The 72,089-nt window shown below is 44.1% G+C and overlaps 1 long non-coding RNA gene across 2 annotated transcripts; it reads right to left on the bottom strand.

The window, feature by feature from the left end:
* Positions 1–30,448: 30,448 nt before the first annotated feature.
* On the bottom strand, positions 30,449–48,864 carry LOC116811726 (uncharacterized). 2 transcript variants are annotated; one of them, XR_004370515.2, is made up of 2 exons: positions 48,802–48,864; positions 30,449–30,700 (listed from the first exon to the last, which is right to left on the bottom strand). It is a non-coding gene; the product is annotated as an uncharacterized LOC116811726 (long non-coding RNA). The 2 variants fall into 2 exon arrangements; XR_009214360.1 differs by having other exon boundaries at positions 48,754–48,859.
* Positions 48,865–72,089: the final 23,225 nt, after the last annotated feature.

Genomic DNA, 72,089 nt, shown 5'->3' with positions numbered 1-72,089 from the left:
GATGTGTCTTAGTCAGGAGGCACAGGAGTCAGGGTCCCACTTAAGGAGATAGTCTGTCCCTTAGCAGATCTCAAGCTCTGTGTTTGGAGAATCCTCCTTGTTAGGATCTGCTGCTGTCTTCAGATCTGGCAGGCAGAAGAGTTTAAGGCTGCTGAAGCTGCACCTACAGCCACCCTTTCCTCCAGTTGCTCTGTCCTAGAGAGTTAGAAGTTTTATCTGTAAGCCCCTGACCGAGGCTGCTCTGTTTCTTTCAGAGATGCCCTGCCCAGTGAGGAAGAATCTAGAGAGGCAGTCTGGCCACAACGTCCTTGCTGTGCTATGGCGAGTCCCACCCAGTCCTAACTTCCCAACCTCCTTAGCACTGTCAGGGGAAAACCACCTACCCAAGCCTCAGTAATTGTGGACACTCCTCCCCCTACTAAGCTTGATCATCCCTGGTCGACTTCAGACTACTGTGCTTGCAGTGAGAATTTCAAACCAGTGGTTCTTAGCTTGCTGGGCTCTGTGAGAGTGGGACCTGCTGAGCAAGATCACTTGGCTCCCTAGTTTCAACCCTCCTTCCAGGGAAGTGAGCCATTCTGTCTCACTGGGATTCCAGGCACTGCTGGGGTATGAAAATAACAACAACAACAACAACAACAAACTCCTGCAGCTAGCTCAGTGTCTGCCCAAACAGCTGCCAAATTTTATGCTTGAAACCCAGGGTTCTGGTTGTGTAGGCACATTAGGGAATATCCTGGTCTGCATATTGCAAAAACAGTGGGAAAATTGTAGTATGTGGGCCAGATAGCACAGTTCCTTATGGCTTTCCTTGGCTGGGGGAGGGAGCACCCTGGCTTCTTGCACTTCTTTGGTGAGGCGATGCCCCACCCTGTTTCTTCTTGCCCTCCATGGGCTGCATCCACTGCCTAACCAGTACCACTGAGATGAACTGGGTACCTTAGTTGGAAATGCAGAAATCACCCACCTTCTTTGTTGGTCTTGTTAACAGCTGCAGACTGGAGCAGTTCCTATTCAGCCACCTTGCCAGATCGCCCACATTTTTTTTTTTTTTGTAAGGTGCTGTTAACTATATGGTTATTGGCTAGAAATCCTGAGTTATCAACTGTATATATCTATAGTTCGTAAAAAGAACAAAAGAACCAAGACAAACTCTTGATGCTCCTTGCTTGTTTGGCATTAAGGCTGTGGAGAAGATGCTTTTTGGAGGGGCTGTAGCTCAGGGTATCTACCAGGAGGCTGGACCTGTTGACTCTGCAATGGGCATCCATTTAGTCTCAGGTTGTCTTATTTCTGTATCTAGTGATATAGCATTTTGCTGCCATCTTAGCTGTGGACAGAGGGTGTCAGCTTGCATGAAAAGTTTTCTTTTGATTTATTTATTTAATTTTAATTAAGTCCAGTAGTTTTTAAACAAACTGTGGAACTCTTCATTGTTAGCAAAGTGAAGAGCCACATCATCAATGAAAGTTCAAAAACCTTCTGTACTTAAACATGATTTGCAACGTTCCATTTTTTGTATGTTTAGAATGCTGAAATGTTTTTCAAGTTAAATAAACAGTATTACATTAAAAAGTAAAGGAGAGAGGGATATAAAACTACATATTGAGTACAATGTACACTACTCGGGTGATAAGTGCACTAAAATCTCAGACTTCACCTCTATGTAATTCATCCATGTAATCCAAAATCACTTATAACTTTAAATGACCTTTGAGTTCATTGATTTTTTATTATGCACAATTGACTCTGCTTTGAATCTCTCTTATTGTATTTTTAGTTCTATTATTGTATTCTTCAGCTCCAGGATTTCTTCTTATGGTTTGTAAAATGGTATACATTCAGTAAACATTTTGTTCATGCATTGTTTTCTTGATTTTGTTTAGTTGCCTATCTGTGTCTTCTTGCATCTCAGTGAGCTTCTTTAAGATTATTGTTTTGAATTTTTGACAGGCAATTCTTAGATCTCAATTTTTGGGGACAATTACTGGAGGTTTATTGGTTTTATTGTTTTGTTTTGTTTCAGTGGTGTCATGTTTGTCCGATTCTTCTTTGTGTAGCCTTGCATTGGTGCCTGTTCATTTGAAGGAGAAAACTCCTATTCCAGTCATTACTGACTGATTTTACCAGGTGAAGAGCTTAGGTCCCTTTATGATGGATTTTCCTCTGAGATTGAAATTAAGTGGGGTTAGAGCTGTGTCATGCAGCTGCTGTTGGTTTCACAGTACGCCTGTTATCAGTTGTGTAGATAGATATGTCTCCCTCTGGGCCCCGAGGAGGCATATCTCCAGGACACTGGGTGGGTCACTGAATAGGCAGGACTGGTCCCAGACCATGGTTTAGCAGAGCTGAAGCCATGACACCAGCCTGTTTCATAATCTGTAGTTGGATTGAGGTCACTGGGTCTGTCTCCAAAAAAACTAAAAAGTACATCTCTGGTGGGTCTTTGAGTCAACAGGATTACTTTTTCTCTGTGGCTGGAGAGAATGGAGCTGGATTGCAGAACTGCTTTATACTGCACAAGGGCATTGAGCTCAGTGGGCCTGGCTTTGAGCAGTGGTGTCTTCTGGAAGCTCCCTGGTTGGGCAACACTGCTCTTAAACAGCAGAAGAAAGAATCTGAAGCCAAGTAACATATTCGTTTGGGGATCTGCTGTAGGACTGAAATCTACAAGACTGCTTCTGGGGACATGGACAGGCATGACACCCTGCACGTCCGTGAGCAAGAAAGACTACTTGTAGATGATGGCCGAGAGGAGATGGAACTGAGTTACAGAGTCATTTTAGACTTCACAGCTGGGACCAGTTTTGGCAGGCCTGTCATCCAAGGCATAGTGAGTGTGACTCTTCCCAGGTCTCTTAGCAGGTGGTTCTGGTGGCAGCAACAGACCCAAATCATGTTGTAACAAAGTCCACTTGAGGAAAATGTCATTTCTGGGTCTGTAGGTGGGACCATCGTTGGTGAGCCTACCACCTGGGTGCAAGCCTGTTCTCTCAAAAAAGCCCTCCTCAGTCTTGGGATCCACTGGGGTTTTGCAACATTCTAACTAGGACTCAAGGCTACGGAAAGGGCACTTCTCTTTGTGAATGGTTGCCAAATTCCTATTACTTTGGGGGGATGCTAGGGTTAAACATGCTACTGTGCTATCCTGCTAAAATTACTTCTCCATTTGTTACTTCTTAAGCTGCATTGTGTATATTCCTTTTAGAAATCATCCTTTACAGAGAATGATGGCTTCCAGTCCGGAGGTGGGGGCCAGGGGATAGAGAGCATTAGGACAAATACCTAATGCAAGTGGGGCTTAAAACCTAGATGATGGGTTGATAGGTGCAGCAAACCACCATGGCACATGTATACCTATGTAATAAACTTGCACGTTCTGCACATGTATTTCAGAACTTAAAGTAAAATTTTAAAAAAAGAAATTGTTCTTTACCCATTTACCAATGACTTAGTGAAGTCGTCAATCAAGATACTGAAACTGAACCCTTCTTTCCATAATGGTAATTTCATAGCCTTAGGCTGACCAATCAGAGCACCCACTCTGGTGGATTCATGAATTCATGAATGGTATGCAATCCAAGCAGGATCAACAACAGTATTATTTAAACAATTAATATGGAATGTTGGGAAAGAGATTGCTTCTTCCCCTTAGTGTGTGAGCTTAATGTGAAATAATCCTGAAGGTGCTGCAGGTGTCCTCTTTCTCACTACAAAGAGACAGCCTGGCAGAAAATGAACAGTGAAAAAGTGAACTAAAAGATGAGAGGTCTCTGAGTGTATAATTTTAGCACTTGAATTCAGCCATGCTTTATACCTTGTTTAATTATCTGCCCTCCATGTTATACTATAAGCTACATTGACTGTTATTTTACTCATCATTATATTCCCAGTACTTGATACAGCACTTGTGACATAGAAGGCTTTAAACTAATACATTTTGACAGAGTAAATTATTATTATTTCAGGGATTATACCTATCCTACAATAATATATGGACCAATATTATCTTTTTATATTTTTACAATTTGAGGCTGGGCATGGTGGCTCACACCTGTCATCCCAGCACTTTGGGAGGCTGAAGTGGGTGGATCACCTGAGGTCAGGATTTCAAGGCCAGCCTGGCTAACATGGTAAAACCACATCTCTACAGGTGGCTGGCACCTGTAGTCCAAGCTACTTGGGAGGCTGAGGCAGGAGAGTCGCTTGAACCTGGGAGCCAAGATCGCACCACTGCACTCCAGCCTGGGTGACAGAGTGAGACTCCATCTCAAAAAAAAAAAAAATACAATTTGATGTTTTGCATTTATGCTTATGGTATGAGAAAAAAAAAACTAATTTGCGTTTTTCCCCATATGATTAGCCAAATGTTCTTAACACAATTTAATGAATGAAACAGTCTTCTTAATGAATTTGAAATTTCACCTCCATATCCTTATATAAGCCTATGTCCATTTCTGGGTTTTAGATCCTGTTGAACTGACTCATGTACACATTTATATGTCATTAATCCATTGCTTAAATTATTGTGTCTTTCTTACATTTTAATGTATATAACGATTTTTCTAAAATTAATTTTTTTGACAAAGGGTCTTGCTCTATCACCCAAGCTGGAATGCAGTGGCACAATCTCGGCTCACTGCAACCTCCAGCTCCTGGGTTCAAATGATTTTTATGCTTCAACCTCCCAAGTAGCTGTGATTACAGGCATGCACCACCACACCAGGCTAATTTTTGTATTTTTAGTAGGGATAGGGCTTTGTCATATTGGCCAGACTGGTTTCAAACTTCTGGCTTCAAGTGATCTGCCTGCCTTAGCCTCCCAAAGTGCTGAGATTACAGGTGTGAGACATCATGCCCGGCCTCCTAAAATTAGTTATAATTGTTTTTCCTTGACTATTTTACCACACTAATATTTGTAGATAAAATTTATGGTCACATTGCTAAATTCCTAAACAAATCCTATAGGCGTGGTGATTAATATTTTAATTTGCATAATTTTGAGAGAATTAACATGTCTACAATATTATTTCTTTCATTCAGAAACTGAAAATCTCTTTATATAGCCTCATTTTATGTATATTCATAATTTTTAATATTTTTGTTCCATATTTCTATAGTCTTGCATTTTTTAAACTATATTCAATAGTCAGGGGTGGAGCCAAGATGGCCAGACAGGAAGAGCTCCGATCTACAGCTCCCAGCATGAGTGATGCAGAAGACTGGTGATTTCAGGATTTCCAACTGAGGTACCAGGTTCATCTCACTGGGGAGTGCCAGACAGTGGGTGCAGGACAGTAGGTGCAGTGCACTGTGCATGAGCCAAGCAGGGTGAAGCATCGCCTCACCCAAGAAGCACAAGGGGTCAGGGAATTCCCTTTCTTAGTCAAAGAAAAGGGTGACAGATGGCACCTGGAAAATTGGGTCACACCCACCCTAATACTGTGCTTTTCCAATGGGCTTAACAAACGGCACACCAGGAGATTATATTCTGCACCTGGCTCAGAGGGCCCTATGCCCACGGAGCCTTGCTCATTGCTGGCACAGCAGTCTGAGATCGAACTGCAAGATGGCAGCGAGGCTGGGGGAGGGGTGCCTGCAATTGCCAAGGCTTGAGTAGGTAAACAACATGGCCAGAAGCTCCAACTGGGTGGAGCCCACCACAGCTCAAGGAGGCCTGCCTGCCTCTGTAGGCTCCACCTCTAGGGGCAGGGCACAGACAAACAAAAGGCAGCAGTAACCTTTGCAGACTTAAATGTCCCTGTCTAACAGCTTTGAAGAGAGTAGTGGTTCTCCCAGCATGCAGCTGGACATCTTTGGACGGACAGCCTCCTCAAGTGGGTCCCTGACCCCTGAGTAGCCTAGCTGGGAGGCATCCCCCAGTAGGGGCGGACTGACACCTCACAAAGCCAGGTACTCCTCTGAGACAAAACTTCAAGATGAACGATCAGGCAGCAGCATTTGCGGCTCACCAATATCCACTGTTCTGCAGCCACCACTGCTGATACCCAGGAAAACAGGGTCTGGAGTGGACCTCCAGCAAAATTCAACAGACCTGCAGCTGAGGATCCTGACTATTAGAAGGAAAACTAACAAACAGAAAGGACATCCACACCAAAGACCCATCCTTACATCACCATCATCAAAGACCAAAGGTAGATAAAACCACAAAGATGGGGAAAATCAGAGCAGAAAAACTGGAAACTCTAAAAATCAGAGTGCCTCTGCTCCTCCAAGGGTACGCAGCTCCTCACCAGCAACAGAGCAAAGCTGGATGGAGAATGACTTTGACGAGTTGAGAGAAGAAGTCTTCAGAAAATCAAACTACTCTGAGCTAAAGGAAGAAGTTTGAACCAATGGCAAAAGAGATAAAAACCTTGAAAAAAAATTAGATGAATGGCTAACTAGAAAAACCAATGCACAGAAGTCCTTAAAGGACGTGATGGAGCTGAAAAACATGGCATGAGAGCTATGTGACAAATGTACAAGCCTCAGTAGCCGATGCGATCAACTGGAAGAAAGGGTATCAGCGATGGAAGATGAAATGAATGAAATGAAGTGAGAAGAGAAGTTTAGAGAAAACAGAATAAAAAGAAACAAACAAAGCCTCCAAGAAATGTGGGACTACGTGAAAAGACCAAATCTACGTCTGATTGGTGAACCTGAAAGTGACGGGGAGAATGGAACCAAGTTGGAAAACACTCTGCCGGTTATTATCCAGGAGAACTTCCCCAATCTAGCAAGGCAGGCCAACATTCAAATTCAGAAAATAAAGAGAGTGCCACAAAGATACCCCTCGAGAAGAGCAACTCCAAGACACATAATTGTCAGACTCACTAAAGCTGAAATGAAGGAAGAAGTGTTAAGGGCGACCAGAGAGACAGGTCGGGTTACCCACAAATGGAAGCCCATCAGACTAACAGCTTATCACTTGGCAGAAACTCTACAAGCCAGAAGACAGTGGGGATCAACATTGAACCTTCTTAAAGAAAATAATTTTCAACCCAGAATTTCATATCCAGTCAAACTAGCTTCACAAGTGAAGGAGAAATAAAATACTTTAGAGACAAGAAAATGCTGAGAGAATTTGTCACCACCAGGCCTGCCCTAAAAGAGCTCCTGAAGGAAGCACTAAACATGGAAAGGAAAAACTGGTACCAACCACTGCAAAAACATGCCAAAATGTTAAGACCATCAAGGCTAGGAAGAAACTGTATCAACTAATGAGCAAAATAACCAGCTAACATCATGATGACAGGATCAAATTCACACATAACAATATTAACCTTAAATGTAAATGGGTTAAATGCTCCAATTAAAAGACACAGACTGGAAAATTGGATAAAGAGTCAAGACCCATCAGTGTGCTATATTCAGGAAAACCATCTCACATGCACAGACAAACATAGGATCAAAATAAAGGGATGGAGGAAGATCTACCAAGCAAATGGAAATCTAAAAAAGGCAGGGGTTGCAATCCTAGTCTCTGATAAAACAGACTTTAAACCAACAAAGATCAAAAGAGACAAAGAAGGCCATTACATAACGGTAAAGGGATCAATTCAACAAGAAGAGCTAACTATCCTAAACATATATGCACCCAATACAGGAGCACCCAGATTCATAAAGCAAGTCCTTAGTGACCTACAAAGACACTTAGACTCCCACACAATAATAACGGGAGACTTTAACACCCCACTGTCAACATTAAACAGATCAACGAGACAGAAAGTTAACAAGAATATCCAGGAATTGATCTCAGCTCTGCACTAAGCAGAACTAATAGACATCTACAGAACACTCCACCCCAAATCAATAGAATATACATTCTTTTCAGCACCACATGACACCTATTCCAAAATTGACCACATAGTTCGAAGTAAAGCACTCCTTAGTAAATGTAAAACAACAGAAATTATAACAAACTGTCTCTCACACCACAGTGCAATCAAACTAGAACTCAAGATTAAGAAACTCACCCAAAACCACTCAACTACGTGGAAACTGAGCAACCTGCTCCTGAATGACTACTGGGTACATAAAAAAATGAAGGCAGAAAAAAAGATGTTCTTTGAAACCAACAAGAACAAAGACACAACATACCAGAATCTCTGGGACACATTCAAAGCAGTGTGTAGAGGGAAATTTATAGCACTAAATGCCCACAAGAGAAAGCAGGAAAGATCTAAAATTGACACCCTAACATCACAATTAAAAGAACTAGAGAAGCAAGAGCAAACACATTCAAAAGCTAGCAGAAGGCAAGAAATAACTAAAATCAGAGCAGAACTGAAGGAAATAAATAGAGACACAAAAAACACTTCAAAAAAATCAATGAATCCAGGAGCTGATTTTTTGAAAAGATCAACAAAATTGATAGACCACTAGCAAGACTAATAAAGAAGAAAAGAGAGAAGAATCAAATAGATGCAATAAAAAAAGACAAAGGGAATATCACCACGGATCCCTCAGAAAAAGAAACTTCCATCAGAGAATGTTATAAACACCTCTATTCAAATAAACTAGAAAATCTAGAAGAAATGGATAAATTCCTCGACACATACACCCTCCCAAGACTAAACCAGGAAGAAGTTGAATCTCTGAATAGACCAAAAACAGGCTCTGAAATTGAGGCAATAATTAATAGCTTACCAACCAGAAAAAGTCCAGGACCAGATGGATTCACAGCCGAATTCTACCAGAGGTACAAGGAGGAGCTGGTACCATTCTTTCTGAAACTATTCCAATCAGTAGAAAAAGAGGGAATCCTCCCTAACTCATTTTATGAGGCCAGCATCATCCTGATACCAAAGCCTAACAGAGACACAACCAAAAAAGAGAATTTTAGATCAATATCCTTGATGAACTTTGATGCAAAAATCCTCAATAAAATACTGGTAAACCGAATCCAGCAGCACATCAAAAAGCTTATCCAACATGATCATGTGGGCCTCATCCCTGGGATGCAAGGCTGGTTCAACATATGAAAATCAATAAACGTAATCCAGCATATAAATAGAACCAAAGACAAAAACCACATGATTATCTCAATACATGCAGAAAAGGGCTTTGACAAAATTCAACAATGCTTCATGCTAAAAACTCTCAATGAATTAGGTATTGATGGGACATATCTCAAAATAAGAGCTGTCTATGACAAACCCACAGCCAATATCATACTGAATGGAAAAAACCTGGGAGCATTTGGATTGAAAACTGGCAAAAGACAGGGATGCCCTCTCTCACCACTCCTATTCAACATAGTGTTGGAATTTCTGGCCAGGGCAATCAAGCAGGAGAAGGAAATAAAGGGCATTCATTTAGGAAAAGAGGAAGTCAAATTGTCCCTGTTTGCAGATGACATGATTCTATATCTAGAAAACCCCCATATCTCAGCCCAAAATCTCCTTAAGCTGATAAGCAACTTCAGCAAAGTCTCAGGATACAAAATCAATGGGCAAAAATCACAATCATTCTTATACACCAATAAGAGACAAACAGAGAGCCAAATCATGTGTGAGCTCCCATTCACAATTGCTTCAAAGAGAATAAAATACCTAGAAATCCCACTTACAAGGGATGTGAAGGACCTCTTCAAGGAGAACGACAAACCACTGCTCAATGAAATAAAAGAGGATACAAACAAATGGAAGAACATTCCATGCTCATGGGTTGGAAGAATCAATATCGTGAAAATGGCCATACTGCCCAAGGTAATTCATAAATTCAATGCCATCCCCATCAAGCTACCAATGACTTTCTTCACAGAATTGGAAAAAACTACTTTAAAGTTCTTATGGAACCAAAAAAGAGCCTGCATTGCCAAGTCAATCCTAAGCCAAAAGAACAAAGCTGGAGGCATCATGCTACCTGACTTCAAACTATACTACAAGGCTACAGTAACCAAAACAGCATGGTACTGGTATCAAAACAGAGATATAGACCAATGGAACAAAACAGAGCCCTCAGAAATAATGCCACATATCTACAACTCTCTGATCTTTGACAAACCTGACAAAAACAAGCAATGGGGAAAGGATTCCCTATTTAATAAATGGTGCTGGGAAAACTGGCTAGCCATATGTAGAAAGCTGAAACTGGATCCCTTCCTTACACCTTATACAAAAATTAATTCAAGATGGATTAAAGACTTACATGTTAGACTTAAAACCATAAAAATCCTAGAAGAAAACCTAGGCAATACCATTCAGGACATAGGCATGGGCAAGGACTTCATGTCTAAAACACCAAAAGCAATGGCAACAAAAGCCAAAATTGATAAATGGGGTCTAATTAAACTAAAGAGCTTCTGCACAGCAAAAGAAACTACCATCAGAGTGAGAAGGCAACCTACAGAATGGGAGAAAATTTTTGCAACCTAGTCATCTGACAAAGGGCTAATATCCAGAATCTACAATGAACTCAAACAAATTTACAAGAAAAAAACAAACAACCCCATCCAAATGAGGGCGAAGGATATGAACAGACACTTCTGAAAAGAAGACATTTATGCAGCCAAAAAAAAAACATGAAAAAATGCTCATCACCACTGGCCATCAGAGAAATGCAAATCAAAAGCACAATGAGATACCATCTCACACCAGTTAGAATGGTGATCATTAAAAAGTCAGGAAACAACAGGTGCTGGAGAGGATGTGGAGAAATAGGAACACTTTTACACTATTGGTGGGACTGTAAACTAGTTCAACCATTGTGGAAGTCAGTGTGGTGATTCCTCAGGGATCTAGCACTAGAAATACCATTTGACCCAGCCATCCCATTCATGCTGCTATAAAGACACATGCACACGTATGTTTATTATGGCACTATTCACAACAGCAAAGTCTTGGAACCAACCCAAATGTCCAACAACAATAGACTGTATTAAGAAAATGTAGCACATATACACCATGGAATACTATGCAGCCATAAAAAATGATGAGTTCGGGGGGGAGGGATAGCATTAGGAGATACACCTAATGCTAAATGACGAGTTAATGGGTGCAGGAAATCAACATGGCACATGGATACATATGTAACAAACCTGTACATTGTGCACATGTACCCTAAAACCCTAAAGTATAACAACAAAAAAAAAAATGATGAGTTCATGTCCTTTGTAGGGACATGGATGTAGTTGGAAACCATCATTTTCAGCAAACTATCACAAGGACAAAAATCCAAACACCACATGTTCTCACTCATAGGTGGGAATTGAACAATGAGAACACATGGACACAGGATGAGGAACATCACACACCAGGAACTGTTGTGGGATGGGAGGAGGGGGAAGGGATAGCATTAGGGGATATACCTAATGTTAAATGACGAGTTAATGGGTGCAGCACACCAACATGGCACATGTATACATACGTATCAAAACTGCATGTTGTGCACATGTACCCTAAAACTTAAAGTGTAATAATAATAAAATAAAAAAGCAAAAAATATATTCAATAATCTATATTGTTAGCATGTTTAATATTCATTCCATATCCACAAAGGATTACAAAATATTTCTGAGTTAATTTTTTTTTTTATTTAGAAAAATATTTTAAGGCCGGTTATGGTGGCTCACACCTGTAATCCCAACACTTTGGGAGGCTGAGGCAGACAGGTCACTTGAGCCCAGGAGTTCAAGACCCACTTGAGCAACAAGCAAAACCCCATCTTTACTAAAAACAAAAAAATTCACTGGGTGTGGTGTGTATGCCTGTAGTCCCAGCTTCTCAGGAAGCTGAGTTTGGAGGATCACCTGAGCCCAGGAAATGGAGGTTGCACTGAGCCAAGACTGTACCACTGGACTCCAGCCTGGGCCACAGAGCAAGATCCTGTCTAAAAAAAATCATATATATATATATGATAATTTAATTCTACAAGGACAAGTTTCCAAGCTCAGTCTTGAATGGGAAGATTGCAATAAAGAAGATAAACCATTCCACAAATTACTGGTTTGGTGCAAATGTAATTTGCAGTTATTGTCATCTAAAGTAGTGTCAAAATCGCAATTACTTTTGCACTGACCTAATAAATAGATTACTTCTCTGAGATGTAAATATTGCTGTCATATTTACTGATTTTTTTTTTTTACTTCTTTCTAGGTATCTTGTAGTGAGTAGGGGCTTGAACTCTAAAAAAGAAAATGAGCAAAGTTTATATGAAGAGAGTGGTTTCAGGCACATGGCAACTCACTGAGTGCTAAAGATAGTCATAGCCAGTGCTCAGAGGTGATCACTGTACTGGTTAGTTTTAAGCATCAACTTAACTAAGTTAAGAGATACCAACCTAGTGGGGAAAGCATTATTCCTGGGTATGTCTGTGAGTGTGTTTCCAGTAGAGATTGGAAGTTAAATCAATGGACTGAGTAAGAAAAATCTATCCTCACCACATGTGGGTGTGCATCATTTTATTGGTTGGCGGCCCAAATATAACAAAAAGGCAGATGAAAGGCAAACTTATCTCTCTTTTTTGAGCAGGAAAACCCAACTTCTTCTATGCTTGGAGGTCAGAACTTTACATTTTTCAGCCTTCAGACTGTGGTACTTGCAACTGTGTCCCCCCAGTGTCTCAGGCTTTCAGAATTGGACTGAGCTATAGCATAAACTTCCCTGGTTCTCCAACTTGCAAATGATATTTTGTGGGACTTCTCCATGTCCATAATCACATGATCAAATTCCCATAATAACTTCTTTCTTATATTTATCTACTTTTCATTCTGTTTCTCTGAAGAACCATGAATAATACAGATTTTGGTACTAGAAGTCGTTCTAGAGCAACAAAATTTTAAGGATAAGTTTCCTGAATTGGCTTTAGAGTTTCTGGAATTGGCTAATTTGATTAGGTTTTAAAGTGCTAAGGGTCCCCTATTCAAGATTGTATAGAGAGGAATAATAGTCCATGGTGTGATCTGTCAATAGACATATGCAAAATATTACTGTTGTATAGTTCTAATCAACCACATATAAGAGTCAAGGAACTTAGTGAGTCTGTATATAATACTTTTGAACATTTGTGGAAAACTAAGAAGTATAATGACATTGGTTGGTTTCTCCTAATGTCAATGGACAAAGTGATTAAAAAATTAAAGGATGAGCTCAGGGATTTGAATTCCTAGCTTAAGAACTGCCTAAATGACCTAAGAGCTTTAAGGTATGCCCTGAGAGAGAAGCTTATTTCCTGTAGCCACAGGACTGAACATAATGAAAATCAAACACATGTTCTTATCATGGAATTTCCTGAATTACAAAGAGAGTTTAAATGCCAGCCTCTCAGGGTATCTAATGTGAAAGTGAGCCACAGACTGGGAAAAAAATGGGATCATGTAAATTGAGATGGTGATGCATAGAAAAACTCAATGACGCAAGAGACATTGGGCTTTTAAATTCTAATGAGGTGTTTTGTTGTTGTTGTTTTGTTTTGTTTTTTGCCAGTGGAAATGGCCTTTCAATCTCCCAGTAGTAGCACTGTCCCCATTCACAGTGGTATTGGCCTTTCCACTTCTGTCTAATGGAATGATAATAGTCTCCATAGAGGCAGTTTCCAAGCATGACAATGCTGATTCTCCTTGGGACCAACCCTCACCACCCAACTTTGCTTCTAGATCCATAAATAGAATCAAGTTCCAGCAGATCCCTAAATGTATGGAATAAAGTGTGACCCATGAAGGAGTACTTTACACTTCAAAAATAAACCTGTTTTCTAACTGATACACGTAGATATTCATGGCACTTTCCTGGGAATGCATATTAAGGTATGAAATGGAGGTGGAAGAAATATAAAGTTGCATCAGGCTGAATTTGTTCATTGGTGACCACCAAGTAGAAATTCTGTATTGAATGTTGCAGCTTGGGGAGTTAGAAAGGGCTCTAACAGTTGGTGTAGTTTCCTGGCTGAAATGTATATCAAAAAGATGGACAATTGCTGGCTGGCAAGATGGCCAAATAGAAAAACCTCTGGTCTGCAGCTCCCAGTGAGATCAACACAGAAGGCAGGTGATTTCTGTATTTCTGACTGAAATACTTGATTCATTTCATTGGGACTGGTTAGACAGTGGGTGCAGCCCATGGAGGGTGAGCCAAAGTAGGGTGCGGCATCACCTCACCCGGGAAGTGCAAGGGGTTGGGGAACTCTCTCCTCTACCCAAGGGAAGCTGTGAAAGACTGTGCCTGAGGAATGGTGCACTCCAGCCCAGCCCAGATACTGGGCTCTTCCCACAGTCTTTGCAACCCACAAACCAGGAGATTCACTATAGTGCCCATGCCACCAGGGCCCTGGGTTTCAAGCACAAAACTGGGTGGCCATTTGGGCAGAGACTGAGCTAGCAGCAGGAGTTATTTATTTTTTTTCCATACCCCAGTGGTGCCTGGAATGCCAGTGAGACAGAACTATTCACTCCCCTGGAAAGGGGGCTGAAGCCAGGTAACCAAGGGGTCTGGCTTGGCAGGTCCCACCTGCCAAGCAGTAAATGCCCACAAGCAAAAGCAGGAAAGATCTAAAAGATCCCACCCCCATGGAGCCCAGCAAGATAAGATCAAATGGCTTGAAATTCTTGCTGCCAGCACAGCAGTCTAATGTCCACCTGGGACACTTGAGCTTGGTGGGGGGAGGGGCATCCCCCATGGCTGAGGCTTGAGTAGGCAGTTTTACCCTCACAGTGTAAACAAAGCTGCCAGGAAGTTTGAACAGGGCGGAGCCCACCGCAGCTCAGCAAGGCCACTGTGGCCAGACTGCCTCTCTAGATTCCTACTCTCTGGGCAGGACATCTCTGGAAAAAAAGGCAGCAGCCCTAGTCAGAGGCTTACAGATAACACCCCCATCTCCCTGGGACAGAGCACCAGAGGGAAGGGGTGGCTGTGAGTGCAGCTTCAGCAGACTAAAGCGTCCCTTCCTGACGGCTCTGAAGAGAGCAGCAGATCTCCCAGCACAGCATTTGAACTCTGATAAGGGTCAGACTGTCTCCCCAAGTGGGTCCCTGACCTCCGTGTATCCTGATTGAGAGACACCTCCCAGTAGGAACTGACAGACACTTCATACAGGAGAGCTCTGGCTGGCATCTGGCAGGTGCCCCTCTAGGACAAAGCTTCCAGAGGAAATAACAGGAAACAATCATTACTGTTCTGCAGCTTCCGCTGGTGACACCCAGACAAACAGAGTCTGGAGTGGACCTCCAGCAAACTCCAGCAGACCTGCAGCAGAGGGGCCTGACTGTTAGAAATACAACTAACCAACAGAAAGGAATAGCACATCCACACAGAGTCCCCATCTGAAGGTCACCAACATCAAAGACCAAAGGTAGATAAATACAAGAAGATGGTGAGAAACCAGTGCAAAAAGGCTGAAAATTTCAAAAACAAGAACACCTCTTCTCCTCCAAAGGATCACAACTTTTCACCAGTAAGAGAACAAAACTGGATGGAGAATGAATTTGACGAATTGACAGAAGTAGGCTCCAGAAGGTGGGTAATAACAAACTCCTCCAGGCTAAAGGAGCATGTTCTAACCCAATGCAAGGAAGCTAAGAAACTAGATAAAAGGTTACAGTTCCTACTAACTAGATTAAACTGTTTAGAGAAGAATATAAATGACCTGATGGAGCTGAAAAAACAGCACAGGAACTTTATGAAGCATATAAAAGTGCCAATAGCCAAACAGATAAAGCAGAAGAAAAGATATCAGAGATTGAAGATCAACTCAATGAAATAAAGCAAGAAGACAAGATCAGAGAATAAAGAGTAACAAGAAATGAACAAAGCCTCCAAGAAATATGAGGCTATGTGAAAAGACCAAATCTACATTGGATTGGTGTACCTGAAAGTGATGGGGAGAATGGAACCAAGTTTGAAGACACTCTTCGGGATATCATCCAAGAGAACTTCCTCAACCTAGCAAGGCGGGCCCACATTCATCCCTTTACCACAATGGTAAAGGGATCAATGCAACAAGAAGGGCTAACTATCCTAAACATATATGCAGAAATACAGAAGCACTCAGATTCATAAAGCAAGTTCTTACCGACTTACAAAGAGACTTAGACTCCCACAAAATAACAGTGGGAGACTTTTACAGCCCACTGTCAATATTAGACAGATAAATGAGACAGAAAATTAACAAGGATATTCAAAACTTGAACTCAGCTCTGGACCAAGTGGACCTAATAGACATCTACAGAACTCTCCACTCCACATCAACAGAATATACATTCTTCTAAGCACCATATCGCACTTATTCTAAAATTGACCACATAATTGGAAGTAAACCACTCCTCAGCAAATGCAAAAGAATGGAAATAGTAACAGTCTTTCAGACCACAGTGCAATCAAATTACAACTAATTACAACTCAAGATTAAGAAACTCACTCAAAACTGGACAACAACATGGAAACTGAAAAACCGGTTCCTGCATGACTACTGGGTAAATAACAAAATTAATGCAGAAATAAAAATATTCTTGAACCAGTGAGAGCAAAGAGACAAGGTACCAAAATCTCTGGGACATATTTAAAGGAGTGTAAAGAGGGGAATTGATAGCACTAAATGCCCACAAGCAAAAACAGGAAAAATCTAAAATCAACACCCTAACATCAAAATTAAAAGAACTACTGAAGCCAGAGTAAACAAATTCAAAAGCCAGCAGAAGACAAAAAAAACTAAGATCAGAGCAGAACTGAGGGAGATGGACACATGAGAAACCATTCAGTAAATCAATGAATGAAGGACCTGATTTTCTGAAAAGGTGAAAAACCATTCAATAAATCAATGAATCCAGGACCTGGCTTCTGAAAAGGTAGAGAAGAATCAAAAAGATGCAATAAAATTGATAGAAGGGATATCACCAGTGATCTCACAGAAATACAAACTACCGTCGGAGAATACTATAAACCCCCTACACAAATAAACTTGAAAATCTAGAAGAAATTGATAAATTCTCAGAAATACACACCCTCCCAAGTCTAAACCAGGAAGACATCAAATCACTGAATAGACCAATAAGAAGTTCTGAAACTGAGGAAGTAATTAATAGCCTACCAACCAAAAAAACTCCAAGAACAGACACATTCACAGCAGAATTCTAGATGAGGTACAAAGAGGAGCTGGAATCATTTCTTCTAAAACCATTCCAAACAATAGAAAAAGAAGGAATCCCCCCTAACTCATTTCATAAGGCCAGCAACATCCTGATATCAAAACCTGGAAGAGACACAATAAAAAAAGAAAATTTCAGGCTAATATCCCTGATGAACATCAATGTGAAAATCCGCAGTGAAATAGTGACAAACCAAATCCAGCAGCACATCAAAAATCTTATCCACCAGTATCAAGTTGGCTTCATCCCTGGGATGCAAAGCTGGTTCAACATATGCAAATCGATAAATGTAATCCATCACATAAACAGAACCAATGAAAAAAACCACTTGATTATCTTAATAGATGCAGAAAAGGCCTTCAACAAAATTCAACAGCCTTCATGCTAAAAATTCTCAATAAACTAGATATTGATGGAACGTATCTCAAAATAATAAGAGCTATTTATGACAAACCCACAGCCAATATCATACTGAATGGGAAAAAACTGGAAGCATTTCCTTTAAAAACTGGCACAAGACAAGGAGGCCCTGTCTCACTACTCCTATTCAACATAGTATTGGAAGTTCTGGCCAGGGCAATCAGGCAAGAGAAAGAAAGGGTTTTCAAATAGGAAGAGAGAAAGTCAAATTGTCTCTGTTGCAGATGACATGATTTTACATTTAGAAAACTGCATCATCATTTTTTATGGCTGCACAGTATTCCATGGTGTATATGTGCCACATTTTCTTAATCCAGTCTATCGTTGTTGGACATTTGCGTTGGTTCCAAGTCTTTGCTATGGTGCAGCACACCAACATGGCACATGTATACATATGTAACAAACCTGCACATTGTGCACATGTATCCTAAAACTTAAAGTATAATAATAATAAATAAATAAATAAATAAATAAATAAATAAATAAATAAATAAAAAGAAAACCCCGTCATCTCAGCCCAAAATCTCCTTAAGCTGATAAGCAACTTCAGCAAAGTCTCAGGATACAAAATCAATGTGCAAAAATCACAAGCATTCCTATACGCCAATAATAGATAAACAGAGAGCCAAACCATGAGTGAAATCTCATTCACAATTGCTACTAAGAGAATAAAATACCTAGAAATCCAACTTACAAGGGATGTGAAGGACCTCTTCAAGGAGAACTACAAACCACTGCTCAAGGAAATAAAAGGGGACACAACCAAATGAAAGAACATTCCATACTCATGGATAGAAAGAATCAATATAGTGAAAATGGCCTTACTGCCTAAAGTAATTTATAGATTCAATGCTATCCCCACTGAGCTACCATTGACTTTCTTCACAGATTTGGAAAAAATACATTAAACTTCATATGGAATGAAAAAACAGCTCCCATAGCCAAGACAATTCTAAGCAAAAAGAACAAAGCTGGAGGCATCACACTACCTGAATTCACACTGCACTACAAGGCTACAGTAACCAAAACAGCATGGAACCAAAACAGATATATAGACCAAGGGAACAGAATGGAGGCCTCAGAAATAACACCACACATCTACAACCATCTGATCTTTGACAAATCTGAGAAAAACTAGCAATGGGGAAAGGATTTTCTATTTAATAAACAGTGTTGGGAAAACTGGCTAGCCATATGCAGAAAACTGAAACTGGACCCTTTCCTTACAATTTATACAAAAATTAACTCAAGATGGATTAAAGACTTAAACATAAGATCTAAAACCATAAAAATCCTAGAAGAAAACCTAGGCAATACCATTCAGGACATAGGCATGGGCAAAGACTTACATCTAAAACACCAAAAGGTATGGCAACAAAAGCCAAAATTGACAAATGGGATCTAATTAAATGAAAAAGCTTCTACACAGCAAAAGAAACTATCATCAGAGTGAACAGGCAACCTATAGAATGGGAGAACGTTTTTGCAATCCATCCATCTGACAAAAGGGCTAATATCCAGAATATACAAAGATCTTAAACAAATTTACAAGAAAAATCAAACTATGCCATCAAATAGTGGGCAAAGGATATGAACAGACACTTCTCAAAAGAAGACATTTATGCAACAAACAAACATATGAAAAAAAGCTCATCATCACTGGTCATTAGAGAAATGCAAATGAAAACCACAATGAGATACCATCTTACACCAGTTGGAATGGTGATCATTAAAAAGTCAGAAAACAACAGATACTGGAGAAGATGTGGAGAAATAGGAATGCTTTTACACTGTTGGTGGGAGTGTCAATTAGTTCAGCCATTTTGGAAGACAGTGTGGCAATTCCTCAAGGATCTAGATCCAGAAATACATTTGACCCAGCAATCCAAATACTGGGTATATTCCCAAAGGATTATAAATCATTTTACTATAAAGACACATGCACACGTATGCTGATTGTGGCACTATTCACAATAGCAAAGACTTGGAACCAACCCAAATGCCCATCAATGATAGACTGGATAAAGAAAATGTGGCACACGTGTGCCATGGAATACTCTGCAGCCATAAAAAAGGATGAGTTCATGTCCTTTGCAGGGACATGGATGAAACTGGAAACCATAATTCTCAGCAAACTAAAACAAGAGCAGAAAACCAAACACCACATTTTCTCACTTATAAATGGGAGTTGAACAATGAAAACACATGGATACATGGAGGGGAACATCACACACTGGGGCCTGTCAGGGCGTGGGGGGCTAGGAAAGGGATAGAATTAGGAGAAATACCTAATGTAGGTGACGGGTTGATGGGTGCAGCAAACCACCATGGCATGTGTATACCTATGTAACAAAATTGCACATTCTGCACAGGTACCCCAGAACTTAAAGTATAATTTTAAAAAATAACTATTTAATAATTACTTAATTGATCACTTAATTTAATCCTTATTAACAGTCTGTTACCATTATTCTTTCATTTTACTGCATAATAACTTTATTGGTCACTTAATTTAATCCTAAGTCTATGACTACTATTGTCCCATTTTACTGCATAACAGTCTACTAAAAGTAGTATTTTTTAAAATTAATCATCAGATAATTATTTCATGATTGTATTGCATTATCTATATTAAAGTCTCTCTCTGGGAGTTTCCTCAAGTATGATCTTCATACCTTTGATACCTTTTCTCTTTTAATAACACCTCATCTAAATTTTAGACTCACATACCTAATAAAACAGCTTGTAGTTTTTCCTTCCCTACATTGCTCGCTCCTATTTCTTGAGCTGTCATTGCTCTTAAAGCCTATACCACACAGATACAGTCTCTGCTGTTTTTTAACTCTTTCATTTATGCAAGTTCTCGAATTATGGGCTGAATAAATTCATATTTAAAGTGAAAAAGACGGCCAATTATGAGTGACTTGGAAATACCCAAACACCCTTGGTTTAATGGAGAAGAAGAAATTGACAGGATTAGGGAGATTAAAATACTAGAGTAGATTTGTCTTTTAAGGCTTAGTCATCAACACTGGAAGAGTCTAGAAAGTGTAACTTTCACCAGTGCTTTGGGAAATAGATTTGTGAGGGGATCCCCAGCATCCTTGAAGAGCTCCATGATTGCTTTTCTCTGTAGGACAGATCTTATGGTGAAACCTGCAATCACTCAATTGGAAAACTTAAATGCAATAGGTATAATTGGATCTTGAGATAGCAAAGGTGCAGTTGTGGCACACAATCATTAAAAGAAAGGTGAGTATAATTACTGTAATGGACAGCAGTGTAAAAGCCCCAATCAGAATAATCTGACTCACACAGAACTATGGTGTTGGCTAGTTAATTGTTGTGTTTCCATAAGTGAAATAGATGAGAAAGCTACTAAATCTTTACTTGATCTGTATAAGCAGAAAATGTCCAGGTCAAATAAACAGAAGTCTAATTTGAATCATAAAAGCAAAAAAAAAAAAAAAACACAACACTCAATTAATTTTCAGGCTTCATCCACTTTACAAACCCAGAAACCCTTGAATGAAGGGGAGGCTCTCTAGTCAGGGTAAAGGCTATGGAGGTCAGGTGATCAATGAAGTCTTTGCTGAGGTCTATCTTGAGGTGAGTCCAGTAGGCCCCTGAACCCATTCTGTGGTTATTTCTCTAGTTGCAGAATGCATCATTAGAATAGAAATAATTAGCAGCTAGAAAAACCTCAACACTGGTTTTCTAACCAGAAGAGTGAAGGCTATTATAGTGAGAAAGGCCAAATAGAAGCAATTAGAGTTGTGTATACCAAGGAAAATAGTAAATCAAAAGCAATACTGCATCTCTGGAAGGATTGTAGACATTAATGCCACCATCAAAGACTTGAAAGATTCAAAGATGTTGATTCCTACCACATTCCCCATTCAACTCTTCTATTTTACCTGTGCAGAAGAGAGATGGGTCTTGGAAAATTACAGTGGAGTATCATAGAATTAAACAAGTGGTGATTCCAATGGAAGCTCCTCCACTACATGTGGATTCACTGCTTGAGCAAATGAACACATCTCCTAGTACCTGCTAGGCAGTTAATAATCTGGCAAACACCTTTTCTCCAAATTTGTCCGTAATGTCCACCAGAAGCAGTTTTCTGTCAGCTGCAAAGACCAGTAATAATATTTATTGTACTATTTCAAGAGTATCTTAACTCTCTAGCACTACATCATAATTTAGTTTAAAGTGATCTTGATTGCTTTTCTCTTCCACAAGATATTTCACAGACCAATTACATTGAAGACATTTACTGATTGGACTTAATGAGCAAAAAGTAACAAATACTTTACACTTATTGCTAAGACATCTGCATTTCAAAAGGTAGAAAATAAATCCAACTAAAATTCAGGAGACTTCAACTTCTTTAAAATTTCTAGGGGTTACAGTGAGATACCATCTCACACCAGTTAGAATGGCCATCATTAAAAAATCAGGAAACAACAGGTGCTGGAGAGGATATGGAGAAATAGGAACACTTTTACACTGTTGGTGGGACTGGAAACTAGTTCAACCATTGTGGAAGTCAGTGTGGTGATTCCTCAGGGATCTCGAACTAGAAATACCATTTGACCCAGCCATCCCATTACTGGGTATATACCCAAAGGACTATAAATCATGCTGCTATAAAGACACATGCACACGTATGTTTATTGCGGCACTATTCACAATAGCAAAGAGTTGGAACCAACCCAAATGTCCAACAACGATAGACTGGATTAAGAAAATGTGGCACATATACACCATGGAATACTATGCAGCCATAAAAAATGATGAGTTCGTGTCCTTTGTAGGGACATGGCTGAAACTGGAAAACATCATTCTCAGTAAACTATCGCAAGGACAAAAAACCAAACACCACATGTTCTCACTCATAGGTGGGAATCGAACAATGAGAACTCATGGACACAGGAAGGGGAACATCACACTCCGGGGACTGTTGTGGGGTGGGGGGAGGGTGGAGGGACAGCATTAGGAGATACACCTAATGCTAAATGACGAGTTAATGGGTGCAGGAAATCAACATGGCACGTGGATACATATGTAACAAACTTGCACATTGTGCACATGTACCCTAAAACCCTAAAGTATAATAATAAAAAAAAAAATTCTAGGGGTTATGTGGTGTGGGGCATGCCAAGATGTCCTTCCTAAGGCAAATAAGTTGTTGCATCTGATTCCTCTTGCAACCAAGAAAGTGGCAAATTGCCTGGTGGACCTATGTAATTGGTCCAAACTACCAAGGAGAAGGTGGACTACTGTACGCCAGTGGAGGTAAGAAAGAGTATTTATGGAATACAGAAGATCTTCTAGGGAGTCTGTTAATATTACCACACCCTATGATTAAGGGTCAATGGAAAACTACAATGACCCAGTCCAGGCAGAACAACAAATGGCCCAAACTCTTCAGGAATGAAGGTTTGGATCACAACAGCAGGTAAGGAACTACAATCGGCTGAGGTGCTTGCTGCAAGCAAAGAGAATAGAGAATGGGTTGTAGAAATAGGTTGTTCAAAATACCAGCTACGACCACATGACCAGTAAAGGAGAAAAAGACCATAATTTTCATGAGTATTTCTTTTCTATGTGTTAAAATTAAGATTATATATATGTGTATGCGTATTATGTATAATATACATATATTAAGCAAATATCTTTGTTTCATTTCCTTTCTTATTCCTTTATAATGTAACAAAAGACATATTGACTTTATATCAGTATGTAAGCTTTTTTAAATTATTATTCTACTTTAAGTTCTAGGGTACATGTGCACAATGTGCAGGTTTGTTACATATGTATACATGTGCCATGTTGGTTTGCTGCACCCATTAACTCATGATTTACATTAGATATTTCTCCTAATGCTATCCCTCCTCCATGCCCCCACCCCATGACAGGCCCTGGTGTGTGATGTTCCCCACCCTGTGTCCAAGTGTTCTCATTGTTCAATTCCCACCTATGAGGGAGAACATGCGGTTTTCTGGCCCTGTGATAGTTTGCTCAGAATGATGGTTTCCGGCTTCATCCATGTTGCTACAAAGGACATGAACTCATCCTTTTTTATGGCTGCATAGTATTCCATGGTGTATATGTGCCACATTTTCTTAAGCACTCATCTAATAATTTTGCATTCTCTTTAACCTGCTTAATAGGGAAAGTGGGGTGTTTTCTGCTCAACAAACATATCTGACCTGTATGATAATGGAATTTCTCATTGTAAGTCAATAAACTTTTGTTCTCTTTCTGTGTCTTTCAGTCTTATGATGTAATCAGCGTGATTTACATTATAGTATATAAGTTAGAGGATATCAGAAGAAAAGTAAACACTCAGCAGTGAGTTTATCTCTCTTTATGGGGAAGGGATTAATATGTTTATATTTTCATATGTTTTTGTGTTAATAATTGGCATATATTTCTTTCAGATTGAAGAACTCCCTTTAGCATTTCTTGTAAGATAGATCTGGTGGTAATGAACTCCTTAAGCTTTGTTAATCTGAGAATATCTTTATCTCTTCTTTATTTCCAAAGGACAGCTTTGCTGGTTAAAATATTCTTGGTTATGTTTTGTTTTTAGTACTTGGCATATATCTTCCCACTCTCTCCTGGCCTGTAAAGCCTCTGCTGAAAGATCCACTTCTAGCCTTATTGAAACTCCCTTCTATGTTATTCATTTCTTCCTCTTGCTCCTTCCAACATCCTGTCTTTGTCCATAATTTGTAACAGATTGAATATACTATGAATTAGTCTTCTTTAGATTGAATCTCATTGGAGACTTTTCACCTTCTTGTTCTTGGATATTTATTTCTTTTCACAGATTTGAAAAGCTTTCACTATTATTTATTTAAATAAAATTTCTACTCCTTTGTCCTTCTCTGCTCCTTTAAATCATATCACATGAAGACTTCTTCTTTTGATGGTGCCCTATAAAATCTGTAATCTTTCTTAATTTCTTTTTATTTTTTTCTGACTGTATATTTTCAAATAACCTCTCATCTAAATTCCTAGATTCTTTCTTCTGCTTCATAAATTCTGCTGTTCATGCTCTTTATTGCATTTTTCACTTAATTCATTGTATTTTTCAGCCACAGAATTTGTGGGCTTTTAAAAATAATTTCAATCTCTCTGTTAAATTTCTCATTCTGATCATTTATCTTCTGATTTTATTGAATTATTTATCTGTAGTTTTTTGAAATGTGCTGAGCTTCCTTAAAATTAATTATTTTGAACTCTTTGTCATGCAGTTCACATATCTCTATTTTTTTTGTTTGTTTCAGCTAATGGGAGATTGTATTATTGTGGTGATGTTATGTCTCCCTGGCTTTTCCTATTTGTTACTGCCATATGTTTATTTCTACACATCTGAAGTATGGGCTTATTCCAGTCCTTGCAGACTGGCTTTATCAGGTAAAACTCTTCAGCAGTCAGCCTATCCAGGGATTCTGAGTAGGCCATCTGGCAAGGTTTAAGGGTGAGCATGCTTGCAGAGTCCTCAGGCATGTAGGTCTGGTACCTGGGTCAACAGGCAGCTGAGTATAGTGTCTGCATCTGTGGTATTGGGCCTGACACCTGGATCCAATGGAGTAGACTTCAACAAGGGTGAGGTTTTCAGGGATGAATCTGAAGCCTGGGTCCATGAGGGCAGGCCTAGAGCCTGTATCTATGATGGCCAACCTCAAGCCGAAGTCCACAGGGGCTGACCTGGAGCTAGGATGAGACTTGACCCTGAGTCTGCAGGAGCTAGCCAGGCACTTTGGCATCTGTTTCCACTAGGATGAGTCTGAAGTCTTAGTCCACAGAAACTGGACTGATGCTGGGCCAGCCAGGAACCTAAGGATGCAGGAGTGGCTCTGGATCTTGGATCCACAGAAGCTGACCTAGATTTCTGGATTCTGAGTCTACAGGGGTGTTCCTGGAACTTCAGTCCAAGGGGTATGGTCTGACACCAGAGTATACAAGAATAAGCCTGAACACTGGGTTTGCTGAAACAGACCTGGACTCTGAGTTCTCTGAAGTGTAAGCCCACAGGGACCAGCCTGGAGCCTGAGGCTGGCCTACTGCTAAGTCTAGTGTGGAGCCTGGGTCTGCAGGGGCTAGTCTGGAGCCTGGAGTCCACTTGCTGGCCTGAAGCCTGGGAATATGGGGACAAGCTTGCAGTCGTGTTCACTGATGTCAGCCTTGAGGCTGAGTATACAGTTGCTGGCCTAGATTCTGAGACAGCAAAGTCTGGCCTAGGTCCTGGGGCCTTGGATACTGGCTTTGTATATGGGTACACAGGGACAACTCTGGAGTCTAAGTCTATGAGGGCCTGCCCAGCACTGAGGTCTATTTGGGAGGGCCTAGACCCTGGGTTAGCTGAAAGGTGGGACCATGAGACCAGCCTGGCACTGGGAAGGCATTGAGCATATCTTCATGGGTCCCCACCTGGTGTTTGATGCCAGTGAGTTAATCTGGCACTGGGACAGGCCTGAAGTCTGGTGCTGGTACCAGTTTGAAGCCTGGGGCCACTGGAGCCAACCTGGTGCTGGGCAGTTTTGGAGTCCAAGTCTATTGTGCAGGCCTAGAGCCTGGGTCTGCAGGATCCTACCTAGTGCCAAGGTGGGCCTGGAAGTTCAGTCCGCATGTACCAGCCTGGAACCTGGGGCTAAGGGGGCCTCTCTGGTGCAAGGTTTTACTGGAATGGGCCCAGTTTGGGGGTTTGAGGCAGTCCAGTACTAAGTTTTTTCTTCTTCCCCTCATAGATGGGTATCTTTCTCCATGCTGTGCTACTTAGAGTTGGGGGACGGGTGATGTGCATAATGTAAAATTGTCCTTTTTCCACTCTATTTTTTTCTCCTTTGGAAACGGAGTCTTGCTTTGTCACTCAGGCTGGAGTGTGTGGCACAATCTTGGCTCACTGCAAACTCTGCCTCCCAGATTCAAGCAAATCTCCTGCCTCAGCCTCCTGAGTAGCTGGGATTACAAGTGCCTGCCACCACATCCGGATAATTTTTGTATTTTTAGTAGAAACAGGGTTTCGTCATGTTGGCCAGGCTGGTCTCAAACTCCTGACCTCAAATGATCCGCCCTTTCTCCACCCTTAAATGCATCTTTCTTTATTTGCTACACCCAGATGCTGTAATCTCTCACTTCGTTTCTTTAGGCCTTGTAAAGGTAATTTTGTGCATGAATAGTTGTTCAAATGGATACTTCTGCAAGGTTATGAGTGCTGAAGAGTTCCATTTTGCCATCTTGTGGCATAGAAATTTAATAAGTTGGGAGAGGCTGGCCGGGCGTGGTGGCTCACCCCTGTAATCCCAGCACTTTGAGAGACTGACGGGCGGGCGGATCACCTGAGGTCAGGAGTTTGAGACCAGCCTCAACATGGAGAAACCCTGTCTCTACTAAAAATACAAAATTAGCTGGGTGTGATGGTGCGTGCCTGTAATCCCAGCTACTCGGGAGGCTGAGGCAGGAGAATTCCTTGAACCTGGGAGGCGGAGGTTACAGCGAGCCGAGATCGCGCCGTTGCACTCCAGCCTGGGCAACAGCAACGAAACTCCGTCTCAAAAAAATAAAATAAAATAAAATAAGTTTGGAGAGACTGCCTTGGGAGGTGCTAGGCAGACATCTATTGTTTTAAACAACTTGAGATATGCACATATAATACAATCCATGATTTAAAGCGCACAATTCAATGGTTTTGGATCTTTATAGATAAGCATAGACATGTGTAAATGTCACTACAGTCAATTCTTATGCATTTTCATTAACCCTGAATAAAATCACACAGTCCTTAGACTTCTCAATCATAACTTAAGGGAAACTCCATCCTTAAGCAAATAACATTTTCTCTGAACCTATAGACTTGCCTCATGTGGACATTTTATTTATATGAAATTATATAAGGTATGGTACAGTGTGGCTGGCTTTTTTCACATAGCATAATGCTTTTGCTTTTCCCGGACCACCAGGCAAGAATTATTTTCCTTTTTTTTTTGGCATAATGCTTTCAAGGTTTATTCTGGCAGTATTTATACTTATTTCCTGTATATGACCAAATTAATATTCCATTGTGTGAATATACATTTTATTTTCCATTCACCAGTTGATGGGCATTTGAGTTGTTTCCACATTTTCCTAGTACAAATATTTCTGCTGTAAACGGTCCTGTACAATTTTTGTTTGAACATCTGTTTTTTTATTTTGGCTATGTATCAGGAGTAAAATTGCTGGGTAGCATGTTATTCCTTTTTTTTTTCTTTCTTTTTTTTTGAGATGGAGTCTTGCTCTGTCACGCCCAGGCTGGAGTGCAGTGGCGCGATCTCGGTTCACTGCAACCTCTGCCTCCCAGGTTCAAGGGATTCTCCTGCCTCAGCCTCCTGAGTAGCTGGGCTAATTTTTTGTATTTTTTAGTAGAGATGGGGTTTCACCATGTTGGTCAGGCTGGTCTCAAATTCCTGACCTCAGGTGATCCATCCACCTCAGCCTCCCAAAGTGCTGGGATTACAGGTGTGAGCCACCATGCCCAGCCATTATTTCTATGTTTAACTTAGAGAGGAACCACAAAATTGTTTGCCCAGTGGCTGAACCATTTATCATTACCAGCAACAATGCTGCATGTTCCTGTTTTCCCACGTTCTCTCTAACATTTATTATTTTGCTATTAAAAAAAAAAATAGTAAGTATCCTACTGGGTATAAATTGGTATCTCTTTGTGATTTCAATTTGCATTTCCCTGATGACTAATAGTGTTGAGCATCTTCTCATGTGTAATTTGTGATTTGTATGTCTTTTTTACAGAAGAATCTATTCAGATCCTTTCGTTATAAAATTGGTTTATTGTTTGTTTTATTATTTAGCTGTAATTACTGTTTATTTTATTTTATTTTATTATTTTATTTTATTTTTTGAGATGGCGTCTTGTCCTGTTGCCTAGGTTGGAGTGTGCATTGGTGCAATTTCGGCTCACTGCTACCTCTGCCTCCCAGGTTCAAGCGATCCTCCCACCTCAGCCTCCTGAGTAGCTATTACCGGCATGCACCACTACACCCTGTTAATTTTTTTTTTTTTTTTTGTATTTTTAGTAAAGATGGGGTTTCAGCATGTTGGCCAGGCTGGTCTGAAACTTCTGACCTCAAGTGATCACCTGCTTTGGCCTCCCAAAGTGCTGGGATTACAGGATGAGCCACCATGCCCAGCCTTATATATTTTAGATAGAAGTAATTTATGAGACATATTATTTGCAAAAATATTCTTGCACCGTGGCTGTCTTTCAAATTTCTTGACTGTGTTCACTGAAGCAAATTTTTTTTAAATTTTAATTATGTCCAGTTTATCTGTTTTTTCCTTTATTAACTTGTGCTTTGGTGTAAGAATTAAAAATCCAATGCTTAATTCAAGGTCACAAAAATTTATTCTATATTTCCTCCCAAGAGTTTTATAGTGTAACCCTTATATTTGAATCTTTGGCCTATTTTGAGTTAATTTTTGTATTTTGCATGAGGTAGGGGTAGAAGTTTCTCTTTTTATTTTTTTTGCATGTAGATACCAAGTTGTCCCAGTACCATTTGTTGAAAATAGTTATTTCCTCTTTTGTCTTGCCTCCCTTGTCAGAAGTTAATTGGCTGCAAATTAACTTTCATGAGAGCTTATGTCTGGACTTTGGATTCTATTTCATTGATCAATATTTATATACTATGCCAGTACCACATAGACTTGTTTATTGTAGCTTTGTAATAAGTTTTAAAATTTGGAAATATGACTCTTCAAACTTTGTATACTTCAAGATTGTTTTGGCTATTCTGGGTCCATTACATTTTCATATGAACTTTAGAATCAGGTTATAAATTCCTTCAAAGTAGGCAACCTTAATTTTGATAAGGGTTGCATTGACTATTTTGATTATTTTGAAGAGTGTTGTCATCTTTATAATACTGTGCCTTCTGATGCATAAAATGCCTTTCACCAGATGTCATTTTAAAGAAGTCTGTGTTTACTGTTTGTGATGTTCAGGCTGGCTCAGAAGTTTTAAAACTCTAATGTGTGATTAGTAATATTACACAATCTTTAAAATAACTGTCTATAATTTTTTAGTGTGCATAACATAACTCTAGAATATACATAAATGTCACCATACCTCCATTTGTGATTTTTCAGATTCTTTCATTCTGACACTAGGGACTAATTTCAGAGGATTGGGTAAAATACTCAGGTTTCACAATCTCTCTAAATATTCATTTTACAATGTCAGCTTTAATTACTTATTTGAACAAATTGTATTATTATTTTATATTTTAATTTATAAGCCAAGTTTATCTGACATTTTCAGATATAATATATGCTTTCAAATCTGTTTATCTTTTATTACAATTTGGAGGTAGAAGCTTTACTTTTTATATCCCTGGAAATTATTATAGTCTATAAATGTTTTTCTGTAACTAATTCCTGAAAAATTTATGAACTATATGAAATATTGAAAGCTGCTATCTAATGTTTTCCCATTTTACTTGTATTTTTTCACCATAATATTTATTACTGTTTTTAATTAGGATATTCTATTTGTTCAATACTAAGCATTTTAGAAGGAAAGTAGAAAATTACAAAAAACAAGCACATCAACCATTTTAGTCAGAAAAAAAAGTTAAGATGTAAAATAATATGATGAGGATTAGCATAAAAAGATGTAGATTCCACGCAAAAATTGACAGCAAAGTAAAGAAAGTGTATTGGAAACAATTCTTTTTTGGATTTAACCTTCCTCTCCTTTCCTTATATTTTTCACTAAAATAAATGAATAAATAGACATAAATAAATGAATAAATGTAAGAAGGTGGTCATATTTCAACACTAATTTTAGTAATGCTTTATATATGGAGTTCTTATAAAATATTTACTTAAAATTCACAATTTACTAGATGTAGTCATATAGATCTAACACAGCACTTAGAGACAAACTTTATTGGGGCCTTAATGGATTTATAGGAATATAAAGTTGTACAACAAGAACTGGATGTCACCAAAAGAGCGTACTGGTTGGCTGCTGCAGGACCATCTCACAGGCATTATTTGCTTTGGTAAGTTCACCATGATCCAGGCCATGGCCTTAAATCTCAGAGGTCTTACAACCCGATCTTGCCCATGTCTTAGAATTCATCGAAATTCAGGAAGTGAAATCACGCTGATTACATCATAAGACTGAAAGATACAGAAAGAGAACAAAAGTTTATTGACTTATAATGAGAAATTCCATTATCATACAGGTCAGATATGTCTGTTGAGCAGAAAACACCCCACTTTCCCTATTAAGCAAGTTAAAGAGAATGCAAAATTATTAGATGAGTGCTTAATAAATATTAAATCAAAGGCATACAATGCTGATAACCTGCATCTTGTTGGTATCTAATGTATTTGAATGCAAAATAATTTATCTGTTAGGTGGACCAGATGTTTCTATTATCCTAGGCATGTTTCTCCCCCAAAAAGTACAGGGATGTCTACCGCTGTTACTCTTGTTTTATTAGGCTTCCAAAACTGATCAGTCTCATTGTTCCCTCATAGCCCCTTGACAAACTCCTGTATTCCTTGGAAATTTTATATTTATTTATTTATTTACACAAATAATACATGAATAAATACATGAAAAAATCTAACTGTGTATAATTCAAACAACATAGACAGAATTCTTCTTACTGCTAAACTTTTACCATTCCTCAGTCTTTCTCCTATTTCCAGAAGAAAACATAGTTATCACTTCTGTCTAGACCTTTTTATTTCTATTTAAATGTACACATACATAGTATTTATAATAATATAATAATTTAGATTTGGAGTTTATAATATAAATCAGATCATCCTAGCATACATTTTTGCAATTTGTTTTTATTCACTTATAAATGTCTTAATAATTTTTAATATAAAAATAGACCAGTCTCAATATTTCAATGGCTTCAAAATACTGCGTTGTATTACAGTATAATTTTAAAATCATTCTGTTGAAAGATATTTAATATGTTTGCAACATTTTTACTGCAAACAAGCCAATTTGTTGATATGTAGAATTATTTCCATATATTCTACAAATAAAACACAAGTCAAAACTTGCAAACATTAAAATTATGATACAGATAAAATACTTTAGAAACATATAATTTTATAGACAGTAGATATTTAGCCAAATCCTTTCTAAAACTGAGAATTCTGGAGACATTTTTGATTGTGGCAAATATGATGACCTAATATTAAAGTCAACTATATTTGTTATTATTATTGGCCATATATTTTTGTCTCCTATGATTCCTGGTCTTTGACTATATTTCTATCAGGCTTTCTGTATTAATATAAAGAAATGTATTATATATTCTATGAATTAATGACATCCATTATCTATCTTTTAAATGGAACCACATTGTATATAAATAGTCTTTAAGTTTACTTATGATGTTTTTCTTCATATAAAGTTTGCATGTTTTATAAAAGAATATTGTATTTAGAAATATAATACAAAGGCATTAAAATGAGGAAAACAATATAAAATGTATAAAAGAGAAGATTAACAATTTCTTCCAGAAAAACAATTCTAAATCTGTGGAGGTTAAAAGATGTTAAAAGTATGGAATAAATGCCTAATAATTTTTTCCATAACCAATCAAAGACACATATACTTACCAACATGTAACTCTTTCTGTTTGCTGTTACAAAAAATAAGTTTGTATTATACACATTACTCCAGACATGTTTTATTTATTTAATAATATCTCATAATAACCACATAAACTTAAATATTTTAAAAATATCTGCACAAAATTCCAGCAAATGTGTCCACCAAAACATAGTAATTCTCAAAATGAACAGAACTGAGAGTTTCCAATTGTTTTCACAAATATGCAAATATATTCTCAGCTGGTATAATAAAAAAGCTAAACAATTTGTGGATTACCATTTCAAATGTTGCAGTAAACAATTCTCCAAACACCAATGTATGAGAGACAAGCTAATCACCTCAACAAGAAATACCTGTTATCATACTTTCAATTTCTATAAATGATAAAGAAAACATGGTATATGTTTGATTTATTGTACCTTAATAGAATTATAAAAGTGGACAACTTTTTAAGAATTTAGTAAACCAAAATTTCTTAGTCATGATAATCTCCTCATTCTGATGCAGAAAAATAAATTTTAATTTAAATGAGTCTCTATAAAGGATCATTGCATATGAATGATTTTAATCATCTTTGCAACATGGGTTTAAATCTCTTTACCAGATACTATACTATATTTTGGTTTAAAATTAAGTGGTTTTAGCATTTTTATTAAAATATTTTCATTATCAAAGAGTAAATAATTTATTGATGCCTTTCAAATTTTCCTGATTTCTCAGAAAGATCTATTTAAGCCAAGTCATATAGTCTATAAAATCATGAATTTATATTAAAATGAGTTGATTTATCACTACTTTAAGAATAAATTTCTCAATGTAGTAAAATTGTGTATAAGATATGACAGAAATGTAAAAAGCATTATAGAATGAGGTAAAGGTTAAATATATAATACAAAAATATATTTTCTATTAGCTATTAATGACACATAAAATATGACATTTCTTACTATCACATTTGATCAAATTAAAAAAAAAAAGAAATACCTCAAAATATGATCAAGAGTCTAAGGTGAACAGCAAAAGAAAAGATGTGGTTCACCGGGTGCGGTGGCTTAGGCCTGTAATCCCAGCACTTTGGGAGGCCGAGGTGAGCAGATCACGAGGTCAAGAGATGGAGGCCATCCTGGCCAACATGGTGAAACCCCATCTCTACTAAAAGTACAAAAAAATCAGCTGGGCATGGTGGCATGCACCTGTAGTCCCAACTGCTCAGGAGCCTGAGGCAGGAGAATCGGTTGAACCTGGGAGGTGGAGGTTGCAATGAGTTGAGGTCACACGACTGCACACCAGCCTAGGCAACACAGCGAGATTCCCTCTCAAAAAAAAAAAAAAAAATGTGGTTCATAACTTGGGTCACTGAAACAATAAGCAAAAGAAAATTAAAACATATGATGCAAAAGAGAAATGATCTTCCCAAAATAACAACTTAATAATCCCTAATTGATATATAATCAACTTTAATAAAACTTAGTTTCTTAAATGCCCTGATAAGCCACGAAAAAAAAGTTACAGAGTAAAATAAATGGAGAAAAAATATTTCATGTAACACTCAATAAAGCCATTCAATAACCACTCAAAAACAACTCAATAAAAAAAGACTCAAAAATCATGAAATTAAAAGAAGATAAAATATCACTATGAATCCACCACTGGGAAGAAGAAAAATTCACCACCTAAAATGACTACCTTTGGTCCAGAAAAAATGACAGAAAGAAAATGCAAAAATCAATTACAATCTGAAAGTACTAAATAAAAAAGTAAAAGAACAAATTGAAAAACACAAAAGAAAAAACTGAAACTGATACCAATTATGTTAAAAATAATGTAAAGCAGTGAAAATAAAAAATGAAAAACAACAAAAAAAAGACAAAAGAATCAGACGGAGAAGAAGCAATGACAATGAACAGGAGTGGCAAAGAGACACCAGTGACATCCCCGTGAAAAAACACACAACCAAGAAGCTTTGTGAGGATGGGATCCTTTCTGAATGTAAGTTTTTAAGCAGTTTGACCAAGGAAGCTTCAGTTTCACACCCACTGCTGGGGCCTATCTGATAACAGACTTCCTCCATTCATTCTCAGAGGAAGGCCCAAGTTACCCAATCAATGGCATGACGACCCAGGCCTGGAGACAGAAAAGCATGCCCATCGCAAGTGGTGATTCAGAGCCTGTATGGGAGAGTTTGTGGGCAGTGTTATGCCTGTGGGGGTGCGTGTGCGTGCATGTCTGTGTGGGGGAACACTTGAGCCCACACCCTTGTGCCCGTTTCAGGTTTCTTGTGTGTTTCTCTGCTTGTGTGTTTGTGATTACGTTTTGGGGTGTGGAGTCCCTTCTGAGTGTGTGTGTGGGTGTGTCTGTGTCTGCGGTCTGTGGGCATCTGCCTGTGTGGGTGAGAGTGAGCAAATGGGCAAGTGGCAGAGACAGCCTGCCTGTGCACACTGAAATGTGGATCGTTGTTGTGTTCACATGGCTGGGCTGGAAAGAAAGACAACAGGATACAACTTGCCAAGGCTCTCACTGGCTCAGGATTGGACATTTACAGAGTCCACAAAAAGAATGGGGACAAATAGCGAGCCAAGAGGTACTGAAAAATCCATGAATTCACGATGACATTTCACTTAAAAGTAACACCTGGGTGGCTTTTTTATATATATATATATATACTTTAAGTTCTAGGGTACATGTGCACAATGTGCAGGTTTGTTACATATGTATACATGTGCCATGTTGGTGTTCTGCATCCATTAACTCGTCATTTACATTAGGTATATCTCTAATGCTATCCCTCCCCCCTCCCCCCACCCAAGACAGGCCCCAGTGTGTGATGCTCCCCACCCTGTGTCCAAGTGTTCTCATTGTTCACCAGATAAACTGAACTGGTGACTTTCATCTCTGCTCCTTTAAAAATGAAAGTGAAACCTCTCTCCAGGCCTGGTGCTGCAAGGAGACACACCTATCACCAAAGAGCAGAAGAAGAAGCAGTCTCGATAGAACATTTGTCCCGCAGAGAGCTGAAAGTGAAAGGAAAAAGGAAGAAGAAGAAAGAAAGAGGAGAAAAAGAACAACAACAAGTGGCAGCTTCATGCCACCCAAGCTGTCCTGAAGGATCTAGTTCAGGGGTGTATCACTGCGTGGTGACATACACAACAAGTGACAAAGAGGCACGAGTGATGTCCGGGTGAAAGGACACACCACTGAAAAGCTTCTCATTGATGGGGTCCTCCCTGAGTAGGATCAAGGGCTCTGATCCACAAGTAGCCCTGCAGGAGCAAAAGAGAACAAAGGTGCAGGCAAAATCTTGCCCTCTGAATACATCAGCACACTTCAAGGGGCCACCAAGTCCCTAGTACATAAGGCCAAGGGAGGGAAGGACCCTGGAAATGGGAGGAGAGATGAAAAATGGGGAGAAGCCGGACACCAAGAAAAAGAGGTAATCAGCCACCTATGGCAATAGGGAGGGCAGAAAGAGGAGGGGGATTCTGATTATGCACTTCAGGGGTCAGCCAGGGTCCATCTAATTTTCTTAGGAAAAGTAAGCATGTTCTCCCTAATGATGTGCCCGTGCCCACCCGACCCTCCCGAAACTACAAGTGGACTAAAAGTAAAGACAGTGAAGATAAAAAAAAGTGGGAGGCTGGCAAGATGGCGGAATAGGAACAGCTCCAGTCTGCAGCTCCCAGCAAGATCGATGCAGAAGATGGGTGATTTCTGCATTTCAAACTAAGGTACCAGGTTCATCTCACTGGGACTGGTTGGACAGTGAGTGAGCCAAAGCAGGATAGGGGTGTCACCTCACCAAGGAAGTGCAAGGTGTCAGGGAACTCCCTCTCCTAGCCAAGGGAAGCCATTAGGGACTATACCATGCACTCCAGCACAGATACTGCACTTTTCCCATGGTCTTCACAACCCGCAGACCAGGAGATTCACTCCAGTGCCCATGCCACCAGGGCCCTGGGTTTCTAGCACAAAACTGGGTGACCATTTGGGCAGACACCAAGCTAGCCACAGAAGTTGTTTTTTTTTTTTTTTCATGCCCCAGTGGCACCCAAAAGTCCAGCCAGACAAAACCATTCACTCCCCTAGAAAGGAGGCTGAAGCCAGGGGGCCAACCGGTCTGGCTCGGTGGGTCCCAACCCCATGGAGCCCAGCAAGCTAAGATCTATTGGCTTGAAATTCTCCACCACTCTGAGCTTGACCTGGGACCCTGGAGCTTGGTGGGGGTGGGGCATCTGCCATTGCTGAGGCTTTAGTAGGCCGTTTTACCCTTACAGTGTAAACAAAGCTGCTGGAAAGTTTGAACTGGGTGGAGCCTACCGCAGCTCAGCAAGGCCACTGTGGCCAACCTGCCTCTCCAGATCCCCTCCTCTCTGCACAGGGCATCTCTGAAAAAAAGGCAGCAGTTCCAGACAAGGGACTTATAGATAAAAACCCACCTCCTTGTGACAGAGCACCTGGGGGAAGGGGCAGTTGGGGGGGCAGCTTCAGCTGTTACATATGTAACAAACCTGCACATTGTGCACATGTACCCTAGAACTTAAACGTCCCTGCCTGGTATCTCTGAATAGAGCAGCAGATCTCCCACCACAGCATTCGAACTCTGATAAGGGACAGACTGCCTCCTCAAGTGAGTCCCTGACACTCATGTATCCTGACTGGGAGACACCTCCCAGTAGGAAGTGACAGATACCTCATACAGAAGAGCTCTGGCTGGCATCTGGCAGGTGTCCCTCTGGGACAAAGGTTCCAGAGGAAAGAACAGGCAGCAATCTTTGCTGGTCTGCAGCCTCCACTAGTGATACCCAGGCAAACAGGGTCTGGAGTGGACCTCCAGCAAAACTCCAGCAGACCTACAGCAGAGGGGCCAGACTGTTAGAAGAAAAAATAACAAACAGAAAGGAATAGTATCAACATCAACAGAAAGGACATCCAATCAGAGACCTCAGCTGATGGTTACCAACTTCAAAGACCAAAGGTAGATAAATCCATGAAGATGGGGAGAAACCAGCACAAAAAGGCTGAAAATTCCAAAAACCAAAACACTTTTTCTCCTCCAAAGGATCACAACTCCTCGCCAGCAAAGGAACAAAACTGGACAGAGAATGAGTTGGAAAAATTAACAGAAGTAGGCTTGAAAAGGTGAGTAATAACAAACTCCTCCAAGCTAAAGGAACATGTTCTAACCTATGCAAGGAAGCTAAGAACCTTGAAAAAACGTTAGATGAATTGCTAACTAGAATAACCAGTTTAGAGACGAAGATAAATGACCTGATGGAGCTGAAAAACACAGCATGAGAACTTCGTGAAGCATACACAGGTATCAACAGCTGAATGGATCAAGCAGAAGAAAGGATATCAGAGATTGAAGATCAACTCAATAAAATAAGGCAAGAAGACAAGATTAGAGAAAAAAAGAGTCAAAAGAAATGAGCAAAGCCTCCAAGAAATATGGGACTATGTGAAAAGACCAAAACTGCATTTGATTGGTGTACCTGAAAGTGACAGGGAGAATGGAACCAAGTTGGAAAAGACTCTTCACGATATTATCCAGGAGAACTTCCCCAATCTAGCAAGGCAGGCCAACATTCAAATTCAGGAAAAACAGAAAACACCACAAAGATACTCCTTGAGAAGAGCAACCCCAAGACACACAATCGTCAGATTCACCAAGGTCTAAATGAAGGAAAAAATATTAAGGGAAGACAGAGAGAAAGGTTGGGTTACAAGGGAAGCCAATCAGACTAACAGCAGGCCTCTCGGGAGAAACCCTACAAACCAGAAAAGAGTTGAGGCCAATATTCAACCTTCTTAAAGAAAAGAATCTTCAACCCAGAATTTCATATTCAGCCAAACTAAGTTTCATAAGTGAAAGAGAAATAAAATCCTTTACAGACAAGCAAATGCTGAGAGGTTTTGTCACCACCAGGCCTGCCTTATAAGAGCTCCTGAAGGAAGCACTAAACATGGAAGGATCAACCAGTACCAGCCACTGCAAAAACATACTAATTGTAAAGACTATCAACACGATGAAGAAACTGCATCAACTAACAGGCCAAAAAACCTGCTAGCATCATAATGACAGGATTAAATGCACACATAACAATATTAACCTTAAATGTAAATGGGCTAAATGCCCCAATTAAAAGACACAGACTGGCAAATTGGATAAAGAGTCAGGACCCATTGGTGTGCTGTATTCAGGAGACCCATCCCACATGCAAAGACACACATAGGCTCAACAAAAGGGATGGAGGAATACTTACCAAACAAATGGAAAGCAAAAAAAAGCAGGGGTTGCAATCCTAGTCTCTGATAAAATAGAGTTTACATGAACAAAGATCAAAAGAGACAAAGAAGGACATTACATAATGGTAAATAAATCAATGCAACAAGAAGAGCTAACTATCCTCAATATACATGCACCCAATACAGGAGCATACAGATTCATAAAGCAAGTTCTTAGAGACCTACAAAGAGACTTACATTCCCACGCAAAAACAGTGGGAGACTTTAAAACCCCACTGTCAATATTAGATCAACGAGAAAGAAAATTAACAAGGATATCCAGGACTTGAACTCAGCTCTGGACCAAGTGAACCTAATAGACATCTACAGAACTCTCCACCCCAAATCAACAAAATACACATTCTTCTCAGCAACACATCACACTTATTCTAAAACTGACCAAATAATTGGAAGTAAAACACTCCTCAGCAAATGCAAAACAATGGAAATTATAACAAACAGTCTCTAAGACCACAGTGCAATCAAATTACAACTCAGGATTAAGAATCTCACTCAAAACTGCACAACTACATGAAAACTGAACAGCCTGCATCTGAATGACTACCGGGTAAATAACGAAATGAAGGCAGAAATAAATATATTCTTTGAATGAATGAGAAAAAAGACACAACGTAGCAGAATCTCAGGGACACGTTTAAAGCAGTGTGGAGAGGGAAATTTATAGCACTGAATGCCCACTAGAGAAAGCAGGAGAGATCTAAAATCAACAACCTAACATCACATTTAAAAGAAATAGAGAAGCAGAAGCAAACAAATTCAAAAATCTAGCAGAGGGCAAGAAATAACTAGAATCAGATCAGAACTGAAGAATACAGAGACAAGAAAAACCCATCAAAAAAATCAATGAGTCCAGGAGCTCGTTTTTTGGAAAGATCAACAAAACAGACAGACCGCTAGCCAGCCTAACAAAGAAGAAAAGAGAGAAGAATCAAATAGATGCGATGAAAAATGATAAAGGGGATATCACCACCGATCCCACAGAAATACAAACTACCATCAGAGAATACTATAAATACCTCTATGCAAATAAACTAGAAAATCTTGAAGAAATGGATAAGTTCCTGGACACGTACATTCTCCCAAGACAAAACCAGGAAGAAGTCGAATCCCTGAATAGACCAATAACAGGCTCTGAAACTGAGGCAACAATTAATAGCCTACTGACCAAAAAAGAGTACAGGACCAGATGGATTCACAGACGAATTCTACCAGAGGTACAAAGAGGAGCTGGTACCATTCCTTCTGAAACTATTCCAAACAATAGAAAAAGAGGGAGTCCTCCCTAACTCCCTAACTTTTATGAGGCCAGCATCATCCTGATACCAAAGGCTGGCAGAGACACAACAAAAAAAGAGGATTTTAGGCAGCATTTGAAAAAGCTTGTCCACCACGATCAGGTCGGCTTCATCCCTGGGATGCAAGGCTGGTTCAACATATGCAAATTAATAAACTTAATCCATCACATAAACAGAACCAATGACAAAAACCACAGGCTTATCTCAACAGATGCAGAAAAGGCCTTTGACAAAATTCAACAGCCTTCATGCTAAAACCTTTCAATAGACTAGGTATTGATGGAATGTATCTCAAAACGGTAAGAGCTATTCATGACAAACCCACAGCCAATATCATACTGAATGGGAAAAACCTGGAAGTATTCTCTTTGAAAACTGGCACAAGACAAGAATGCCCTCTCTCACCACTCCTATTCAACACAGTATTGGAAGTTCTGGCCAGGGCAATCAGGCAAGAGAAAGAAATAAAGCGTATTCAATTAGAAAAAGAGGAAGTCAAATTGTCCCTGTTTGCAGATAACATGATTGTATATTTAGAAAACCCCATTGTCTCGGCCCAAAATCCCTTAGGCTGATAAGCTACTTCAGCAAAGTCTCAGGATACAAAGTCAATGTCCAAAAATCACAAGCATTCCTGTACACCAAGAACAAACACAGAGCCAAATCATGAGTGAACTCCCATTCACAATTACTACAAAGAGAATAAAATACCTAGGAATCCAACTTATAAGGGATGTGAAGGACCTCTTTGAGGATAACTACAAACTACTGCTCAATGAAATAAAAGAGGACACAAACAAATGGAAGGACATTCCATGCTCACGGATGGGAAGAATCAATATCATGAAAATGGCCATACTGCCCAAGGTAATTTATAGATTTAATGCTATCCCCATCAAGCTACCCCTGACTCTCTTCACAGAATTAGAAAAAAACTACTTTAAAGTTCAAATGAAACCAAAAAAGAGCTCAAATAGCCAAGACAATCCTAAGCAAAAAGAACAAAGCTGGAGGCATCACGCTGCCTGACTTCAAACTATACTACAAGGCTACCGTAACCAAAACAGCATGGTACTGCTACCAAAACAGATATATAAACCAATGGAACAGAATGGAGGCCTCCGAAATAACATCACACATCTACAGCATCTTTGACAAACCTGGCAATAACAAGCCATGGGGAAAAGATTTTCTATTTAATAAATGGTGCTGGGAAAACTGGCTAGCCATATGCAGAAAGCTGAAACTGGAACCCTTCCTTACACTTTATAAAAAATTAACTCAAGATGGATTAAAGACTTAAACCTAAGACCTAAAACCATAAAAACCCTAGAAGAAAACCTAGGCAATACCATTCAGAACATAGGCGTGGGCAAAGACTTCATGACTAAAACACCAACAGCAATGGCAACAAAAGCCAAAATAGACAAATGAGATATAATTAAACTAAAGAGCTTCTGCACAGCAAAAGAAACTATCATCAGAGTGAAAAGGCAACCTACAGAATAGGAGAAACTCTTTGCAATCTACCCATCTGACAAAAGGCTAATATCCAGAATCTGCAAAGAATTTAAACCAATTTACAAGAAAAAAACAAACAACCCCATCTAAAAGTGGGTGAAGGATATGAGTAGAGACTTCTCAAGAGAAGACATTTATGCAGCCAATGAACATATGAAAAAAGCTCATCATCACTGGGCATTAGAGAAATGCAAATCAAAACCACAATGAGATACCATTTCATGCCTATTACAATGGTGATCTTTAAAAAGTCAGAAAATAATAGATGCTGAAGAGAATGTGGAGAAATAGGAATGCTTTTACACTGTTGGTGGGAGTGTCAATTAGTTCAACCATTCTGGAAGACAGTGTGGCAATTCCTCAAGCATCTAGAACTAGAAATACCATTTGACTCAGCAATCCTATTACTGGACATATACCCAAAGGATTATAAATCATTCTATGATAAAAACACTTGTACACGTATGTTTATTGTGGCACTGTTTACAATAGCAAAGAGTTGGAACCAACCCAAATGCCCATCAATGATAAGCTGGATAAAGAAAATGTGGCCCATATACATCATAGAATACTATGCAGCCATAAAAAGGATGAGTTCATGTCCTTTGCAGAGACATGGATGAAGCTGGATATCATAATTCTCAGCAAACTAACAGAACAGAAAACCAAACACCACATGTTCTCACTCATAAGTGGGAGTTGAACAATGAGAACACATAGACACAGGGAGGGGAACATCACACACCAGGGCCTGTCATGGGGTGGGGAGCTAGGGGAGGGATAGCATTAAGAGAAATATCTAATGTAGGTGACGGGTTGATGGGTGCAGCAAACCACCATGGCACGTCTATATCTACGTAACAAACCTGCATGTTCTGCATGCAGAACTAGCACAGATAAAGACAGGAAAAAGGTGAGATGTAATGGGAGTTAAATGTTAAAAATGAGGACCTCTGACATTCAGACTCCCAATACCACCCCGAAGAACTCTGTCCAGATCTTCCTGCATTCCTTTCTTCCTGCATTTTCCCTATGCAGGCACTGGAGGTGCCCCCATGGTGATTACTACACATGAGAAAAGGATCCACATTAGTTTGACAAGTGACAGAAAGGGAGTGATTCCTGTTCCATGGTAATGCTGTCCTTCTTCCTGGAAGGCCCTGAGAGTGCAAGCCCATGCATGAAACTGACGTTCGTGAGAGTCGGTCATACACCTCTGAGTGTGGGAATCATAATCCATGGGGTGAATTTTCTCTCCTCTGAAGCTCTGCACATTCCCAGTGCGGCCTACACATCCAGGAAGACTTGTAACAAGCGAAGAAAGAAAACATTTGCAATATTCTGAGAGGGTCGTGTTCCATGCTGCTGTCCAGTCACTGAGAGGCATGGGTAAGACATGCAACCTTTAGAGCAATGAGGCCACAGCTTTGCATCTCAACAAGTGTTCTGTATGAAGGACCCATGCCCGGCTTTCCCATTTCTGCCTGGAGACCCAAAAGGGGTGGCACAATTTGTCCTCCACTGTCTCATCCATTTTCCAGGCTGAATAATCTGACAAGCAATAGAATTCAGCTTGAGGAGCCCAGAGAGCTCTGTATCAAACCAAGGAACAGCCACCTCCCCATCTGCAAAGGCACGCCAGCCTCAACCTTCACTTCCATGCCCAGCACAGGAACACAGAGGAGGCCCAGGCAAAAGTGAGCATGGCTGGGGCCTGGCTACCCATGTATTTGGCAGAATGACCAAGATGCCCGGGGAATTAACTGGTGAGCCACCACATTCAGTGAGCACGCATGCTCCATCAGCTATGCCAAGTGGCTGTCTCTAGGAGAGCCGCCTGTGGAAGCCACCCAGAATACCCCTCCTACTCCTGGGCATGGATGAGTGCCTGGGCTCCAGTGAGAAAGGTAGCTGAAGGCCTGGGACAGGTGTCCAATCTGTCGAGTCTCATCCTGACAGATACCTGGCCCGACCTTCTTCTGCTAGAAGGGTCAACAATCTATGGACGCCTGTTGGATCTGGCTGCTTTTGAACCAAGCTTTTGTCCCTTCCCCAAGAAACAGTGTGTTGCCTATTTACGAGCATAGTGTGCACAAGCAGGCAGCCTGGTCTCCTTAGGAGGCTTGTGCAAATTCGGAGAAGTAATCAGCAGTGGCCCACAAGCAGGCCCAAGCACTCACACACCCCTCCCCCTGTACCCCTTCACATTGCCCCCAGTGCAACCTATCCCCACCATGCCACAGCCCCAAGGGTGGGATTTTTTGAGGATAGGCTTCTCTGGCTCACTGGGACCCCTGCCCAGAGAGGAATCCAGAGGGAAGGAGGGAGGCAGAGAGACCTTCGATTGTTGTAGGTTTCCCCAAAGAGACTATGTAGGTGGGGAGTCCTGCTGTAGGTGAGGTGAGTGCTCCATGGCTGATTTCTTTTCTTTTTGTTTTGTTTTGTTTTGTTTTATTGTTGTTTGTTTTGTTTTGTTTGAAGCAAAAGGAGAAAGAGAAAGGCAAGGGAAATAAGTGACTGCCATTTCTGGAGCCACACTGCCATCCAGCGGCAGTTGTTTCTGAACACGACAGGCTGCAGGGACACTTGCCTTCTGACAGGCACAGACTTCAGCGAGAATATGTCGGGCTGGGTGGACTCTGACTTAGCCAGGGTTTCCCCCATCGCGGTTTTAAGCCTTTGAAGGAAGTGTGCCTGCCATTTGGACCCCACGGAGAAGCAGCTAATCTAGAGGCCCAGGGACAGAGCAGCCAGGCAGCCCCAAAACCAGTCAGCCCAGAGGGCGGAGGTGCCCTGGCAGCCATCTTGAGGTGGGCTTAAGGGAAGCCACTGACTACTGACTGCAGAGACTGGGGTTGTTTACACTGGTCTCTTTTGTGGGGAGTTCTGGGGTGCCCTTGCCTGGAATCACGCTGGGGCCAGAGGTCCCCTATCCTCCCAGTGAACCAAGGAGCTTTGGGGTACTGTGCGCGGGACGACTCCTGCCAGGCAATTTGTGGAGATGGCCAGGGGAACCCATGGAAGGCTGCCCCTTCCTGCCCTTTTTTCGGAGAGGGCTGTGGAGCCCGGGTGCCATCCTGGTAATGAGCAAAGGCAAAGGGCCAGCCAGGAGTTCCTCTCTCGTTCAGCTTCAGCCTGGGGGCCCCACACCGCCACCATCTCTTTCGTGCTCCTGGGATTTCTCCAGCACTCGTGCCCAGCTGCCTCCAGTTTCCGGAAACAGATTCCGCTCGAGGGCACTATGGCTCTACAAACGCCAATTACAAGCTTAACCCTGCCCCTCCAATCCGACGGCTTCCACCCTTTCCAATGTGAAAAAAAAGAAAAGGGAAAGAGAAAGAAAAAAAGACAGGGAGGATAAAAAGGAACCAGCCACCTGGTCTCAGGTTGACCACCAAACTTAAGGGACCCTACGACCTAAGACCAGTAGGCATAGGCGGGAGACACTGCGGAAATCCTCTTTATGCAGCCAGCCTTTGCTTTTCCTTTGGCCCTCTCCAGGTTTCATGGCTCATGCTCATGCAGAAAAATAGAAGACAAATGATACGTAATCATGGCCACTGGGAAACCACAGGAAGACTGGGATCATGGGGCTGCCGCCCCAGGACAAGGTGCTGGTCACCCAGCTGAATTACACAAGGTTTTGCTGCAGGACTGCTGGTTCTCCCAAAGCCTGGAGCTCCAGATAGAGTTTACCACCTTGGGCTGGCACATGGAGGTCACCAAAATGAGCGATCGGCTCAACAGGCAGTCACACGGCGTGTGGCAGGAGTCTCCCTCAGAGGGAATACTCAGCAACTGACTGAAGTCTGACCCTGTGCAGGCTGTCCTGGCTTTCACATGGGAAGTGGGGGGTGGGGGAGGGGTGACATGAGGGTGGCTTAGGGGAACTGGGGAAGGCCACCATGCAACAGAGATTCCCATGGCATCACAGAGGGCCAAGGGTCCCAAGGGGACTCTCTGCCTCTACCCAAAGTGTGGTCCCTTTTTAAGCAGGTTGACCCAGGAGGCTCCAGTTTCACACTGGCTGCTGGGGCTTATCTGATAACAGACTTCCCACATTCATTCTCAGGAGAAGGCCTTAGTTGTCCAATCAACAGCATAATGACCCAGGCCTGGAGCCAGGAATCCTCACCCATAGCCCATTGCCTGTGGCTGACTGAGAGCCTTTATGGGAGAGTTCGTGGGCAGTCTGGTGGCTGTGACGACGCATTGTGTGTGCGTCTGTGTGAGTGAATGCTTGGGCCCGCAACCCTGGGACCGTGTGAGGATTTGCGTGTGTGTGTGTGCGTGTGTGTGTCTATGAGCTTGTGCATGTGCATGTGTTAGTGTATGTGTTTGTGTCTGTGTGTGTGTGTATCTCCCTGTGCATGTGTGTTTGTGATTATATTTGTGGTTGTCGGGGTTTCCCTGTGAGTGCATGCAGTTGTGTCTGTGTCTGTGGTCTCTGGGTGCCTGCCTGTGTGAGTGAGAGTGGGCAAATGGACACGTGGGAGAGACAGCCTGCCTATACACACTGAAATCTGGATCGTTGTGTTCACATGGCTGGATTGAAAGAAAAGGCAAAGGGGGACAACTTGTCAAGGCTCCTACTGGCTCAGGATTACACATTTAGAGCATCCACAAAGAGAATGGGAAAGAACTGTGAGCCATGAGGAACAGGTTAAGGGATGGGTTCATGGTGACATTTCATGAAAAGTAACACATGGGCTCCTTTGTGGAGCACCAGAGGGACTGAAATGGTGACCTTCATATCTGCTCCTTTAAGAACAAATGAGGCCTTTCTCACTTTCGTTCTGCAAAGGGGCATCCTGCATCACCAGGAGCAGAGGAAGAAGCAGTCTCAGTGTAATGCTTGACCCGCCAAGAGCCAAAAGTGAAAGGAAAAAGAGAAGAAAGAGGAGAAAAATGAGAAGGAGAATGACAAAGAGAAGGAGAAGGAGGAGAAGAAAAAGAAGAAGAAAAAAGAGGAGGAGGAGGAAGAGGAAGAAGAACCAGAAAGACAACGAGAACAAGAAGTGGCAGCTTCACGCCACAGCAGCTGTCCTGAAGGACCTAGTTCAGGAGTGCCTCACTGCATGGTGACATACACAACAAGTGGCAAGGAGAAACCAGTGATGTCCCGGTGAAAGGACACAACACCAAGAAGCTTCTTGTTGATGGGTTCTTTTCTGAGTGGTATCAAGGGCTTTGATCTACAAGTAGGCCTAGAGAAGCTACAGAGGACTGAGGTGCAGGCTGAGCCATGCCCTCCAGATGTCATCAGCGCACTGCAAGGGGCCATGAGCTTCTAATCTACAAGGCCTGGGCAGGGAAGTACCCCAGAAATGGGTGGGAGGAGACATGTAAAACGAGGAGGAAATGGATACCAGAGAAAGGAGGTAATGAGCCACCTATGGCAATACTGAGAGAAGGCAGATAGGGGAGGGGGATGCTGCTTACACCCCCAGGGGTCAGCCAGGGTCCTTCTGATTTCCTTAGGAAAAGTAGGCATACTTTCCCTAAGGACATTCCTGTGCCCACCCGACCTGTTTCTGCAGGCTGATCCTGAACTCCCCAAACCAGAAATTGATGAAAAGTAAAGAGTGAAGAAGAAAAAAGTGAAGGAAGAAAAACTCCAAAGTACACAAAGAATCAGGGTGAGCAATGAGGATGAGAGTGAACTGAAATGCAGGATATCCCAGGTGGAAAGGTGGCTGCCCGAATGGCCTCTTGTGCCCTCGTACAAGAAGAGTCACCTGCCAGAAAAAAGCATCAGACCCTTAGGCCAGGGTTTGTACTGGCTCCACACAGAGGCCAGTGGAGCCAAGAGACTGCCCTGCTCCCCACTGTCCCCACCCCCACACCATCCCACACACTCCACCAGCAAATATTGGGAAGCCAGACAGAAAGGGAGAACAAAAATGAATAAGAGAAAACCGGGAAGCTGAAGAACCCTGCCCATTGAGAGTTACCTAGACGTGGGGATCTGAGTGTGAATGGAGGCGCCTGGGCAGACACCTTTTAGTGAGTATTGGTGGGGATACATGTATGTGCCTGAGAACATATAGAAGCACAGATGAAGACAGGAAAAAAGTTAGATGAGATGGGAGTTAAATGTTACAAATGAGGATTTCTGACACTCAAAGTCACCTTGCCACCCCTAAGGACACAGTCCAGATCTTCCTGCATTCTTTTCTTCCTATGTTTTCCATAGGCAGGCACCGGTCTCCTTCTGAGGAGGCCTGTGCAGATTCATAGAAGAATCTGCAGCGGCCCACACAGAGGCCTAAACACCCACACACCCCTCCCCCTTTACCCCCTCACACTGCCCCCAGTGCTACAAATCCACAGCAAAAGCATAGCATTTCTTGAGGATAGGCTCCTCTGGATTACTGGGACCCCCTGCCCAGAGAAGAATCCAGAGGGTAGGAGTGGCAGAGATCACTCCTACTGTTGCAAGTTTCCCCAAAGTAACCACATCGGTGGGGAGCCCTGCTGAAGATGAGGTGGGTGCTCCTTGGGCAGTTTCTTTGTTTCTTTGTTGTTTTGTGTTTCTTTTGTTTGGTTGGCAGCAAAAAGGAGAGAAAGGCAAAGTGGAGGAAGGAAAAGGGGTGATTGCCATTTGTGGAGCCACAGTGCCATCCAGCTGAAGGTGTTTCTTAACATGACAACAGGCTTCAAGGACACTTGCCTTCTTCCAGGCACAGGTATCAGTGAGGATGTGCCAGGCTGGGTAGACTAGGCCCAAGCCAGGGTTTCCCCCACCAGGGTTCAGAGCCCTTAAGGAAGTGTACTTGCCATTGGAACTCTATGAAGAAGCAGCTAATCTAGAGGCCTGGGGACAGAACAGTCTGGCAGCCCCAAGACGAGTCAGCCCAGTGGGCGGAGCTTCCCCATCTTGAAATGAGTTTAAGAGAAACCACTGTTCACTGATGGCCGAGTCTGGGGCCATTTGCTCTGGTCTCTTGTGGAGAGTTCAGGGGTGCCCTTGGCTGGGGCCACACAGGGGCAGGGGCACCCTATCCTCCCTGGGAACAAAGAAGTTTTGGGATGCTGGGGTGGGGCAACTCATGCCAAGCAGTCTCTGGGGGCTGCCAGGGGAACCCATGGTGGGCCGCCTCTGCCTGTCCATTCTTACAAAGAGAGCTGTGGAGCCAGGGCGCTATCCTGGGAATGAGCATAGACCATGGGCCAGACAGGAGTTCCTCTCTCAGATTCAGCCTGGGGGCCCCACACTACCATCTGTCTAGTGCTCCTGAGCTTTCCTCAGCACATGAGCTCAGGTGCCTCCCATTTCCAGAAACAATTTCCGCTTGATGGCAGTATGGCTCCACAAACGCCAACTACAGTTGTAACCCTGCTCCTCCACCCTGAGGGCCTCTGCTTTTTCCAATGTGAAAAAAGTAAATAGGAAGGAGAAAGAGAAAAAGACAGGAGGGAGAGAAAGGAACCAGCCAACTGGTCCCAGGTTGACCACCAAAACTCACAGGTCCCAATGACCAAGGAGCAGTAGGCTGGAGACCCTGCAGGAATACCGTTTAGGTAGCCAGTCTTTGCCCTTCCTTTGGCCTTCTCCCAGTTTCACGTCTCCTGCTCCTGCAGAAAGTAAAAGACAAATGACACATAATCATGGTCACTGGGACACAAGAGACTTGGGATTAAAGGGCTGCCGTTCCAGGACAAGGTGCTGGTCACTCAGCTGGCTTACACAAGGTTTTACTGCAGGACTAGGAGTCCTCTCAAAGGCTCCAGGTAGTTTACCGCCTTGGGCTGGCAGATGGAGGTCACCAGAACGGGCAGACTGCTCAACCGGGAGCCACACGACCTGAGGCAAGTGTATCCCTTAGAGAGCACACTCAGCAACTAGCGCAAGTCTGACTCTGCACAGGCTGTCCTGGCTTTCACACAGGCAGGGGTGGAAGGATGGTGGCTTAGGGGGACTCAAAAAGGCCACCACACGCCACAGATTCCCATGACATCACAAAGGGCTAAGGCTCCCAACAGGCCTCTCTCTGCCTCTATCTGAAAGGGGAGTCCGTTTTTAAGCAGGTTGACCCAGGAAGCTCCAGTTTCACATCCGCTGCTGTGGCCTTTCTGATAAAAGACTGCCCGCATTCATTTTCGGGAGAAAGCCAAGTTGCCCAATCAATGGCATGAGGACCCAGGCCTGAAGCCAGGAATGCTTGCCCGTAGCCCATTGCTTGTCAGCGATTGAGAGCCCGTATGAGCGAGTGTGGGCAGTCTCATGCCTGTGGCTTTGTGTGTTTGTTTACCTCTAAGTGTGAGAATGCTTGAGCCCCAATCCCTGTGCCCATGTGAGGTTACCTGTTTATTGGTCTGGTTGTGTATGTGTGACTTTATGTGTCAGTGTGCCTGTGTGTGTGTGTCTGCATGTGTGTTTGTGTCTGCATCTGCATGTATCTCCATGTGTGTATGGGTTTTGTAATTTCATTTCTAGTTGTGGGGTTTCTTGTGAGTGTGTGCATGTGTTCTGTGTCTGTGGTCTGTGGGTTCCTGCTTGTGTGAGTGAGAGTGGGCAAATTGGCATGTGGCAGAGACAGCCTGACTGTACACACTGAAATCCGTATCGTTTTGTTCACCTGGCTTGACTAGAAGGAAAGGCAATAGGGGAACAACATAACAAATTGCTGAGGCTCCTACTGACTCAGGATTACACATTTAGAGAGTCCACAAGGGGAACAGGAAAGAATGGTGGGCTATAAGGTACTAGGTACAGGGTGTGTTTACCATGACATTTCACTTAAAAGTAACACGAGGACAGCTTTTTGGTGGAAAAGAAGGACTGAACTGGTGACCTTCATCGCTGTTCTTTTAAGAAGAAAAGTGAGGCATTTCTTGAGGCCTAGAGCTGCAGAGGGACATCCCCCATCACAAGGAGCAGAAGCAATCTGCTAGAACAGTTGCATGCAGAAATCCGAAAGTGAAAAAAAAAAAGAAAGAAGAACAAGTAGAAGAAGGAGAAGAAAAGTAGAAAAAAAGATGTAGAAGGAGAAATAGAAAAGAAGGAGAGAAAGAAAAAGAAGGCAAAAAAAGAAGTCAAAGAAGAAAAGAAGAGAAGGAGGAGGAAAAGGAAACAAGAAGGAGAGAAGACGAGGAAGAGGAAGAAGAAGAAGGAGAAGGAGAAGGAGGAGAAGGAAAAGGAGAGGAAGGGGAAGGGGAAGAAGAGGAAGAAGAAGAAGAAAGAAGAAGAAGAGGGAAAGAAAAAGAAGAAGAAGGAGAGGGAGTTGGAGGAGGAGGAGGAGGAGGAGGAAAGGAGAAAAAGAACAATAAAGAAGAGGAGCAGGAGTAGGAAGAGGAAGAAGAACCAGAAGGAGAAAAAGAATAGGAAGTGGGAGGTCCATGCCATTGTAGCTCTCCTGAAGGATCTAGTTCAGGGGGACCTGAATGTGTGATGACATACACAACAGGTGGCAGGGAGCCACCGGTCATGTCCCACTTAAAGGACACACAACCGAGAAGCTTCTTGTCAATGAGATCTTTCCTGAGTGGGATCTAAAGCTTTGATCCACAAATAGTCCTGCAGGAGCTACAGAAGACACAGGTGCAGGCTGAACAGTGCCCTGAGGATGTCATCAGCAGACTGTAAGGAACCACTGAGCCCCAAGCCTACAAGGCCAAGGCAGGGAAGGACCCCCAAAAAGAGAGGAAGACGAAAAACAGGGAGGAAATGTATATCAGGGAAAAGAGATAATCAGCCACAAATGGCAATATGGAGAGAGGGCAGAAAGGAGAGGGAAATGCCAATCACTCCTTGCAGGGATCAGCTGGGGTCCTTCTAATTTCCTTAGGAAAAATAAGTTTGTTTTCCCTAAGAGTGTTCCCTAGCCCAGTTGACCCAGAGTTCCAGGCTGATCCTGACCTCCCCAAACAAAAGTGGATGAAAAGTAAAGGGAGTAAAGAAGAAAAAAGTAAAGGGACAAAACCTCCAAAAGTGCACAAAGAATCAGAGTGAGCAATGAAGTTGAGAGTGAACTGGAATGCAGAGTGCTCCAGGTGGACAGCCCAAGTGGCCTCCTGTGGGCTCACAGAGAGGGAGCCATCAGCCAGGAAAAAGAGTCAGACCCATAATCCCAGATCTCCACCGTGTCCGCACAGAGGCCTGTTAGGCCAGGGGGCTGCCCTGTTCCCCGCTGCCCCCATCCCAACCCCATCCCAAACATTATGCCAACAAATACTGGGAAGTCAGACAGAAAGGGACAAGAAAGATGAAGAGGGAACCGGAAACCTGAAAAATCCCACTGAGAGCAGCCTAGACGACCAGACACAGGTGTGAATGAAGGTGTCTGGGCAGACACTTGTGAGTATGGGTGGGGATACATGGATGTGCCTGAGGACCTATGCAAGCACAGATGAAGACAGGAAAAAGTTGAGATGTGATGAGGGTTAAAAGTTAAAAACGAGAACCTCTGAAACTCAGAGTCGCAATGCCACCCCTAAAGACACAGTCCAGTTCTTCCTGCATTCTTTTATACTCTCATTTTCCCTAGGCAGAGCTGGAGGTGCCCCGTGGTGGATGCTACCTACATATGAAAAAAGGACCCGCATTTGTTGACAATTAAAAGAAACAGGGTGATGCCTGTTCCATGGTCATGTGGGTCTTCTCCATGGAATGCCCAGAGACTGCAGGCCCACACACGAGATTGACGTTCCTCTTGTGAGAGTGGTTCATGCACCCCTGACTGTGGGAATCATTACCCGTGGGGTAAATTTTCTGTCCTGTGAAACTCTGCCTGTTCCCAGTGCAGCCTACACATCCAGAAAGACTTGTAACAAGCAAAGACAGAGAACAGTTGCAATATTCAGAGAGCATTGTGTTCCAAGCTGCTGCCCAGGCACTGAACAGCATGGGTAGCATATGTAACCTTTAGAGCAACATGGTCACGGCTTCGCATCCCAACATGGGCTTTGTATGATGGCCCACATCAGGCTTTCTTATGTCTGCCTGGAGACGCTAAAGGGCCGGCATAATTTGTCCTCGACCGTCTCATTCATTTTCCGGGATGAATATCCAGCAAGCACCAGAGTTTACCTTGAGGAGCCCAGAGAGCTCTGTATCAAACCAAGGCACAATCGCCCAACCACAAATTAAAACACTCCACGTAAAATTTCTCCTTCCACACGCAGCACAGCAACACAGACAGGGCCCAGGTGAAAGCGAGCTACCCATACACTTTGGCAGAATGACCAAGATGCCAGAACAACTACCTGGTGAACCACCCCATTCCAGTAAGCATGCATGCTCTATCAGACATGCCAAGTGGCTCTCTCTCCAGAAGAGCCAACTGTGAAATTCACCCCGAAATACCCCTCCCACTTCTGGGCACGAATGAGTGCCTGGGCTCCAGTGAGAGAGGTCGCTGAAGGTCTCAGACAAGAGTCCGTCCATCCAGTCCCATCGCAAGAAATATCTGGCCCGAATCCCTGTGGCTGGATGGGTCAACAATGTACGGATACCTGTTTGAACTGGCTGCTTTCCATCCAAGCTTTTATCCCTTCCACAAGAGAAAGACTGCTGCCTAGAGACAAGTGTGGTGCGCACCAGCATTCGGCCTGGTCTCTTCTTAGGAGACCTGTGCAGATTCATAGAGGAATTGGCAGGGGCCCACACGCAGGCCCACTCACCCACACACCCCTCCCCCTGTACCCCCTCACACTGCCCCCAGTGCGACCTACCCCCACCATGCCACCGCCTAAGGGTGGGATGTATTGAGGATAGGATCCTCTAATTCACTGGGACCCCTGCCCAGAGAAGAATCTAGAGGGAAGGGGGGAGGCAGAGAACCCTCCTACTGTTGCAGGTTTCTGCAAAGTGACCTTGTAGGTGGGGAGACCTGCTGTAGGTGAGGTGGGTACTCCTTGGACAGTTTCTGTCTTTGTTTCTTTGCTTTTGGTTTTCTGTGTTGGTTTTGTTCAGTTGGCAGGAAATGGAGAAAGACGAAGGCAAGGTGGGGGAAGAAGAAGACATGACTGCCATTTGTGGAGCCACAGTGCCATCTAGCAGAAGGTGTTTCTGAACATGACAACAGGCTGCAGAAACACTTGCCTTCTGCTAGGCACCAAGATCAGCGAAAATGTGCGGGGCTGGGTGCACTCTGCCTGAGCCAGGGTTTCCCTGATCGAGGTTTAGAGCCCTAGAACAAAGTGTACCTGCCGTTGGGACCCCTTGGAGAAGCAGCTACCCTAGAGGCCCAGAGACAGAGCAGCCAGGCAACCTGCAGACCAGTCAGCCCACAGGGTGGAGCTGCCCCAGCAGCCATTTTGAGATGTGCATAAGGGAAGCCACTGGCAACTGACGGATGAGAATGGGGCTGTTTACCCTGGTCTCTTTTGTGGGCAGCTCCGAGGTGCCCTTGGGGGGCCACAGGGGGGATAGGGAGCCCCTACCCTCCCGGGAGGAAAAGGAGCTTCAGGATGCTGAGTGTGGGGTGATTCACGCCTGGCAGTTCCTGAAGACTGCCGGGGAAGCCATTTTCTGTCCTATGAAGCTCTGCTTGCTCACAGCCTGCCTGACTGCCCTTTCTTAAAGACAGCTGTGGAGCCAGGGTGCCATCCTAAGAATGAGCCCAGGCGAAGGGCCAGCGAGGGGTTCCTCTCTCGTCCGGCTTCAGTCTGGGGACCAAACGCCACCATCTCTTTTGTGCCCCTGGGATTTCCCCAGCACTTGTGCCCAGCTGCCTCTTGTTTCCAGAACTAGTTTCCGCTTGATGGCAGTATGGCTTCACAAATGCAAACTACGACCGTAACTGCCCCTCCAAGCCAAGGCCCTCCATGCTTTCCCACGTGAAAAAAAAGTAAAGAGGAAGGAGAAAAAAAAGACAAGGAGAAGACAAAGGAACCAGCCACCTGGTCCCAGGTTGACCACCAAATTTAGGGGACCCTAGGACCAAGGACCTGTAGGCTGGAGACCCTGCAGAATGCTGTTGAGGCAGCCAGCCTTTGCCCTTCCTTTGTTTCTCTCCAGGTATTATGGCTCCCACCAGTGCAGAAAGTAAAAGACAAAAGACACATAATCATGGCCTCTGGGAAACCACAGGAAGACTGGGATCATAGGGCTGCCGCCCCAGGACAAGGCACTGGCCACTCAGCTGGATTACAAAAGAATTTTCCCCAGAACTGAGGGTCCTCCAAAGCCTGGAGCTGCAGGTAGAGTTTACCACCTTGGGATGGCACATGGAGGTCACCAGAATGGGATGGCTCCACAGGTAGGCACAGGGCCTGAGGCCGGAGTCTCCCTCACAGGGGACACTCAGCAACTCACTCAAGTCTGACTCTGCTCAGGCTGTCTTGGCTTTCACACAGGCGGGGTGGGAGGATGGTGGCTCAGGGAGGCTGGGGAAGGCCACCAAGTGCCACAGATTCTCATGGCATTCCATAGGGACAAGGCTCCCAAGGGGAATTTCTCTGCCCCTACCCTGGTTGCAGGGTCCCTTTTTAAGCAGCTTGCCCCAGGATGCTCCAGTTTCACACCTGCCGCTTGGGCCTATCTGATAACAGACTTCCCACATTCATTCTCAGGAGAAGGCCCTAGTTGCCCAATAAATGGCATGATGACCCAGGCCTGGAGCCAGGAATGCTCGCCTGTCTCCCGTTCTGCTTTGCACATTTAGAGCCAGTGTGGAAGAGATCGTGGGCAGTTTGGGGCCTGTGGTGGGGTGTGTGTGTCTGTGTCCAATAATGCTTGCGCTCACACCCCTTTGCTAGTGTGAGCTAACGTGTGTGTGTGTATGTCTGTGTGTGTGTGTGTGTGTGTCTGGGCATGTTTGACACTAGTGTTTGTGTCTGCATGTGCATGTGTCTCTGTGTGTGCATGTGTTTGTGATTTTACTTCTGGTTGCAGGGTCCCTTGTGAGTGAGTGCATTGTGTCTGTGGTCTGTGGGTGCCTGCCTGTGTGAGTGAGAGTGGGCAAATGAACACGTGGCAGAGACACTCTGCCTGCACACCCTGATATCCAGATCAATGTGTTCACACGGCTTGACTGGAAAAAAAGGAGACAGAGGACAAGTTGCCAAAGCTCCTAATGGCTCAGGATTACACACTTCCAACATCCTTAAGGAGAATGGGAAATAATGGCGGCCCATAGGGTATGAGGTAAGGGTGCATTCACCATGACATTTTACTTAAATATAACACGTGGGCAGCTTTTTGATGGACCAGAGGGACTAAACTGATGACCTTCACCTGTGCTCCTTTAAGAAAGAAAGTGAAGCTTTCTCCAGGCCTAGTGCTGCAGACGGACATCCAGCATAACCAAGGGGCAAAAGAAGAAGCAGTATCCTAGAACATTTGCTCGCCCAGATCCAAAAGTGAAGTGAAAAGGAGAAGCATAAGAAGAGGCAAAAGCAAAGAAAAAAAAGAGAGACAGAGGAGGAGGAGGACGAAGAAGGAGAAGGAGAAGGAGAAAGAAAGGAAGAGGAAGAGGAAGAAGAATAACAACAACAACAAGAAGAAGAAGGAGGAGGAGGAAAAATAGGAGTAGAAGAAGATGGAGAAGAGGAAGTTGGAAGAGGAGGAACAAGAGGATAAAAAAAGGAGAAGAATTTAAGAAGAACAGTAGGAGGAGGAAGAGGAAGAAGAATCAGAAGGAGAACAAGAACAGAAAGGTCCATGCCACCGTAGTAGTCCTGAAGTATCCAGTTCAGGAAGACGTCAATGCATGGCGACATACATAATGAGGAACAAGGAGCCACTGGTCACGTTCCGCTTAAAGGATAAATAATCAGGAAGCTTCTTTTCGATGGGATCTTTCCTGAGTGGAATCAAAACTTTGATCCACAAATAGGCCTACAGAAGCTACAGAGGACACAGGTGCAAGTTGAACATTGCCCTGAGAATGTCATCAGCCGACTGCAAGGAGCCACCCGGCCCCAAGTCTACAAGGCCAAGGCAGGGAAGGCCCCCCCATAAAAGAGGAAGTTAATAAACGGGGATGAATTGGACACCAGGGAAAAGAGGTAATCACCCACCAATGGCAATATGGAGACAGAGCAGAAATGGGAGGGAAATGCCAATTTCTACTCGCAGGGGTCAGCTAGAGTTATCCTAATTTCCTTAAGAAAAGTAAGCCTGTTTTCCCTAAGGGTGTCCCCTCCCCCGGTCGACCATGACTTCCAGGCTGCTCCTGACCTTGCCAAACAAAAGTGGACAAAACCTAAAGACAGTGAAGAAGAAAAAAGTGGAGGGAGGAAAACTCCAAATGTACACGAAGAAACAGAGTGAGCAATGAGGTTGAGAGCAAACGGGAATGCAGAGTGCCCCAGATGGACAGCTGGCAGCCTTGTGAGTGGCCTCCTGTGGCTTCACAAAAGAAGAGCTACCAGCCAGGAGAAAGCGTCAGCCCCTTAAGACTGGGTTCGCACTGCATCTGCACAGAGGCCTGTTGGGCCAGGAGGCTGCCGTGCTCCACACTGCACCCACCCCAACCCCACCTGCACACTCTGCCAGCAAATATTGGGAAACCAGGCAGAAAGCAACAAGAAAGGTGAACAAGAGGGAACCTGAAAGCTGAGAAACTGCCCCTTGAGAGTTGCCTAGACAACCAGATCAGGGAGTGAATGGTGTCTGGGCAGGTGCTTGTTAGTATGCGTGGTGAGATGTGTATGTGCCTGAGGACCTATGGAAGCACAGATGAAGATAGGAAAATGTTGAGATGTAATGGGAGTTAAAAGTTAAAAACGAGGACCTCTGAAACTCAGAGTTGCAATGTCACTCCTAAAGACACAGTCAGATCTTCCTGCAGTCTTTTCTTCTCCCATTGTCCCTAGGCAGGGCCGGAGGTGCCCCATGGTGCCTGCTACCTACTTATGAGAAAAGATTCTGCATTTGTTGACAAGTGACTGAAAGGGGGTGACTCCTGTTCCATAGTAATGTCGGTCTTCTTCCCAGAATGCCCTGAGAGTAGAGGCCCACATACGAGATTGACATTCCTCTTGTGATGTGAGAGTGTTTCACACACCCGAGTGTGGGAATCAATACCCATGGGGTGAATTTTCTGTCCTATGAAGCTCTGCTTGTTCACACTGCAGTCTACACATCCAGGAAGATTTGTAACAAGTAAAGAAAGAAAACATTTGCAATATTCGAAGAGTTGTGTGTTCCATACTGCTGCCCAGGCACCAAGCGGCATGGGTAGCATATGTAACCTTTAGAAGAACGCGGTCATGGCTTCGCATCCCAAAATGGGCTCTATATGATGGCCCAAGTGAGGCTTTCTTATGTATTCCTGGAGATCCTAAAGGGGCAGCATAATTTGTCCTCGACCGTATCATTCATTTTTCTGGATGCATATCCCGGAAGCACCAGAGTTTAGCTTGAGGACCCCAGAGAGCTCTGTATCAAACAAAGGCACAGACACTCCACTACACCCCCCACTCACACACTCCAGACTCAACCTCCATTTCGACACGCAGAACAAGAACAAAGATAGGGCCCAGGAGAGGGCAAGCACTGTCTGGACCCTGGCGACCCATGCATATGGGAAGAATGGCCAAGATGCCAAGGCAAATAGCTGGTGAACCACAACATTCCAGTGAGCACACACGCTCAGTCATACCTGCCAAGTGGCTCTCTCTCCAGGAGAGCCACCTGTGAAAAAACCTGGAAAGTCCCTCGAACCCCTGGACCCCTATGAGTGCCTGGGTTCGAGACAGAGAGGTAGCTGAAGGCCTCAGACAGGAAGGAGTCCGTCCCGCCCAGTCCCATCATCCCAAGAAACATCCGGCCCGACTCCCTGCAGCTCCGTGGGTCAACAAGGTGCGGATGCCTGCTGGACCTGGCTGCTTTCCATCCAACGTTGATCCCTTCCCCAAGAGGAAGACTGCTACCTAGGGACAAGTGTGGTGCGCACAGGCATGCAGCCTGGTCTCTTGCTCAGGTGGCCTGTGCAGATTCCTAGAGGAATCTGCAGCGGCACGCGTGCAGACCCACACACCCACATATCCCTCCCCCTGTACCCCCTCACACTGCCCCCAGTGCGACCTACCCCCACCAAGCCACAGCCCTAAGGGTGGAATTTCTTGACTGGTTCTCTGGTTCACTGGGAACCCTGCCCAGAGAAGAATCCAGAGGGAAGGAGGGAGGCAGAGAACCCCCTACCGTTGCAGGTTTCCCCAAAGTGACCACGTAGGTGGGGAGCCCTGCTGTAGGTGAGGTGGGTGCTCCTTGGCCGGTTTCTTTGGTTGTTTCTTTGCTTTTTGTTTTTGGCGTTTGTTTTATTCTGTTGGCAGCAGATGGAGAAAGACGAAGGCAAGGTGGGGGAAGGAAAAGACGTGACCGCCATTTGCGGAGCCACAGTGCCATCCAGCGGAATGTGTTTCTGAACATGACAACAGGCTGCAGGGACAGGGACACTTGCCTTCTGCCAGGCGCGGAGAAGAGTGAGGATGGGCGGGGCGGGGTGCACTCTGCCTAAGCCAGGGTTTCCCCGACCGGGGCGTAGAGCCCTAGAACAAAGCGGACCTGCCATTGGGACCCCTTGGAGAAGCAGCTACTCTAGAGGCCCCGAGACAGATCGGCCAGGCATCCCGAAGACCAGTCAGCCCACAGGGTGCAGCTGCGCCGGCAGCCATTTTGAGATACGCATAAGGGAAGCCACTGGCCACTGACAGCCAGACAATGGGGCCGTTTACTCTGGTCTCTTTTGTGGGCAGTTCCGCGACGCCCTTGGCTGGGGCCACAGTGGGGCCAGAAAGCCTCTATCTTGCCGGGAAATAAAAAGGTTTCGGAGTGCTGAGTGTGGGGCGACCCATGCCTGGCAGTTCCTGGAGACTGCCAGGGGAAGCCATGGCGGGCCGCCCCGCCTGCCCTTTCTTACATACAGCTGTGGAGCCAGGGCGCCATCCTGGGAATGAGCCCAGGCCAAGGGCCAGCGAGGAGTTCCTCTCTCGTCGCGCTTCAGTCTGGGGTCCCACACCACCTTCCCTTTTGCGCTCCTGGGCTTTCCCCAGTACTTGTGCCCTACAGCCTCCGGTTTCCAGAAACAGTTTCCGCTTGATGGCAGTATGGCACCACAAATGCCAAGTACGACCATAACCCTGCCCCCTCCAATCCGAGGGCCTCCGCCCTTTCTCGTGTGAAAAAAGGAAAGAGGAAGGAGAAAACATCATCATAAAAGAAAGACACGGAGAAGAGAAAGGAAGCAGCCACCTGGTCCCAGGTTGACCACCCCAAACTTAGGGGACCCTAGGGCCAACGACCAGCAGGCTGCAGAACCTGCGGGAATGCTGTGGAGGCAGCCAACCTCTGCCTTTCCTTTGGCCCTCTTCGGGGATTTTGGCTCCCGCTGGTGCAGAAAGTAAAAGACAAAGGACACATAATCGTGGCCTCTGGGAAACCACAGGAGGACTGGGGTCATAGGGCTTCCGCCCCAGGACAAGGCGCTGGCCACCCAGCTGGCTTACACAAGGATTGGCCCCAGGACTGGGGATCCTCCCAAGGCCTGGAGCTGCAGGTAGTGTTTACCACCTTGGCATGGCACACGGAGGTCACTAGAACGGGGCCGAAGCCTCAACAGGCAGCCACAGGGCTGAGGCAGGAGTCTCCCTCACAGGAGACACTCAGCAACACGCTCAAGTCTGACTCGGCTCAGGCTGTCCTGGCTTTCACACAGGAGAGGGTGGGAGGAGGGCGGCTCAGGGAGGCCCGGGAAGGCCACCCCGCGCCACAGATACTCATAGCATACACACAGAGCCAAGACTCCAATGGGGACTTTCTCTGCCCCTCCTCCAAAGTGGGGTCCCTTTTTTAAGCAGCGTAACCCAGGATGATCCAGTTTCATACCTGCTGCTTGGGCCTATCTGCTGACAGACTTCCCGCATTCATTCTCAGGAGAAGACCCTCGTTGCCCAATAAATGGCATGACGGCCCAGGACTGGAGCCAGGAATGCTCGCCTGTCTCCCGTTCTGCTTGGCACATTTAGAGCCAGTGTGGAAGAGATTGTGGGCACTTTCGAGGCAGTGGCGGTGTCTATGAGTCTGTGTCCCATAATGCTTGAGTTCACGCCCCTTTGCTAGTGTGAGCTTACGTGTGTGCGCGCGTGCGTGTGTTTGTGTATGTACGTGTGTGTCTACTTGGGCGTGTTTAACGTGTGTGTTTGTGTCTGCGTGTGCATGTGTCTCTGTGTGCGCGTGTATTTCAGTTTGGGTTGCGGGATCCCTTATGATTGCGTGCATGTGTATCTGGCTCTGTGGGTGCCTGCCTGTGTGAGTGACAGTGGGCAAATGAACGCGTAGCAGAGACACCCTGCCTGCACACATCTGGATCGATGTGTTCACATGGCTTGACTGGAAAAACAGGAGACAGGGGACAACTTGCCAAAGCTCCTAATGGCTCAGAAAGGCACACTTAGAGCATCCACAAGGACGACGGCGAATAACGGTGAGTCATGAGGTACTGGGTAAACGGTGGGTTCACCATGACATTTCACTTAACAGTAACACGTGGGCAGCTTTTTGCTGGACCAGAGGGACTAAACTGGTGACCTTCATCAGTGCTCCTTTGAGAACAAAAGTGACGCTTCCTCTAGGCCTAGTGCTGCAGAGGGACATGTCGAATCACCAAAAAGCAAAAGAAGAAGCAGTCTCCTAGAACACTTGCCCGAACAGATCTGAACGCGAAGGGAAAAAGGGAAGCAAAAGCAGAAGCAAAACCAGAAAAAGAAGAAGAGGAAAAGGAGGTGGAGGAGGAGGAGGTGGAGGAGGAGGAGGTGGAGGAGGAGGAGGAGGTGGAGGAGGAGGAGGAGGTGGAGGAGGGGGAGGAGGTGGAGGAGGGGGAGGAGGTGGAGGAGGGGGAGGAGGTGGGGGAGGGGGAGGAGGGGGAGGAGGGGGAGGAGGAGGAGGAGGGGGAGGAGGAGGAGGTGGAGGAGGAGGTGGAGGAGGAGGTGGAGGAGGAGAGGCGGAGAAGGAGGAGGAGGAGGAGGCAGAAAAAGATTAAGAAGAAGAAGAAGAAGAAAAATGAGAAGAAAAAGAAGAAGAAGGAGAAGGAGAAGAAGGAGGAGGAGGTGCAGGAGTAGGAGGGGCAGGAGGAGGGGGAGTAGGAGGACAAAAAGGAGGAGCATGAGGAGGAGGAGAGGAAGTTGGAGGAGGAGGAGCAAGAGGTAAAATAGAGGAGAAAGGGAAGAATAAAAGTAGAGAAGAAGAAGGAGGAAGAGGAAGAAGAATCAGAAGGAGCACAAGAAAGAGAGAGGTCCATGCCACTGTAGCTGTCCTGGAGGACCTGGTTCAGGAGGACCTCAATGCGTGGTGACATACACAACGAGGGACAAGGAGCCACCAGTCACGTCCCGCTTAAAGGGCAAACAACCAGGAAGCTTCTTGTCGATGGGATCTTTCCTGAGTGGGATCGAAACTTTGATCCACAAATAGGCCTACAGAAGCTACAGAGGACACAGGGGCAGGCCGAACCTCGCCCTGAGGATGTCATCAGCCGACTGCAGGGGTCACCGAGCCCCAAGTCTACAAGGCCAAGGCAGGAAAGAACCCCCCCAAAAAAGAGGAAGGTAATAAACGGGGAGGAGTCAGACACCAGGGAAAAGAGGTAAAGGGCCACCCACGGCAATATAGAGACAGGGCAGAGAGGGGAGGGAAATGCCAATTTCTCCTCGCAGGGGTCAGCTAGAGTCCTCCTAATTGCCTTAGGAAAAGTAAACCTGTTTTCCCTAAGTGTGTGCCCGCGCCCAGCCGACCCTGCCTTCCAGCCTGCTGGTGACCTCCTCAAAGAAAAGTGGAGAGAAATTAAACAGAATGAAGAAGAAAAAAGTGAAGGGACGAAAACTCCAAAAGTACATAAAGCATCAGTGAGCAATGAGATTGACAGTGAACTGCAATGCAGAGTGCCTCAGATGGACAGCTGGCAGCGGTATGAGTGGTGTCTTGTGGCCTCACAGAGGCAGAGCCACCAGCCAGGAGAAAGCATCAGCCCCTTAGGCCTGGGTCTGCACCGCGTTGGCACAGAGGCCTATTCGGCCAGGAAGCTGACCTGTTCCCTGCGGCCCCCACCCCACCCCATCCTATTGTTGCCGGTTCCCCCAAAGTGACCACATGGATGGGAAGCCCTGCTATAGGTGAGATGGGTGCTCCTAGGCCAGTTTCTTTTTTTTTTCTTGTTTTTTTTTTTTTGGTGTTTGTTTTGGTTTTTGGCAGCAGAAAAGGAATGAGGGAAAGGTGGGGGAAGGGAAAGACAAGACTGCTGTTTGTGGCGCCACATTGCCATCTAGCGGAAGTTGTTTCTGAACATGACAGGATGCACGGACACCTGCTTCTGCCAGGAAGAGAGAGATCAGTGAGGATGTGCTTAGACTATGTCTAAGCCTGGGTTTCCCCCGCCGGGGTTCTGAGCCCTTGAAGGAAGTCTACCTGGCATTGGGACGCCTTGGACGAGCAACTACTCTAGAGGCCCCGGGACAGAGCAGCCAGGCAGCCCTAAACCAGTCAGCCCAGAGGGCAGAGCTGGCCCGGCAGCCAAGTTGAGGTGGAGATAAAGGAAGCCACTGGCCGAGACGGGGGCTCTTTACTCTGGTGTCTTTTGTGGGGACTTCAGGGTTCCCTTGGCTGGGGCCACGTGTTGGCAAGGGGTCCCCTATCCTCCCGGGGAACAAAGGAGCTTCAGGATGCTGGGGACGTGGCAACCCAGGACCAGCAGTACCTGGAGATGGCCAGGGGAACCCATGGCGGGTCGCCCCTGCCTGCATTTTTTTTCAGAGAAAGATGTGGAGCCAGGGAGGCCTCCTGGGAATGAACACAGGCCAAGGGCCAGCTTGGAGTTCCTCTCTTGTCCTGCTTCAGCCTGGGGGCTCCGTGCCGCCATCTCTTTTGCGCTCGTGGGCTTTCCCGAGCACTTGTGCCCAGCTGCCTCTGGTTTCTAGATACAGTTTCCGCTTGATGGCAGTATGGCTCCACAAACGCCAACTACAACTGTAACCCTGCCCCTCCAACTCCAGGGCCTCTGCCTTTTCCCATGTGAAAAAAGGTAAAGAGGAAGGAGAAACAAACAAACAAAAAGACAGAGGAATGAAAGGAATCAGTCACCTGGTCCCAGATTGATCACCAAACTCATAGGACCCCGTGACCAAGGACCAGGACCAGTAGGCTGGAGATCCTGTGGGAATCCTGTTTAGGGAGCCAGCCTTTGCCCTTCCTTTGGCTCTCTGCAGCTTTCATGGCTCTTGCCCGTGCAGAAAGTAAACAACAAAAAAAACATATGATCATCACTGGGACACCACAGGAGGACTGGGATCATAGGGCTGCTGCCCCAGGACAAGGTGCTGGTCACCCAGCTGGCTTACACAAGGTTCTGCTGCAGGACTGCGGGTCCTACGAAAGCCTGGAGCTCCAGGTAGAGTTTACCGCCTTGGGCTGGCACATGGAGGTCGTCAAAATGGGTGGACTGCTCAACTGGAAACCACAGGGCCTGAAGCAGGAGTATCTCTCAGAGAGGACACTCAGCAACTCGCTCAAGTCTGACTCTGCTCAGGCTGTCCTGGGTTCACACAGATGGGGGTGGGAGGAGGGTGGCTCAGGGGTGCTGGGGAAGGCCACCACACACCACAGATTCTCATGGCATCACACAGGGCCAAGGCTTCCAAGGGAACTCTCTCTGTCTCTAACACAAAGTGAGGTTCCTTTTTAAGCAGCTTGACCCAGGATGCTCCAGTTTTACACCAGCTGCTGGATCCTATCTGGTAACAGACTTCCCATATTGATTCTCAGGAGAAGGCCAGAGTTGCCCATCAATCAATGGCATGATGGCCCAGGCCTGGAGTCAGGAATGCTCCCCTATCTCCTGTTCCCTTTGCACATTTAGGACCTGTGTGGGAGAGATTGTAGGCAGTCTCATGCCTGTGGTGGTGTGTATGTGTCTGTGTGGGAGAATGCTTGGGCCTGCACCCCTGTGCCCCTGTGAGGTTTCTTGTTTGTGTGTCTGTGTGTGTGTTTGTGTGTGCATGTGTCTCTGTGTGCAGGTGTGTTTGTGATTTCATTTCTGGGGTCCCTAGTGAGTGCGTGTATGTGTATCTGTGTCTATGGTCTATGGGTGCCTTCCTGTGTGAGAGTGGGTAAACTGGCACATGGCAGAGACAGCCTGCCTGTATACACTGAGATCCAGATAGTTGTATTCACATGGCTTGAATGGAAGGAGAGGAAATGGGGGAAAACTTGCTGAGGCTCCTACTGGCCAAGATTACATTATTAGATCGTCCTCAAGGAGAACAAGGTAGAAGGATGAATCACGAAATACTGGTAGGAAGTGCATTCAGAATGACATTTCACTTAAAAGTAACACATGGGTGGCTTTTTTAGAGGACCAGAGGGACTGAACAGGTGACCTTCATTTCTGCTCCTTTCAGAACAAAAGTGGAGCTTTTTCCTTGCCTAGCACTGCAGAGGGACATCCCCCATTACCAAGGAGCAGAAGAAGACGCAGTCTCCATAGAACATTTGTCTCGCCAAGATCTGAAAGTGAAAGGAAAAAGAGGAGGAGGAGGAGGAAAGAAGAAAAGAAGAAGAAAAAGGAGGAGGAGGTGGAAAGAAACAAAGAAAAGAAAAGAAAAAAGAAAGAAAGAGGAAGAGGAGGAAGAGGAAGAAGAACCAGATGGAGAAAAAGAACAAGAAATGGCAGCTTCATGCCACCTCAGTTGTCCTGAAGGATAGAGTTCATGGGTGCCTCAATGCGTGGTGACATACATAACGAGTGACAAAGAGACAACAGTGACGTCCTGGTGAAAGGACACACCATCAAGAAGCTTCTTGTTGATGGGATCCCTTGTGAGTTGGATCAAAAGCTTTGATCCACAAATAGGTCTGCAGGGGCTACAGAGGACAAAGATGCAGGCTAAACCATACCCTCTGGATGTCATCTGCGAACCACAAGGGGCCATGAGCCCCTAGTCTACAAGGCCAATGAAGGGTAGGACCCCAGAAATGGGAGGAGAGAGGAAAAACGGAGAGGAAAAGAACACCAGGGAAAAGAGGTAATCAGCCACCTATGGCACTAGGGAGAGAGGGCAGAAAGGAAAGGGGCACTCCGATTACATCTGGCAGGAGTCAACTGAGGTCTTTCTAATTTCCTTAGGAAAAGAAGGCGTGTTCTCCCTAAAGATGTTCGCTCGCCAACAGGACCCTACCTTCCAGGCGAATCGTGACCTCCCCAAACCAGAAGTGGATGAGAAGTAAAGACAGTGAAGAAGAAAAAAGTGAAGGAAGAAAAACTCCAAAAGTATACTAAGAATCAACGTAAGCAATGAGGATGACAGCGAACTAGAATGCAGAATGTCCCAGATGGACAGGTGGCAACCCGAGTGACCTTCTTTGGCTTCACAGAGGAAGAGCCACCAACCATCCAGGAGAAAGTGTCAGCCCCTTATGCCCAGGTCTGCACCGCATGTGCACAGAGGCCTGTTGGGCCAGGAGGCTGCCCTTCTCCCTGCTGTCCTCACCCCCACCACATCCCGCACCCTCCACCAGCAAATATTGGGCAGCCAGACAACAAGGGATGAGGAAGATGAACAACAGGGAACCGGGAAGCTGAAGAACCCTGCCCTCTGAGAGTTGCCTGCACAACAGGACCCGGGTATGAGTGGAGGTGCCTGGGCAGACGGCTGTGAGTGAGTATTAGGGATACATATATGTGCCTGAGGACATTTGGAAGCACAGGTGAAGACAGGAAAAAGTTGAGACGTGATGGGAGTTAAACGTTAAAAACGGAGACCTCTGACAATCAGTCACAATGCCATCCCTAAGGATGAAGTCCAGATCTTCCTGCATTCTTATCTTCCTGCTTTTTCTCTAGGCACGCGCCAGTCTCCTTCTTAGGAGGCCCATGCAGATTCATAGAGAAATCTGGAGTGGCTCGCATGCAGACCTACACACCCACACACCTGCCCCCCTGTAGCCCCTCACACCTTCCCCAGTGCAACCTCCCCACATCATGCCACAGCCCCAAGGGTGGGATTTCTTGAGGACAGGCTGGTTCATTGGGACCCCCTGCACAAAGAAGAATCCAGAGGGAAGGAGGAAGGCAAGTTTCCCCAAAGTGACCATGTAGGTGAGGAGCATTGCTGAAGATGAGGTGGGTGCTCTTTGGCCTGTTTGTTTGTTTTTGTTTTGTTTTGTTTGTTTGTTTGAGACAGAGTTTCACTCATATTGCCCAGGCTGGAGTGCAATGGTGCAATCTCGGCTCACCACAACCTCCGCCTCCCAGGTTCAAGCGATTCTCCTGCCTCAGCCTCCCCAGTAGTCGGGATTACAGGCCTGCGCCACCACGCCCAGCTAATTTTGTATTTTTAATAGAGACAGGGTTTCTCCATGTTGGTCAAGCTGGTCTCGAGCTCCCGACCTCAAGTGATCTGCCTGCCTTGGCTTCCCAAAGTGCTGGGATTACAGGCATGAGCCACCGCGCCCAGCCCCAGTTTCTGTTTTCTGGTCTTTGTTTTGGTTGCCAGCAAAAGGAGGGAGAGGAAGGCAAAGTGGGGGAAGGAAAAGGAGTGACTGCCATTTGTGGAGCCACAGTGACATCCAGTGGAAGGTGTTTCTGAACTACAGGCTGCAAGGAAACTTGCCTTCTTCTGGGCAGACAACAGTGAGGATGTGCCAGGCTGGGTAGACTCAGCCCAAGGCAGGGTTTCCCCCCACCGGGGTTCAAAGCCCTTGAAGGAAGTGTACCTGCCATTGGGACCCCATGGAGAAGCAGCAACTCTAGAGGCCCTGGGACAGAACAGCCCGGCAGCCTCAAGACCAGTCTACCCAGTGGGCAGAGACGCCCTGTCTTGTGATGGGTATAAGGGAAGCCACTGGGCACTGATGGTCGAGACTGGGGCTGTTTACTCTGGTCTCTTTTGTGGGGAGTTCCAAGGTGCCATTGGCTGGGTCCAAGCTGGGGCCAAGGGGTTCTTAATCTCCCTGGGAACAAAGGAACTTCGGGGTGCTGGGGGCAGGGTGACTCATGCTTGGAAGTCCCTGGAGACTGCCAGGGGAGCCCATGGTGGGGTACCCCTGCCTGCCCTTTCTTTCGGAGAAAGCTGTGGAGCCAAGGCGCCATCTTGGGAATAAGCACAGGCCAAGGGCCAGTCAGGAGTTCCTCTCTCCTCCTGCTTCAGCCTGTGGACTGCTGGTCGCCAACTGTTTAGCGCTCCTGGGCTTTCCCCAGCACTGGTGCTCAGCTGCATCCCATTGCCAGAAACTGTTTCCGCTTGATGGCAGTATGGCTCCACAAACACTAACTATAACTGTAACCCTGCTCCTCCACCCCGAGGGCCTCCACCTTTTCCTATGTGAAAAAAAAATAGGAAGGAGAAAGAGAAAAAGTGGGGAGAAAAATAAACAGCCACCAGGTCCCAGGTTGACCACCAAACTCAGTGGTCCCAATGACCAAGGCCTGGTAGGCTGGAGACCCTGTGGGAATCCTGTTTAGGCATCCAGCCTTTACCCTTCCTTTGGCCCTCTCCAGGTTTTGTGGCTGCTTCTAGTGCAGAAAGTAATGACAAAGGACATATAATCAGGGCCACTGGGACACCACAGGTGGACTGGGATCATAGGGCTGCCATTCCAGGAGAAAGTGGGAGCCACCCAGCTGGCTTACACAAGGATTTACCCAAGGACTGGGGGCCTATGTAAACCTGGAGCTCCGGGTTGAGATTACCACATTGTCCTGGCACATGGAGGTCACCAGAACAGGGCAATGGCTCAATAGGCAGCCACAGGGCCTGAGGCAGGAGTATCCCTCAGTGGAGACACAGAAAACATTTGCAATATTCTGAGAGCGTTGTGTTCCATGCTGCTCTCCAGGTACCAAGCGGTATGGGTAGGACATGCAACCTTTAGAGCAATGCGGTCATGGCTTTGCATCCCAACATGGGCTCTGTATGAAGGCCCTGCACCAGGCTTTTGCATGTCTGCCTGGAGACCCTAAAGGGGCGGAATAATTTGTCCTCCACCGCTTCATTCATTATCTGGGCTGAATATCTGGCAAGCACCAGAGTTTAGCTCGAGGAGCCCAGAGAGCTCTGTATCAAATCAAGGCACAGCTGCCCCACCACTCTCAAAGACACTGTAGCCTCAACCTCCACTTCCACACCCACCACGGGAACACAGAGGGGCCCAGGAGAAACCGAGCACCACCAGGGGCCTGGCTACCCATGCACTTCAGCACAATGACCAAGATGCTGGGGGTACTAACTAGTGAGCCTGCATGCTCCATCATCAAATATGCCAAATGGGTGTCTCTAGGAGAGCCACCGTGGAACCCATCTGGAATATCCCACCCATTCCTGGGCACATATGAGTGCCTGGGTTCCAGTCAGAGAGGTAGCTGAAGGCCTCAGACAATAGTCTGTCTTGTCCTGTCCTGCCCCATCCCAACAGATGCCTTTCTCGACCCTGTTCTGCTGGATGGGTAACAATGTGCAGATGCCTGTGGACCCGGCTGCCTTTCTTTTATTCTTTCTTCTTTTTTTTTTTTTTCGAGACAGGGTCTCACTCTGTCGCACAGGCTGGAGTGCAGTGACACATTCTCGGCTCCCTGCAACCTCTGTCTCCTGAGTTCAAGCAATTCTCTTGCCTTAGCCTCCCAAGGTAGCTGAGATTACATGCTAATTTTTGTAAGTTTAGTAGAGATAGAGTTTCACCATATTTGCCAGGCTGGTCTCAAACTCCTGGCCTCAAGCGATCTGCCCACCTTGGCCTCCCAAAGTGCTGAGATTACAGGCATGGGCCACCATGCCTAGCGGACCTGGCTGCTTTTAATCCAAACTTTGATCTCTTTCCCAGGAGGGAGTGTGCTGCCTAGGGACAAGTATGGTGCACACAAGCAAGCGGCCTGTTTTCCTGCTTATGAGACCTGAGCAGGTTCATAGAGGATTCTGTAGCCACCCTCCTCCAATACCCACACACACCTCTCCTGTTTCCCCACAATACAAGCTCCCCTCACCATACTACAGCCCCAGTGGTTGTATTTTTTGAAGACAAGCATTCCTTCCTTCCTTCCTACAAGCTCCCTCCACCATGCTACAGCACCAATGGTTGGATTTTTTGAAGACAAACCTTCCCTTCCCCCCTCCCTTTCTCCTCCCCTCCCCTCCCCTTCCCTTCTCTTTCTCTTCTCTTCTCTTCTTTTTCCATTTCCAAGAGAATAATCTAGAGGGAATGATGGAAGCAGAGAATCCTCCTACTTTTGCAGGTTTCCCCAATGTGGTCAAGTGGTGGGAGCCCTGCTGAAGTGAGAAGGGTGTTCCTTAGTTGGTTCCTCATTTTGTTTTTTAGGTTTTCTTTCGTTTTTCAGATGTCAAGTGCTCACTGCAAAGGGCCACTGAATTGATGGTGCACGAAGTGAAGGAAGGGATGCCCAGAATTAGAGTTTGTTTAGTGGTTACAATTTTTGTTGTTTATGAAACCACAATGAATAGTTATATATAGTTGCTGTGAAATCAATGCTGCCTTCTTATTTAATCAACATGAATTTTAAAATTATTCCAATTAACTCTGAGTTCATTTGTCATCCTATTCCTCTGCAGAGTACAAGATGCACTTCTACAAACCTTCAGAAAAACCTAATATAAGGAAATATATTAATGTATTATGAAGTAGAACATGTCTCTTGTGGACACTGAATTCTCATAATTAGAATTTTCAATTAACACCTTCCTAAAGTTCTTTAGCAATATATTCTAATTCTGATCATATTTGAGAATTATACTTGTCAAAAGCCAGTCTCATTTTTATTATCGTTGCTATTACAGTTTAATCACTACCATTGTGTTAAATAATTTACATTATGTAATTACTAAAAGTATCCAGGGTCATTTTTCTTTTCTTTTCTTTTCTTTTCTTTTCTTTTCCTTTCTTTTTTTCAGAGAGCGTCTCACTTTGTCACCCATGGTGGAGTGCAGTGGCACAATCTCGGCTCACTACAACCTCCGCCTCCTGGTTCAAGTGATTCTCATGCCTCAGCCTCCAGATTCGCCGGGATTATGGGCATGCACCACCAAGCCCGCTAATTTTTTGTAGAGACAGGGTTTCACCATGTTGGACAGCCTGGTCTCGAACTCCTGACCTCAAGTGATCCGCCCAGCTTGCCCTCCCAAAACATTGAGATTACAGGAGTGAGCAACTGTGCCTGGCCATTTTAGTTTTCCTATATTTATTTACTAAATCTTACATATTTTTTTCCTATTCGTCTGTTGCCTTCCTTAATGCACTTCACTAATATGTTATTCTTTTTATTCATTGACAGAGGCAATGTTTTTACATACATTATACACTAACTCTTTTTTTATAACCTGATCTTGGTCTGTTTATGTTTTCTTTCAGTATAAGTATTTTCTTTATTTAGGTTGTCAATTGTGTTACTCTTTTTTTCTTTTTTAGCTTTTGTCTCATGTATCAGGCTTACTTTAATAGGGTGTATCCTTTTCCAAATGGATCTTTTAATTGTTTTTTATTTAGCTGTGGATAAATTAATGTATTATAAATTTAACCATTTTAAAGTAAACATTTCAGTAGTATTTAGTGCATTAACAATGTTGTGGAGCCACCACCTGTAGGTAGTTCAAAGGCATTTCATTTGTCACTCCAAAAGGAAACCCTGTATTCTTTAAGGAGTCTCTAACGTTTCCATACTGTGCCGCAGCCCCTAGCAACCACTTATCTAATTTCTGTCTGTATGGGCTTGCCTATTTTGAATATTTCATAGCAACAGGGGCTTACCTAATTTGAATATTTCATAGCAACAGAATCACACAATATGTAACCCTTTTCGTCTTTTTTCAAGTAGCATAATGTTTTCAAGGTTAATCCACAGCACAGCATGTATTTCATTTCTCTTTTGGCTGGATATTAGAAGAACTAACTTTATGTATACACCTTAATTTTTGAATCAATTAATCCATTTCTCTGGGCTGCTTCGACATTTTGGCTATCGTGAACAGTGCTCCTATGAAGAGTAGTCTACAAGTATTTGAGTCCCTGTTTTGAATTCTTTGGAGTATGTACCTAGGAGTGAAATGGTTGGATCATGTGGTAATTCTGTGATAACTCTTTAAGGAACCATCAAACTCTTCCATTGCATCTACACCATTTTACATTCTCACCAGTAATGTATCAGAATTCCACTTTCTCCATATCCTCGCCATCACTCATCTCGTTATTTTTGATTATAGTAATCTTAGTGGGTTTGTGGGGTTTGCATTTAAATTTGCATTTCCCTAATGATTAATGATGCCCAAAATGTTTTCATCTTTTTGTCGGTCACTGTTAGGCTTTTTTTTTTTTCTTTCTTTTGACAGTTTCACTCTTGTCGCCCAGGCTGGAGTGCAGTGGTGCAATCTCAGCTCACTGCAACCTCCACCTCCCGAGTTCAAGTGATTCTCCTGCCTCAGCCTCCCAAGTAGCTGGGATTACAGGTGCTTGCCATCATGCCCGGCTAGTTTTTGTATTTTTAGTAGAGACGGGGTTTCACCACGTTGGCCAGGCTGGTCTTAAACTCCTGACCTCAGGTGATTCACCCACCTCGACCTCCCAAAAGTGTTGTGAGCCACTGCGGCCGGCCTGTTATGCATTCTTTAGAAAAATACTTGTTCATGTTCTCTACCCTTAATTGGATGTTTTGCCTTTTGTTTTTGAATTGCATATCAGATATGGACCCTTATCATACATATAATTTGCATGCATTTCATCCCAGTTTTCACTTTCTTGATAATATCATTTGGTACACAAAAGTTAATTCAATGAAGTCAAGTTTATCTATATTTTTCTTTTGTTGCTTGTGTTTTTGGGGTAATATTCAAACATCATTGCAAATATTTACAGCTGTGATGTATT

This window comes from Hylobates moloch, unplaced genomic scaffold (genome assembly GCF_009828535.3).
Source record: "Hylobates moloch isolate HMO894 unplaced genomic scaffold, HMol_V3 SCAFFOLD_7, whole genome shotgun sequence".
NCBI lineage: Eukaryota > Metazoa > Chordata > Mammalia > Primates > Hylobatidae > Hylobates > Hylobates moloch.
The sequence above is the reverse complement of the archived record's forward strand: the minus strand, read 5'-3'. Positions and strand labels throughout refer to the sequence as shown.